The following is a 72,089-nucleotide window of genomic DNA, read 5'->3' as shown; positions in this document are numbered from 1 at the left end:
GACACAGAGATTGTGAGAGATGTACCTGGGCACAGAGATTGTGAGTGATGTACATGGACAAAGAGATTGTGAGTGATGTACCTGGTCACAGAGATTGTGAGTGATGTACCTGGGCACAGAGATTGTGAGCGATGTACCTGGGGACAGAGATTGTGAGTGACCTACCTGGGCACAGAGATTGTGAGTGATGTACCTGGACACAGAGATTGTGAGTGATGTACCTGGGAAAAGAGATTGTGAGTAATGTACATGGACAAAGAGATAGTGAGTGATGTACATGGACACAGAGATTGTGAGTGACATATTTGGATAGAGAGATTGTGAGTGACGTACCTGGACACTGAGATAGAGAGCGACGTACCTGGGCACAGAGATTGTGAGTGATGTACCTGGGCCCAGAGATTGTGAGTGATGTACCTGGGCACAGAGATTGTGAGTGATGTACTTGGGCACAGAGATTGTGAGAGATGTACCTGGGCACAGAGATCGTGAGTGATGTACTTGGGCACAGAGATTGTGAGAGATGTACCTGGGCACAGAGATTGTGAGAGATGTACCTGGAAACAGAGATTGTGAGTGATGTACCTTGACACAGAGATCGTGAGTGATGTACCTGGACACCGAGATTGTGAGTGACGTACGTGGACACAGTGATTGTGAGAGATGTACCTGGCCACAGAGATTGTGAGTGATGTAACTGGGCGCAGAGATAATGAGTGATGTACCTGGGCACAGAGATTGTGAGTGATGTACCTGGACACAGAGATTGTGAGTGATATACCTGGACACCGAGATTGTGAGTGACGTAACTGGACACAGCGACTGTGACGGGCGTACGTGGACACAGAGATTGTGAGTGATGTACCTGGGCACAGAGATTGTGAGTGATGTACCTGGATACAGAGATTGTGATTGACGTACATGGACAAAGAGATTGTCAGTGATGTACCTGGACACAGATTGTGAGAGACGTACCTGGACAGCGAGATTGTGAGTGACTGATGTACATGGACACAGAGATTGTGAGTGATGTACATGGACAACGAGATTGTGAGTGACGTAAGTGGGTAAAGAGACTGTGAGTGATGTACCTGGACACAGAGATTCTGAGTCATGTACACGGACACAGAGATTGTGAGTAATGTACCTGGACACAGAGAGAGTGAGTGATGTTCCTGGGAACAGAGATAGTGAGTGTCGTAACTGGGCACAGAGATTGTGAGTCATGTACATGGAAACAGAGATTGTGAGTGATGTACCTGGACACAGAGATTGTGAGTGATGTACCTTGACACAGAGATTGTGAGTAATGTACCTGGGAACAGAGATTGTGAGTCATGTACATGGAAACAGAGATTGTGAGTGATGTACCTGGACACAGAGATTGTGAGTGACGTAACTGGACACAGCGACTGTGAGGGGCGTACCTGGACACAAAGATTGTGAGTGATGTACCTGGGCACAGAGATTGTGAGTGATGTACCTGGACACAGAGATTGTGAGAGACGTACCTGGACAGCGAGATTGTGAGTGACTGAAGCACCTGGGCACAGAGATTATGAGTGACATACCTGGGCACAGAGATTGTGAGTGATGTACATGGACACAGAGATTGTGAGTGATGTACATGGACAAAGAGATTGTGAGTGATGTACATGGACACAGAGGTTGTGAGAGATTTACCTGGGGACAGAGATTGTGAGTGATGTAACTGGAAACAGAGATAGTGAGTGATGTAACTGGAAACAGAGATAGTGAGTGATGTACCTGGGCACAGAGTTTGTGAGTGATTTAACTGGACACAGAGATAGTTAGTGATGTACCTGGGTACAGAGTTTGTGAGTGATGTACCCAGGCAGAGAGATTGTAAGAGATGTACCTGGACACAGAGAATATGAGAGATATACATGGGCACAGAGTTTGTGAGTGACGTACACGGGCACAGAGACTGTGAGTGATGTAACTGGGCACAGAGATTGTGAGTGATGTACCTGGGCACAGAGATTGTGAGTGACGTAACTGGGAAAAGGGATTGTGAGTGATGTACCTGGGCACTGAGATTGTGAGTGATGTACCTGGGAAAAGAGATTGTGAGTGATGTACCCGGGCACAGACATTGTGAGTGATGTACCTGGACACAGAGATTGTGAGTGATGTACATGGACACAGAAATTGTGAGTGATGTACATGGACAAAGAGATTGTGAGTGAAGTGCCTGGGCACAGAGATTGTGAGTGATGTACATGGACACAGAGATTGTGAGTGATGTACCTGGGCACAGAGATTGTGAGTGATGTACTTGGGTACAGAGATTGTGAGGGATGTACCTGGGCAAAGAGAATGAGAGTGATGTACCTGGACACAGAGACTGTGAGTGACATAACTGGGTAAAGAGACTGTGAGTGATGTACCTGGGCACAGAGATTGTGAGTGATGTACCTGGGCACAGAGATTGTGAGTGACATATTTGGATAGAGAGATTGTGAGTGATGTACCTGGACACTGAGATAGAGAGTGACGTAACTGGGCACAGAGATAGTGAGTGATGTACCTGGACACAGAGATTGTGAGTGATGAAACTGGGCACAGAGAAAGTGAGTGATGTACATGGCCACAGAGATAGAGAGTGATGTACCTGGACACAGAGATTGTGAGTGATGTAACTGGGCACAGAGATAGTGAGTGACGTACCTGCGCCCAGGGATTGTGAAAGATGTACCTGGGCACAGAGATTGTGAGAGATGTACCTCGGCACAGAGATTGTGAGTGATGTACCTGGGCACAGAGATTGCGAGGTACGTACCTGGGCACAGATATTGTGGACGCTGTACATAGAAACAAAAATAGTTAGTGATGTGCCTGAGAACAGAGATTATCAGTGTCAAACCAGGGCACAGAGATTGGGAGTGATGTACCTGGGCACAGACAATGAGAGTGATGTACCTGGACACAGAGATTGTGAGTGACGTAACTGGGTAAAGAGACTGTGAGTGATGTACCTGGACACAGAGATTCTGAGTCATGTACATGGACACAGAGATTGTGAGTAATGTACCTGGACACAAAGAGAGTGAGTGATATTCCTGGGTACAGAGATAGTGAGTGTCGTAACTGGGCACAGAGATTGTGAGTCATGTACATGGAAACAGAGATTGTGAGTGATGTACCTTGACACAGAGATTGTGAGTGATGTACCTGGGAACAGAGATTGTGAGTCATGTACATGGAAACAGAGATTGTGAGTGATGTACCTGGACACAAAGATTGTGAGTGATGTACCTTGACACAGAGATTGTGAGTGATGTACCTGGACACCGAGATTGTGAGTGACATACGTGGACACAGTGATTGTGAGAGATGTACCTGGCCACAGAGATTGTGAGTGATGTAACTGGGCACAGAGATCGTGAGTGATGTACTTGGGCACAGAGATTGTGAGAGATGTACCTGGGCACAGAGATTGTGAGAGATGTACCTGGAAACAGAGATTGTGAGTGATGTACCTTGACACAGAGATCGTGAGTGATGTACCTGGACACCGAGATTGTGAGTGACGTACGTGGACACAGTGATTGTGAGAGATGTACCTGGCCACAGAGATTGTGAGTGATGTAACTGGGCACAGAGATAATGAGTGATGTACCTGGGCACAGAGATTGTGAGTGATGTACCTGGACACAGAGATTGTGAGTGATATACCTGGACACCGAGATTGTGAGTGACGTAACTGGACACAGCGACTGTGACGGGCGTACGTGGACACAGAGATTGTGAGTGATGTACCTGGGCACAGAGATTGTGAGTGATGTACCTGGATACAGAGATTGTGATTGACGTACATGGACAAAGAGATTGTCAGTGATGTACCTGGACACAGAGATTGTGAGAGACGTACCTGGACAGCGAGATTGTGAGTGACTGATGTACATGGACACAGAGATTGTGAGTGATGTACATGGACAACGAGATTGTGAGTGACGTAAGTGGGTAAAGAGACTGTGAGTGATGTACCTGGACACAGAGATTCTGAGTCATGTACACGGACACAGAGATTGTGAGTAATGTACCTGGACACAGAGAGAGTGAGTGATGTTCCTGGGAACAGAGATAGTGAGTGTCGTAACTGGGCACAGAGATTGTGAGTCATGTACATGGAAACAGAGATTGTGAGTGATGTACCTGGAAACAGAGATTGTGAGTGATGTACCTTGACACAGAGATTGTGAGTAATGTACCTGGGAACAGAGATTGTGAGTCATGTACATGGAAACAGAGATTGTGAGTGATGTACCTGGACACAGAGATTGTGAGTGACGTAACTGGACACAGCGACTGTGAGGGGCGTACCTGGACACAAAGATTGTGAGTGATGTACCTGGGCACAGAGATTGTGAGTGATGTACCTGGACACAGAGATTGTGAGAGACGTACCTGGACAGCGAGATTGTGAGTGACTGAAGTACCTGGGCACAGAGATTATGAGTGACATACCTGGGCACAGAGATTGTGAGTGATGTACATGGACACAGAGATTGTGAGTGATGTACATGGACAAAGAGATTGTGAGTGATGTACATGGACACAGAGGTTGTGAGAGATTTACCTGGGGACAGAGATTGTGAGTGATGTAACTGGAAACAGAGATAGTGAGTGATGTAACTGGAAACAGAGATAGTGAGTGATGTACCTGGGCACAGAGTTTGTGAGTGATTTAACTGGACACAGAGATAGTTAGTGATGTACCTGGGTACAGAGTTTGTGAGTGATGTACCCAGGCAGAGAGATTGTAAGAGATGTACCTGGACACAGAGAATATGAGAGATATACATGGGCACAGAGTTTGTGAGTGACGTACACGGGCACAGAGACTGTGAGTGATGTAACTGGGCACAGAGATTGTGAGTGATGTACCTGGGCACAGAGATTGTGAGTGACGTAACTGGGAAAAGGGATTGTGAGTGATGTACCTGGGCACTGAGATTGTGAGTGATGTACCTGGGAAAAGAGATTGTGAGTGATGTACCCGGGCACAGACATTGTGAGTGATGTACCTGGACACAGAGATTGTGAGTGATGTACATGGACACAGAAATTGTGAGTGATGTACATGGACAAAGAGATTGTGAGTGAAGTGCCTGGGCACAGAGATTGTGAGTGATGTACATGGACACAGAGATTGTGAGTGATGTACCTGGGCACAGAGATTGTGAGTGATGTACTTGGGTACAGAGATTGTGAGGGATGTACCTGGGCAAAGAGAATGAGAGTGATGTACCTGGACACAGAGACTGTGAGTGACATAACTGGGTAAAGAGACTGTGAGTGATGTACCTGGGCACAGAGATTGTGAGTGATGTACCTGGGCACAGAGATTGTGAGTGACATATTTGGATAGAGAGATTGTGAGTGATGTACCTGGACACTGAGATAGAGAGTGACGTAACTGGGCACAGAGATAGTGAGTGATGTACCTGGACACAGAGATTGTGAGTGATGAAACTGGGCACAGAGAAAGTGAGTGATGTACATGGCCACAGAGATAGAGAGTGATGTACCTGGACACAGAGATTGTGAGTGATGTAACTGGGCACAGAGATAGTGAGTGACGTACCTGCGCCCAGGGATTGTGAGAGATGTACCTGGGCACAGAGATTGTGAGAGATGTACCTCGGCACAGAGATTGTGAGTGATGTACCTGGGCACAGAGATTGCGAGGTACGTACCTGGGCACAGATATTGTGGACGCTGTACATAGAAACAAAAATAGTTAGTGATGTGCCTGAGAACAGAGATTATCAGTGTCAAACCAGGGCACAGAGATTGGGAGTGATGTACCTGGGCACAGACAATGAGAGTGATGTACCTGGACACAGAGATTGTGAGTGACGTAACTGGGTAAAGAGACTGTGAGTGATGTACCTGGACACAGAGATTCTGAGTCATGTACATGGACACAGAGATTGTGAGTAATGTACCTGGACACAAAGAGAGTGAGTGATATTCCTGGGTACAGAGATAGTGAGTGTCGTAACTGGGCACAGAGATTGTGAGTCATGTACATGGAAACAGAGATTGTGAGTGATGTACCTTGACACAGAGATTGTGAGTGATGTACCTGGGAACAGAGATTGTGAGTCATGTACATGGAAACAGAGATTGTGAGTGATGTACCTGGACACAAAGATTGTGAGTGATGTACCTTGACACAGAGATTGTGAGTGATGTACCTGGACACCGAGATTGTGAGTGACATACGTGGACACAGTGATTGTGAGAGATGTACCTGGCCACAGAGATTGTGAGTGATGTAACTGGGCACAGAGATCGTGAGTGATGTACTTGGGCACAGAGATTGTGAGAGATGTACCTGGGCACAGAGATTGTGAGAGATGTACCTGGAAACAGAGATTGTGAGTGATGTACCTTGACACAGAGATCGTGAGTGATGTACCTGGACACCGAGATTGTGAGTGACGTACGTGGACACAGTGATTGTGAGAGATGTACCTGGCCACAGAGATTGTGAGTGATGTAACTGGGCGCAGAGATAATGAGTGATGTACCTGGGCACAGAGATTGTGAGTGATGTACCTGGACACAGAGATTGTGAGTGATATACCTGGACACCGAGATTGTGAGTGACGTAACTGGACACAGCGACTGTGACGGGCGTACGTGGACACAGAGATTGTGAGTGATGTACCTGGGCACAGAGATTGTGAGTGATGTACCTGGATACAGAGATTGTGATTGACGTACATGGACAAAGAGATTGTCAGTGATGTACCTGGACACAGAGATTGTGAGAGACGTACCTGGACAGCGAGATTGTGAGTGACTGATGTACATGGACACAGAGATTGTGAGTGATGTACATGGACAACGAGATTGTGAGTGACGTAAGTGGGTAAAGAGACTGTGAGTGATGTACCTGGACACAGAGATTCTGAGTCATGTACACGGACACAGAGATTGTGAGTAATGTACCTGGACACAGAGAGAGTGAGTGATGTTCCTGGGAACAGAGATAGTGAGTGTCGTAACTGGGCACAGAGATTGTGAGTCATGTACATGGAAACAGAGATTGTGAGTGATGTACCTGGACACAGAGATTGTGAGTGATGTACCTTGACACAGAGATTGTGAGTAATGTACCTGGGAACAGAGATTGTGAGTCATGTACATGGAAACAGAGATTGTGAGTGATGTACCTGGACACAGAGATTGTGAGTGACGTAACTGGACACAGCGACTGTGAGGGGCGTACCTGGACACAAAGATTGTGAGTGATGTACCTGGGCACAGAGATTGTGAGTGATGTACCTGGACACAGAGATTGTGAGAGACGTACCTGGACAGCGAGATTGTGAGTGACTGAAGTACCTGGGCACAGAGATTATGAGTGACATACCTGGGCACAGAGATTGTGAGTGATGTACATGGACACAGAGATTGTGAGTGATGTACATGGACAAAGAGATTGTGAGTGATGTACATGGACACAGAGGTTGTGAGAGATTTACCTGGGGACAGAGATTGTGAGTGATGTAACTGGAAACAGAGATAGTGAGTGATGTAACTGGAAACAGAGATAGTGAGTGATGTACCTGGGCACAGAGTTTGTGAGTGATTTAACTGGACACAGAGATAGTTAGTGATGTACCTGGGTACAGAGTTTGTGAGTGATGTACCCAGGCAGAGAGATTGTAAGAGATGTACCTGGACACAGAGAATATGAGAGATATACATGGGCACAGAGTTTGTGAGTGACGTACACGGGCACAGAGACTGTGAGTGATGTAACTGGGCACAGAGATTGTGAGTGATGTACCTGGGCACAGAGATTGTGAGTGACGTAACTGGGAAAAGGGATTGTGAGTGATGTACCTGGGCACTGAGATTGTGAGTGATGTACCTGGGAAAAGAGATTGTGAGTGATGTACCCGGGCACAGACATTGTGAGTGATGTACCTGGACACAGAGATTGTGAGTGATGTACATGGACACAGAAATTGTGAGTGATGTACATGGACAAAGAGATTGTGAGTGAAGTGCCTGGGCACAGAGATTGTGAGTGATGTACATGGACACAGAGATTGTGAGTGATGTACCTGGGCACAGAGATTGTGAGTGATGTACTTGGGTACAGAGATTGTGAGGGATGTACCTGGGCAAAGAGAATGAGAGTGATGTACCTGGACACAGAGACTGTGAGTGACATAACTGGGTAAAGAGACTGTGAGTGATGTACCTGGGCACAGAGATTGTGAGTGATGTACCTGGGCACAGAGATTGTGAGTGACATATTTGGATAGAGAGATTGTGAGTGATGTACCTGGACACTGAGATAGAGAGTGACGTAACTGGGCACAGAGATAGTGAGTGATGTACCTGGACACAGAGATTGTGAGTGATGAAACTGGGCACAGAGAAAGTGAGTGATGTACATGGCCACAGAGATAGAGAGTGATGTACCTGGACACAGAGATTGTGAGTGATGTAACTGGGCACAGAGATAGTGAGTGACGTACCTGCGCCCAGGGATTGTGAGAGATGTACCTGGGCACAGAGATTGTGAGAGATGTACCTGGGCACAGAGATTGCGAGGTACGTACCTGGGCACAGATATTGTGGACGCTGTACATAGAAACAAAAATAGTTAGTGATGTGCCTGAGAACAGAGATTATCAGTGTCAAACCAGGGCACAGAGATTGGGAGTGATGTACCTGGGCACAGACAATGAGAGTGATGTACCTGGACACAGAGATTGTGAGTGACGTAACTGGGTAAAGAGACTGTGAGTGATGTACCTGGACACAGAGATTCTGAGTCATGTACATGGACACAGAGATTGTGAGTAATGTACCTGGACACAAAGAGAGTGAGTGATATTCCTGGGTACAGAGATAGTGAGTGTCGTAACTGGGCACAGAGATTGTGAGTCATGTACATGGAAACAGAGATTGTGAGTGATGTACCTTGACACAGAGATTGTGAGTGATGTACCTGGGAACAGAGATTGTGAGTCATGTACATGGAAACAGAGATTGTGAGTGATGTACCTGGACACAGAGATTGTGAGTGATGTACCTTGACACAGAGATTGTGAGTGATGTACCTGGACACCGAGATTGTGAGTGACATACGTGGACACAGTGATTGTGAGAGATGTACCTGGCCACAGAGATTGTGAGTGATGTAACTGGGCACAGAGATCGTGAGTGATGTACTTGGGCACAGAGATTGTGAGAGATGTACCTGGGCACAGAGATTGTGAGAGATGTACCTGGAAACAGAGATTGTGAGTGATGTACCTTGACACAGAGATCGTGAGTGATGTACCTGGACACCGAGATTGTGAGTGACGTACGTGGACACAGTGATTGTGAGAGATGTACCTGGCCACAGAGATTGTGAGTGATGTAACTGGGCGCAGAGATAATGAGTGATGTACCTGGGCACAGAGATTGTGAGTGATGTACCTGGACACAGAGATTGTGAGTGATATACCTTGACACCGAGATTGTGAGTGACGTAACTGGACACAGCGACTGTGACGGGCGTACGTGGACACAGAGATTGTGAGTGATGTACCTGGGCACAGAGATTGTGAGTGATGTACCTGGATACAGAGATTGTGATTGACGTACATGGACAAAGAGATTGTCAGTGATGTACCTGGACACAGAGATTGTGAGAGACGTACCTGGACAGCGAGATTGTGAGTGACTGATGTACATGGACACAGAGATTGTGAGTGATGTACATGGACAACGAGATTGTGAGTGACGTAAGTGGGTAAAGAGACTGTGAGTGATGTACCTGGACACAGAGATTCTGAGTCATGTACACGGACACAGAGATTGTGAGTAATGTACCTGGACACAGAGAGAGTGAGTGATGTTCCTGGGAACAGAGATAGTGAGTGTCGTAACTGGGCACAGAGATTGTGAGTCATGTACATGGAAACAGAGATTGTGAGTGATGTACCTGGACACAGAGATTGTGAGTGATGTACCTTGACACAGAGATTGTGAGTAATGTACCTGGGAACAGAGATTGTGAGTCATGTACATGGAAACAGAGATTGTGAGTGATGTACCTGGACACAGAGATTGTGAGTGACGTAACTGGACACAGCGACTGTGAGGGGCGTACCTGGACACAAAGATTGTGAGTGATGTACCTGGGCACAGAGATTGTGAGTGATGTACCTGGACACAGAGATTGTGAGAGACGTACCTGGACAGCGAGATTGTGAGTGACTGAAGTACCTGGGCACAGAGATTATGAGTGACATACCTGGGCACAGAGATTGTGAGTGATGTACATGGACACAGAGATTGTGAGTGATGTACATGGACAAAGAGATTGTGAGTGATGTACATGGACACAGAGGTTGTGAGAGATTTACCTGGGGACAGAGATTGTGAGTGATGTAACTGGAAACAGAGATAGTGAGTGATGTAACTGGAAACAGAGATAGTGAGTGATGTACCTGGGCACAGAGTTTGTGAGTGATTTAACTGGACACAGAGATAGTTAGTGATGTACCTGGGTACAGAGTTTGTGAGTGATGTACCCAGGCAGAGAGATTGTAAGAGATGTACCTGGACACAGAGAATATGAGAGATATACATGGGCACAGAGTTTGTGAGTGACGTACACGGGCACAGAGACTGTGAGTGATGTAACTGGGCACAGAGATTGTGAGTGATGTACCTGGGCACAGAGATTGTGAGTGACGTAACTGGGAAAAGGGATTGTGAGTGATGTACCTGGGCACTGAGATTGTGAGTGATGTACCTGGGAAAAGAGATTGTGAGTGATGTACCCGGGCACAGACATTGTGAGTGATGTACCTGGACACAGAGATTGTGAGTGATGTACATGGACACAGAAATTGTGAGTGATGTACATGGACAAAGAGATTGTGAGTGAAGTGCCTGGGCACAGAGATTGTGAGTGATGTACATGGACACAGAGATTGTGAGTGATATACCTGGGCACAGAGATTGTGAGTGATGTACTTGGGTACAGAGATTGTGAGGGATGTACCTGGGCAAAGAGAATGAGAGTGATGTACCTGGACACAGAGACTGTGAGTGACATAACTGGGTAAAGAGACTGTGAGTGATGTACCTGGGCACAGAGATTGTGAGTGATGTACCTGGGCACAGAGATTGTGAGTGACATATTTGGATAGAGAGATTGTGAGTGATGTACCTGGACACTGAGATAGAGAGTGACGTAACTGGGCACAGAGATAGTGAGTGATGTACCTGGACACAGAGATTGTGAGTGATGAAACTGGGCACAGAGAAAGTGAGTGATGTACATGGCCACAGAGATAGAGAGTGATGTACCTGGACACAGAGATTGTGAGTGATGTAACTGGGCACAGAGATAGTGAGTGACGTACCTGCGCCCAGGGATTGTGAGAGATGTACCTGGGCACAGAGATTGTGAGAGATGTACCTCGGCACAGAGATTGTGAGTGATGTACCTGGGCACAGAGATTGCGAGGTACGTACCTGGGCACAGATATTGTGGACGCTGTACATAGAAACAAAAATAGTTAGTGATGTGCCTGAGAACAGAGATTATCAGTGTCAAACCAGGGCACAGAGATTGGGAGTGATGAACCTGGGCACAGACAATGAGAGTGATGTACCTGGACACAGAGATTGTGAGTGACGTAACTGGGTAAAGAGACTGTGAGTGATGTACCTGGACACAGAGATTCTGAGTCATGTACATGGACACAGAGATTGTGAGTAATGTACCTGGACACAAAGAGAGTGAGTGATATTCCTGGGTACAGAGATAGTCAGTGTCGTAACTGGGCACAGAGATTGTGAGTCATGTACATGGAAACAGAGATTGTGAGTGATGTACCTTGACACAGAGATTGTGAGTGATGTACCTGGGAACAGAGATTGTGAGTCATGTACATGGAAACAGAGATTGTGAGTGATGTACCTGGACACAGAGATTGTGAGTGATGTACCTTGACACAGAGATTGTGAGTGATGTACCTGGACACCGAGATTGTGAGTGACATACGTGGACACAGTGATTGTGAGAGATGTACCTGGCCACAGAGATTGTGAGTGATGTAACTGGGCACAGAGATTGTGAGTGATGTACCTGGGCACAGAGATTGTGAGTGATGTACCTGGATACAGAGATTGTGATTGACGTACATGGACAAAGAGATTGTGAGTGATGTACCTGGACCCAGAGATTGTGAGAGACGTACCTGGACAGCGAGATTGTGAGTGACTGAAGTACCTGGGCACAGAGATTATGAGTGACATACCTGGGCACAGAGATTGTGAGTGATGTACATGGACACAGAGATTGTGAGTGATGTACATGGACAAAGAGATTGTGAGTGACGTAAGTGGGTAAAGAGACTGTGAGTGATGTACCTGGACACAGAGATTCTGAGTCATGTACATGGACACAGAGATTGTGAGTAATGTACCTGGACACAGAGAGAGTGAGTGATGTTCCTGGGAACAGAGATAGTGAGTGTCGTAACTGGGCACAGAGATTGTGAGTCATGTACATGGAAGCAGAGATTGTGAGTGATGTACCTGGACACAGAGATTGTGAGTGATGTACCTTGACACAGAGATTGTGAGTGATGTACCTGGGAACAGAGATTGTGAGTCATGTACATGGAAACAGAGATTGTGAGTGATGTACCTGGACACAGAGATTGTGAGTGATGTACCTTGACACAGAGATTGTGAGTAATGTACCTGGGAACAGAGATTGTGAGTCATGTACATGGAAACAGAGATTGTGAGTGATGTACCTGGACACAGAGATTGTGAGTGATGTATCTTGACACAGAGATTGTGAGTGATGTACCTGGACCCCGAGATTGTGAGTGACGTACGTGGACACAGTGATTGTGAGAGATGTACCTGGCCACAGAGATTGTGAGTGATGTAACTGGGCACAAAGATAATGAGTGATGTACCTGGGCACAGAGATTGTGAGTGATGTACCTGGGCACAGAGATTGTGAGTGATATACCTGGACACAGAGATTGTGAGTGACGTAACTGGACACAGCGACTGTGAAGGGCGTACCTGGACACAGAGATTGTGAGTGATGTACCTGGGCACAGAGATTGTGAGTGATGTACCTGGATACAGAGATTGTGATTGACGTACATGGACAAAGAGATTGTGAGTGATGTACCTGGACACAGAGATTGTGAGAGACGTACCTGGACAGCGAGATTGTGAGTGACTGAAGTACCTGGGCACAGAGATTATGAGTGACATACCTGGGCACAGAGATTGTGAGTGATGTACATGGACAAAGAGATTGTGAGTGATGTACATGGACACAGAGGTTGTGAGAGATTTAACTGGGGACCGAGATTGTGAGTGATTTAACTGGACACAGAGATAGTTAGTGATGTACCTGGGTACAGAGATTGTGAGTGATGTACCCCGGCAGAGAGATTGTGAGAGATGTACCTGGACACAGAGAATATGAGAGATATACCTGGGCACAGAGATTGTGAGCGACGTACCCGGGCATAGAGACTGTGAGTGATGTAACTGGGCACAGAGATTGTGAGTGACGTAACTGGGAAAAGGGATTGTGAGTGATGTACCTGGGCACTGAGATTGTGAGTGATGTACCTGGGAAAAGAGATTGTGAGTGATGTACCTGGGCACAGACATTGTGAGTGATGTACTTGGACACAGAGATTGTGAGTGATGTACATGGACACAGAAATTGTGAGTGAGGTACATGGACAAAGAGATTGTGAGGGAAGTGCCTGGGCACAAAGATTGTGAGTGATGTACATGGACACATAGATTGTGAGTGATGTACCTGGGCACAGAGATTGTGAGTGATGTACTTGGGTACAGAGATTGTGAGGGATGTACCTGGGCAAAGAGAATGAGAGTGATGTACCTGGACACAGAGACTGTGAGTGACGTAACTGGGTAAAGAGACTGTGAGTGATGTACCTGGGCACAGAGATTGTGAGTGATGTACCTGGGCACAGAGATTGTGAGTGACATATTTGGATAGAGAGATTGTGAGTGATGTACCTGGACACTGAGATAGAGAGTGACGTAACTGGGCACAGAGATAGTGAGTGATGTACCTGGACACAGAGATTGTGAGTGACGTAACTGGGTAAAGAGACTGTGAGTGATGTACCTGGACACAGAGATTCTGAGTCATGTACATGGACACAGAGATTGTGAGTAATGTACCTGGACATAAAGAGAGTGAGTGATGTTCCTGGGTACAGAGATAGTGAGTGTCGTAACTGGGCACAGAGATTGTGAGTCATGTACATGGAAACAGAGATTGTGAGTGATGTACCTGGACACAGAGATTGTGAGTGACGTAACTGGACACAGCGACTGTGAGTCGCGTACCTGGACACAGAGATTGTGAGAGATGTACATGGGCACAGAGATTGTGAGAGATGTACCTCGGCACAGAGATTGTGAGTGATGTACCTGGGCACAGAGATAATGAGTGATGTACCTGGGCCCAGAGATTGTGAGGTACGTACCTGGGCACAGATATTGTGGATGCTGTGCATAGAAACAGAAATAGTGAGTGACGTGCCTGGGAACAGAAATTGTCAGTGTCAAACCAGGGCACAGAGATTGGGAGTGATGTAACTGGGCACAGAGATTGTGAGAGATGTACCTGGGCACAGAGATTGTGAGAGATGTCCCTGGGCACAGAGATTGTGAGAGATGGACCTGGGCCCAGGGATTGTGAGTGATGTACCTGGGCACAGAGATAATGAGGGATGTACGTGGGCACAGAGATTGCGAGGTATTTACCTGGGCACAGATATTGTGGATGCTTTACATAGAAACAAAAATAGTGAGTGATGTGCCTGGGAACAGAGATTGTCAGTGTCAAACCAGGGCACAGAGATTGGGAGTGATGAAACTGGGCACAGAGTTTGTGAGAGATGTACCTGGGCACAGAGATTGAGAGTGATGTACCTGGAGACAGAGATTGTGAGTGACATAACTGGGTAAAGAGACTATGAGTGATGTAAATGGACACAGAGATTGTGAGTGATGTACCTTGACACAGAGATTGTGAGTAATGTACCTGGACACCGAGATTGTGAGTGACGTACGTAGACACAGTGATTGTGAGAGACGTACCTGGCCACAGAGATTGTGAGTGATGTCCCTGGGCACAGAGGATGTGAGTGACGTACATGGGCCCAGGGATTGTGAGAGATGTACCTGGGCGCAGAGATTGTGAGTGATGTACCTGGGCACAGAGATTGTGAGAGATGTACCTGGGCACAGAGATTGTGAGAGATGTACTTGGGCACAGAGATTGTGAGAGATATACCTGGGCACAGAGATTGTGAGTGATGTAACTGGGCGCAGAGATAATGAGTGATGTACCTGGGCACAGAGATTGTGAGTGATGTACCTGGACACAGAGATTGTGAGTGATATACCTGGACACCGAGATTGTGAGTGACGTAACTGGACACAGCGACTGTGACGGGCGTACGTGGACACAGATATTGTGAGTGATGTACCTGGGCACAGAGATTGTGAGTGATGTACCTGGATACAGAGATTGTGATTGACGTACATGGACAAAGAGATTGTCAGTGATGTACCTGGACACAGAGATTGTGAGAGACGTACCTGGACAGCGAGATTGTGAGTGACTGATGTACATGGACACAGAGATTGTGAGTGATGTACATGGACAACGAGATTGTGAGTGACGTAAGTGGGTAAAGAGACTGTGAGTGATGTACCTGGACACAGAGATTCTGAGTCATGTACACGGACACAGAGATTGTGAGTAATGTACCTGGACACAGAGAGAGTGAGTGATGTTCCTGGGAACAGAGATAGTGAGTGTCGTAACTGGGCACAGAGATTGTGAGTCATGTACATGGAAACAGAGATTGTGAGTGATGTACCTTGACACAGAGATTGTGAGTAATGTACCTGGGAACAGAGATTGTGAGTCATGTACATGGAAACAGAGATTGTGAGTGATGTACCTGGACACAGAGATTGTGAGTGACGTAACTAGACACAGCGACTGTGAGGGGCGTACCTGGACACAAAGATTGTGAGTGATGTACCTGGGCACAGAGATTGTGAGTGATGTACCTGGACACAGAGATTGTGAGAGACGTACCTGGACAGCGAGATTGTGAGTGACTGAAGTACCTGGGCACAGAGATTATGAGTGACATACCTGGGCACAGAGATTGTGAGTGATGTACATGGACACAGAGATTGTGAGTGATGTACTTGGACAAAGAGATTGTGAGTGATGTACATGGACACAGAGGTTGTGAGAGATTTACCTGGGGACAGAGATTGTGAGTGATGTAACTGGAAACAGAGATAGTGAGTGATGTAACTGGAAACAGAGATAGTGAGTGATGTACCTGGGCACAGAGTTTGTGAGTGATTTAACTGGACACAGAGATAGTTAGTGATGTACCTGGGTACAGAGTTTGTGAGTGATGTACCCAGGCAGAGAGATTGTAAGAGATGTACCTGGACACAGAGAATATGAGAGATATACATGGGCACAGAGTTTGTGAGTGACGTACACGGGCACAGAGACTGTGAGTGATGTAACTGGGCACAGAGATTGTGAGTGATGTACCTGGGCACAGAGATTGTGAGTGACGTAACTGGGAAAAGGGATTGTGAGTGATGTACCTGGGCACTGAGATTGTGAGTGATGTACCTGGGAAAAGAGATTGTGAGTGATGTACCCGGGCACAGACATTGTGAGTGATGTACCTGGACACAGAGATTGTGAGTGATGTACATGGACACAGAAATTGTGAGTGATGTACATGGACAAAGAGATTGTGAGTGAAGTGCCTGGGCACAGAGATTGTGAGTGATGTACATGGACACAGAGATTGTGAGTGATGTACCTGGGCACAGAGATTGTGAGTGATGTACTTGGGTACAGAGATTGTGAGGGATGTACCTGGGCAAAGAGAATGAGAGTGATGTACCTGGACACAGAGACTGTGAGTGACATAACTGGGTAAAGAGACTGTGAGTGATGTACCTGGGCACAGAGATTGTGAGTGATGTACCTGGGCACAGAGATTGTGAGTGACATATTTGGATAGAGAGATTGTGAGTGATGTACCTGGACACTGAGATAGAGAGTGACGTAACTGGGCACAGAGATAGTGAGTGATGTACCTGGACACAGAGATTGTGAGTGATGAAACTGGGCACAGAGAAAGTGAGTGCTGTACATGGCCACAGAGATAGAGAGTGATGTACCTGGACACAGAGATTGTGAGTGATGTAACTGGGCACAGAGATAGTGAGTGACGTACCTGCGCCCAGGGATTGTGAGAGATGTACCTGGGCACAGAGATTGTGAGAGATGTACCTCGGCACAGAGATTGTGAGTGATGTACCTGGGCACAGAGATTGCGAGGTACGTACCTGGGCACAGATATTGTGGACGCTGTACATAGAAACAAAAATAGTTAGTGATGTGCCTGAGAACAGAGATTATCAGTGTCAAACCAGGGCACAGAGATTGGGAGTGATGTACCTGGGCACAGACAATGAGAGTGATGTACCTGGACACAGAGATTGTGAGTGACGTAACTGGGTAAAGAGACTGTGAGTGATGTACCTGGACACAGAGATTCTGAGTCATGTACATGGACACAGAGATTGTGAGTAATGTACCTGGACACAAAGAGAGTGAGTGATATTCCTGGGTACAGAGATAGTGAGTGTCGTAACTGGGCACAGAGATTGTGAGTCATGTACATGGAAACAGAGATTGTGAGTGATGTACCTTGACACAGAGATTGTGAGTGATGTACCTGGGAACAGAGATTGTGAGTCATGTACATGGAAACAGAGATTGTGAGTGATGTACCTGGACACAGAGATTGTGAGTGATGTACCTTGACACAGAGATTGTGAGTGATGTACCTGGACACCGAGATTGTGAGTGACATACGTGGACACAGTGATTGTGAGAGATGTACCTGGCCACAGAGATTGTGAGTGATGTAACTGGGCACAGAGATTGTGAGTGATGTACATGGGCACAGAGATTGTGAGTGATGTACCTGGATACAGAGATTGTGATTGACGTACATGGACAAAGAGATTGTGAGTGATGTACCTGGACACAGAGATTGTGAGAGACGTACCTGGACAGCGAGATTGTGAGTGACTGAAGTACCTGGGCACAGAGATTATGAGTGACATACCTGGGCACAGAGATTGTGAGTGATGTACATGGACACAGAGATTGTGAGTGATGTACATGGACAAAGAGATTGTGAGTGACGTAAGTGGGTAAAGAGACTGTGAGTGATGTACCTGGACACAGAGATTCTGAGTCATGTACATGGACACAGAGATTGTGAGTAATGTACCTGGACACAGAGAGAGTGAGTGATGTTCCTGGGAACAGAGATAGTGAGTGTCGTAACTGGGCACAGAGATTGTGAGTCATGTACATGGAAGCAGAGATTGTGAGTGATGTACCTGGACACAGAGATTGTGAGTGATGTACCTTGACACAGAGATTGTGAGTAATGTACCTGGGAACAGAGATTGTGAGTCATGTACATGGAAACAGAGATTGTGAGTGATGTACCTGGACACAGAGATTGTGAGTGATGTATCTTGACACAGAGATTGTGAGTGATGTACCTGGACCCCGAGATTGTGAGTGACGTACGTGGACACAGTGATTGTGAGAGATGTACCTGGCCACAGAGATTGTGAGTGATGTAACTGGGCACAAAGATAATGAGTGATGTACCTGGGCACAGAGATTGTGAGTGATGTACCTGGGCACAGAGATTGTGAGTGATATACCTGGACACAGAGATTGTGAGTGACGTAACTGGACACAGCGACTGTGAGGGGCGTACCTGGACACAGAGATTGTGAGTGATGTACCTGGGCACAGAGATTGTGAGTGATGTACCTGGATACAGAGATTGTGATTGACGTACATGGACAAAGAGATTGTGAGTGATGTACCTGGACACAGAGATTGTGAGAGACGTACCTGGACAGCGAGATTGTGAGTGACTGAAGTACCTGGGCACAGAGATTATGAGTGACATACCTGGGCACAGAGATTGTGGGTGATGTACATGGACACAGAGATTGTGAGTGATGTACATGGACAAAGAGATTGTGAGTGATGTACATGGACACAGAGGTTGTGAGAGATTTAACTGGGGACCGAGATTGTGAGTGATTTAACTGGACACAGAGATAGTTAGTGATGTACCTGGGTACAGAGATTGTGAGTGATGTACCCCGGCAGAGAGATTGTGAGAGATGTACCTGGACACAGAGAATATGAGAGATATACCTGGGCACAGAGATTGTGAGCGACGTACCCGGGCATAAAGACTGTGAGTGATGTAACTGGGCACAGAGATTGTGAGTGACGTAACTGGGAAAAGGGATTGTGAGTGATGTACCTGGGCACTGAGATTGTGAGTGATGTACCTGGGAAAAGAGATTGTGAGTGATGTACCTGGGCACAGACATTGTGAGTGATGTACTTGGACACAGAGATTGTGAGTGATGTACATGGACACAGAAATTGTGAGTGATGTACATGGACAAAGAGATTGTGAGTGAAGTGCCTGGGCACAAAGATTGTGAGTGATGTACATGGACACAGAGATTGTGAGTGATGTACCTGGGCACAGAGATTGTGAGTGATGTACTTGGGTACAGAGATTGTGAGGGATGTACCTGGGCAAAGAGAATGAGAGTGATGTACCTGGACACAGAGACTGTGAGTGACGTAACTGGGTAAAGAGACTGTGAGTGATGTACCTGGGCACAGAGATTGTGAGTGATGTACCTGGGCACAGAGATTGTGAGTGACATATTTGGATAGAGAGATTGTGAGTGATGTACCTGGACACTGAGGTAGAGAGTGACGTAACTGGGCACAGAGATAGTGAGTGATGTACCTGGACACAGAGATTGTGAGTGACGTAACTGGGTAAAGAGACTGTGAGTGATGTACCTGGACACAGAGATTCTGAGTCATGTACATGGACACAGAGATTGTGAGTAATGTACCTGGACATAAAGAGAGTGAGTGATGTTCCTGGGTACAGAGATAGTGAGTGTCGTAACTGGGCACAGAGATTGTGAGTCATGTACATGGAAACAGAGATTGTGAGTGATGTACCTGGACACAGAGATTGTGAGTGACGTAACTGGACACAGCGACTGTGAGTCGCGTACCTGGACACAGAGATTGTGAGAGATGTACATGGGCACAGAGATTGTGAGAGATGTACCTCGGCACAGAGATTGTGAGTGATGTACCTGGGCACAGAGATAATGAGTGATGTACCTGGGCCCAGAGATTGTGAGGTACGTACCTGGGCACAGATATTGTGGATGCTGTGCATAGAAACAGAAATAGTGAGTGACGTGCCTGGGAACAGAAATTGTCAGTGTCAAACCAGGGCACAGAGATTGGGAGTGATGTAACTGGGCACAGAGATTGTGAGAGATGTACCTGGGCACAGAGATTGTGAGAGATGTCCCTGGGCACAGAGATTGTGAGAGATGGACCTGGGCCCAGGGATTGTGAGTGATGTACCTGGGCACAGAGATAATGAGGGATGTACGTGGGCACAGAGATTGCGAGGTATTTACCTGGGCACAGATATTGTGGATGCTTTACATAGAAACAAAAATAGTGAGTGATGTGCCTGGGAACAGAGATTGTCAGTGTCAAACCTGGGCACAGAGATTGAGAGTGATGTACCTGGAGACAGAGATTGTGAGTGACATAACTGGGTAAAGAGACTATGAGTGATGTAAATGGACACAGAGATTGTGAGTGATGTACCTTGACACAGAGATTGTGAGTGATGTACCTGGACACCGAGATTGTGAGTGACGTACGTAGACACAGTGATTGTGAGAGACGTACCTGGCCACAGAGATTGTGAGTGATGTCCCTGGGCACAGAGGATGTGAGTGACGTACATGGGCCCAGGGATTGTGAGAGATGTACCTGGGCGCAGAGATTGTGAGTGATGTACCTGGGCACAGAGATTGTGAGAGATGTACCTGGGCACAGAGATTGTGAGAGATGTACTTGGGCACAGAGATTGTGAGAGATATACCTGGGCACAGAGATTGTGAGTGATGTAGTTGGATACAGAGATTGTGATTGACGTACATGGACACAGATTTTGTGAGAGATTTACATGGGGACAGAGATTGTGAGTGATGGAACTGGAAACAGAGTTATTGAGTGATGTAACTGGACACAGAGATAGTGAGTGATGTTCCTGGGCACAGAGATTGTGAGTGAAGTAACTGGAAACAGAGATAGTGAGTGATGTTCCTGGGCACAGAGATTGTGAGTGATGTAACTGGAAACAGAGATAGTGAGTGATGTACCTGGGCACAGAGATTGTGAGTGATTTAACTGGACACAGAGATAGTTAGTGATGTACCTGGGTACAGAGATTGTGAGTGAGGTACCCAGGCACAGAGATTGTGAGAGAAGAACTTGGACACAGAGATTGTGAGTGATGTAACTGGGCACAGAGATTTTGAGTGATATACCTGGGCACAGAGATTGTGAGTGACGTAACTGGGAAAACGGATTGTGAGTGATGTACCTGGGCACTGAAATTGTGAGTGATGTACCTGGGAAAAGAGATTGTGAGTGATGTACATGGACACAGAGATTGCGAGTGATGTAACTGGAAACGGAGTAGTGATTGATGTACCTGGACACAGAGATTGTGAGTGATGTACATGGACAAAATTTTGTGAGTGATGTACCTGGGCACAGAGATTGTGAGTGATGTACATGGACACAGAGATTGCGAGTGATGTAACTGGAAACGGAGTAGTGAGTGATGTAACTGGGCACAGAGATTGTGAGTGATGTACATGGACACAGAGATTGTGAGTGATGTACCTGGGCACAGAGATTGTGAGTGATGTACCTGGGCACAGAGATTGTGAGTGATGTACCTGGGTACAGAGATTCTGAGTGATATACCTGGACACAGAGATTGTGAGTGACGTACCTGGACGCAGAGACTGTGAGGGGCGTAACTGGACACAGAGATTGTGAGTGATGTACATGGGCACAAAAATTGTGAGTGATGTACCTGGGGACAGAGATTGGGAGTGATGTAACTGGAAACAGAGATAGTGAGTGATGTAAATGGACACAGAGATAGTGAGTGATGTTCCTGGGCACAGAGATTGTGAGTGATGTAACTGGAAACAGAGATAGTGAGTGATGTACCTGGGCACAGAGCTTGTGAGTGATTTAACTGGACACAGAGATAGTTAGTGATGTACCTGGGTACAGAGATTGTGAGAAAGGTACCGAGGCACAGAGATTGTGAGAGATGAACTTGGACTCAGAGATTGTGAGTGATGTAACTGGGCACAGAGATTGTGAGTGATGTACATTGACAAAATTTTGTGAGTGATGTACCTGGGCACAGAGATTGTGAGTGATGTACATGGACACAGAGATTGCGAGTGATGTAACTGGAAACGGAGTAGTGAATGATGTAACTGGGCACAGAGATTGTGAGTGATGTACCTGGGCACAGAGATTGTGAGTGATGTACATGGACACAGAGATTGTGAGTGATGTACCTGGGCACAGAGATTGTGAGTGATGTACCTGGGCACAGAGATTGTGAGTGATGTACCTGGGCACAGAGATTGTGAGTGATGTACCTGGGTACAGAGATTCTGAGAGATATACCTGGACACAGAGATTGTGAGTGACGTACGTGGACACAGTGATTGTGAGAGATGTACCTGGCCACAGAGATTGTGAGTGATGTACCTGGGCACAGAGATTGTGAGTGCTGCACCTGGATACAGAGATTGTGATTGATGTACATGGACAAAGAGATTGTGAGTGATGTACTTGGATACAGAGATTGTGATTGACGTACATGGACACAGACATTGTGAGAGATTTACATGGGGACAGAGATTGTGAGTGATGTAACTGGAAACAGAGATAGTGTGTGATGTAACTGGACACAGAGATAGTGAGTGATGAAGCTGGGCAGAGAGATTGTGAGTGATGTAACTGGGCACAGAGATTGTGAGTGATTTAACTGGACACAGAGATAGTTAGTGATGTACCTGGGAAAAGACATTGTGAGTGATGTACCCGGGCACAGACATTATGAGTGATTTACCTGGACACAGAGATTGTGAGTGATGTACATGGACAAAGAGATTGTGAGTGATGTTCATGGACACAGAGATTGTGAGTGATGTACCTGGGCACAGAAATTGTGACTGATGTAACTGGAAACAGAGTTAGTGAGTGATATACCTGGGGACAGAGATTGTGAGTGATGTCCCTGGGCACAGAGGATGTGAGTGATGTACATGGGCCCAGGGATTGTGAGAGATGTACCTGGGCGCAGAGATTGTGAGTGATGTACCTGGGCACAGAGATTGTGAGAGATGTACCTGGGCACAGAGATTGTGAGAGATGTAATTGGAAACAGAGATAGTGAGTGATGTACCTGGGCACAGAGATTGTGAGTGATTTAACTGGACACAGAGATAGTTAGTGATGTACCTGGGTACAGAGATTGTGAGTGAGGTACCCAGGCACAGAGATTGTGAGAGATGAACTTGGACACAGAGATTGTGAGTGATGTAACTGGGCACAGAGATTGTGAGTGATATACCATGGCACAGAGATTTTGAGTGATATACCTGGGCACAGAGATTGTGAGTGACGTAAATGGGAAAAGGGATTGTGAATGATGTGCCTGGGCACTGAAATTGTGAGTGATGTACCTTGGAAAAGAGATTGTGAGTGATGTACCCGGGCACAGAGATTGTGAGTGCTGCACCTGGATACAGAGATTGTGATTGATGTACATGGACAAAGAGATTGTGAGTGATGTACTTGGATACAGAGATTGTGATTGACGTACATGGACACAGAGATTGTGAGAGATTTACATGGGGACAGAGATTGTGAGCGATGTAACTGGAAACAGAGATAGTGAGTGATGTAACTGGACACAGAGATAGTGAGTGATGAAGCTGGGCAGAGAGATTGTGAGTGATGTAACTGGGCACAGAGATTGTGAGTGATTTAACTGGACACAGAGATAGTTAGTGATGTACCTGGGAAAAGACTTTGTGAGTGATGTACCCGGGCACAGACATTATGAGTGATTTACCTGGACACAGAGATTGTGAGTGATGTACATGGACAAAGAGATTGTGAGTGATGTTCATGGACACAGAGATTGTGAGTGATGTACCTGGGCACAGAAATTGTGACTGATGTAACTGGAAACAGAGTTAGTGAGTGATATAACTGGGGACAGAGATTGTGAGTGATGTCCCTGGGCACAGAGGATGTGAGTGATGTACATGGGCCCAGGGATTGTGAGAGATGTACCTGGGCGCAGAGATTGTGAGTGATGTACCTGGGCACAGAGATTGTGAGAGATGTACCTGGGCACAGAGATTGTGAGAGATGTACTTGGGCACAGAGATTGTGAGAGATATACCTGGGCACAGAGATTGTGAGAGATGTACCTGGGCACAGAGATTGTGACTGATGTACCTGGGCACAGAGATTGTGAGAGATGTACCTGGGCACAGAGATTGTTAGAGATGTCCCTGGGCACAGAGATTGTGAGAGATGGACCTGGGCCCAGGGATTGTGAGTGATGTACCTGGGCACAGAGATAATGAGGGATGTACGTGCGCACAGAGATTGCGAGGTATTTACCTGGGCACAGATATTATGGGTGCTGTACATAGAAACAGAAATAGTGAGTGATGTGCCTGGGAACAGAGATTGTCAGTGTCAAACCAGGGCACAGAGATTGGGAGTGATGTAACTGGGCACAGAGATTGTGAGTGATGTACCTGGGCACAGAGATTGTGAGTGATGTACCTGGGCACAGAACCTGAGGGGCGTACCTAGAAACAGAGATTGTGAGTGATGTCCCTGTGCACAGAGATTGGGAGTGATATACCTGGACACAGAGATTGTGAGTGATGTACCTGGACACAGAGACTGTGAGGGGCGTACATGGACACAGAGATTGTAAGAGATGTACCTGGGCACAGTGATTGTGATTGACGTACATGGACCACAGAGATTGTGAGTGATGTACCTGGACACAGAGATTGTGAGTGATGTACCTGGGCACAGAGATTGTGAGTGATGTACCTGGGCACAGAGATTGTGAGAGATGTACCTGGGCACAGAGATTGTGAGAGATGTAACTGGAAACAGAGATAGTGAGTGATGTACCTGGGCACAGAGCTTGTGAGTGATTTAACTGTACACAGAGATAGTGATGTACCTGGGTACAGAGATTGTGAGTGAGGTACCCAGGCACAGAGATTGTGAGAGATGAACTTGGACTCAGAGTTTGTGAGTGATGTAACTGGGCACAGAGATTGTGAGTGATGTACAATGGCACAGAGATTTTGAGTGATATACCTGGGCACAGAGATTGTGAGTGACGTAAATGGGAAAAGGGATTGTGAATGATATACCTGGGCACTGAAATTGTGAGTGATGTACCTCGGAAAAGAGATTGTGAGTGATGTACCCGGGCACAGACATTGTGATTGATGTACCTGGACACAGAGATTGTGAGTGATGTACATGGACAAAATTTTGTGAGTGATGTACCTGGGCACAGAGATTGTGAGTGATGTAACTGGAAACAGAGATAGTGAGTGATGTACCTGGGCACAGAGATTGTGAGTGATTTAACTGGACACAGAGATAGTTAGTGATGTACCTGGGTACAGAGATTGTGAGTGAGGTACCCAGGCACAGAGATTGTGAGAGAAGAACTTGGACACAGAGATTGTGAGTGATGTAACTGGGCACAGAGATTTTGAGTGATATACCTGGGCACAGAGATTGTGAGTGACGTAACTGGGAAAACGGATTGTGAGTGATGTACCTGGGCACTGAAATTGTGAGTGATGTACCTGGGAAAAGAGATTGTGAGTGATGTACATGGACACAGAGATAGCGAGTGATGTAACTGGAAACGGAGTAGTGATTGATGTACCTGGACACAGAGATTGTGAGTGATGTACATGGACAAAATTTTGTGAGTGATGTACCTGGGCACAGAGATTGTGAGTGATGTAACTGGAAACGGAGTAGTGAGTGATGTAACTGGGCACAGAGATTGTGAGTGATGTACATGGACACAGAGACTGTGAGGGGCGTACCTGGACACAGAGATTGTGATTGACGTACATGGACACAGAGATTGTAAGAGATGTACCTGGGCACAGTGATTGTGATTGACGTACATGGACCACAGAGATTGTGAGTGATGTGCCTGGACACAGAGATTGTGAGTGATGTACCTGGGCACAGAGATTGTGAGTGATGTACCTGGGCACAGAGATTGTGAGAGATGTACCTGGGCACAGAGATTGTGAGAGATGTAACTGGAAACAGAGATAGTGAGTGATGTACCTGGGCACAGAGCTTGTGAGTGATTTAACTGTACACAGAGATAGTGATGTACCTGGGTACAGAGATTGTGAGTGAGGTACCCAGGCACAGAGATTGTGAGAGATGAACTTGGACTCAGAGTTTGTGAGTGATGTAACTGGGCACAGAGATTGTGAGTGATGTACAATGGCACAGAGATTTTGAGTGATATACCTGGGCACAGAGATTGTGAGTGACGTAAATGGGAAAAGGGATTGTGAATGATATACCTGGGCACTGAAATTGTGAGTGATGTACCTCGGAAAAGAGATTGTGAGTGATGTACCCGGGCACAGACATTGTGATTGATGTACCTGGACACAGAGATTGTGAGTGATGTACATGGACAAAATTTTGTGAGTGATGTACATGGGCACAGAGATTGTGAGTGATGTACATGGACACAGAGATTGTGAGTGATGTGCCTGGGCACAGAGATTGTGAGTGATGTACCTGGGCACAGAGATTGTGAGTGATGTACCTGGGCACAGAGATTGTGAGTGATGTACCTGGGTACAGAGATTCTGAGAGATATACCTGGACACAGAGATTGTGAGTGACGTGCGTGGACACAGTGATTGTGAGAGATGTACCTGGCCACAGAGATTGTGAGTGATGTACCTGGGCACAGAGATAATGAGTGATGTACCTGGGCACAGAGATTGTGAGTGATGTACCTGGGCACAGAGATTGTGAGTGCTGCACCTGGATACAGAGATTGTGAGTGATGTACATGGACAAAGAGATTGTGAGTGATGTACTTGGATACAGAGATTGTGATTGACGTACATGGACACAGAGATTGTGAGAGATTTACATGGGGACAGAGATTGTGAGCGATGTAACTGGAAACAGAGATAGTGAGTGATGTAACTGGACACAGAGATAGTGAGTGATGAAGCTGGGCAGAGAGATTGTGAGTGATGTAACTGGGCACAGAGATTGTGAGTGATTTAACTGGACACAGAGATAGTTAGTGATGTACCTGGGAAAAGACTTTGTGAGTGATGTACCCGGGCACAGACATTATGAGTGATTTACCTGGACACAGAGATTGTGAGTGATGTACATGGACAAAGAGATTGTGAGTGATGTTCATGGACACAGAGATTGTGAGTGATGTACCTGGGCACAGAAATTGTGACTGATGTAACTGGAAACAGAGTTAGTGAGTGATATAACTGTGGACAGAGATTGTGAGTGATGTCCCTGGGCACAGAGGATGTGAGTGATGTACATGGGCCCAGGGATTGTGAGAGATGTACCTGGGCGCAGAGATTGTGAGTGATGTACCTGGGCACAGAGATTGTGAGAGATGTACCTGGGCACAGAGATTGTGAGAGATGTACTTGGGCACAGAGATTGTGAGAGATATACCTGGGCACAGAGATTGTGAGAGATGTACCTGGGCACAGAGATTGTGACTGATGTACCTGGGCACAGAGATTGTGAGAGATGTACCTGGGCACAGAGATTGTTAGAGATGTCCCTGGGCACAGAGATTGTGAGAGATGGACCTGGGCCCAGGGATTGTGAGTGATGTACCTGGGCACAGAGATAATGAGGGATGTACGTGCGCACAGAGATTGCGAGGTATTTACCTGGACACAGATATTATGGGTGCTGTACATAGAAACAGAAATAGTGAGTGATGTGCCTGGGAACAGAGATTGTCAGTGACAAACCAGGGCACAGAGATTGGGAGTGATGTAACTGGGCACAGAGATTGTGTGAGATGTACCTGGGCACAGAGACTGAGATTGATGTACCTGGACACAGAGATTGTGAATGACGTAACTGGGTAAAGAGACTGTGAGTGATGTAAATGGACACAGAGATTCTGAGTCATGTACATGGACACAGAGATTGTGAGTGATGTACCTGGATACAGAGAGAGTGAGTGATGTTCCTGGGTACAGAGATCGTGAGTGTCGTACCTGGGCAGAAATTGTGAGTGACGTACCTCGGCACAGAGATTGTGAGAGATGTACATGGACACAGAGATTGTGAGTCATGTACATGGAAACAGAGATTGTGAGTGATGTACCTGGACACAGAGATTGTGAGTGATGTACCTGGACAAAGAGATTGTGAGTGATGTACCTTGACACAGAGATTGTGAGTGATGTACCTGGACACCGAGATTGTGAGTGACGTACGTGGACACAGTGTTTGTGAGAGATGTACCTGGCCTCAGAGATTGTGAGTGATGTACCTGGGCACAGAGATTGTGAGTGATGTACCTGGATACAGAGATTATGATTGATGTACATGTACAAAGAGATTGTGAGTGATGTACTTGGATACAGAGATTGTGATTGACGTACATGGACACAGAGATTGTGAGAGATTTTCATGGGGACAGAGATTGTGAGTGATGTAACTGGAAACAGAGATAGTGAGTGATGTAACTGGACACAGAGATAGTGAGTGACGTCCCTGGGCACAGAGATTGTGAGTGATGTAACTGGACACAGAGATAGTTAGTGATGTACCTGGGAAAAGACTTTGTGAGTGATGTACCCGGGCACAGACATTATGAGTGATTTACCTGGACACAGAGATTGTGAGTGATGTACATGGACAAAGAGATTGTGAGTGATGTTCATGGACACAGAGATTGTGAGTGATGTACCTGGGCACAGAAATTGTGACTGATGTAACTGGAAACAGAGTTAGTGAGTGATATAACTGGGGACAGAGATTGTGAGTGATGTCCCTGGGCACAGAGGATGTGAGTGATGTACATGGGCCCAGGGATTGTGAGAGATGTACCTGGGCGCAGAGATTGTGAGTGATGTACCTGGGCACAGAGATTGTGAGAGATGTACCTGGGCACAGAGATTGTGAGAGATGTACTTGGGCACAGAGATTGTGAGAGATATACCTGGGCACAGAGATTGTGAGAGATGTACCTGGGCACAGAGATTGTGACTGATGTACCTGGGCACAGAGATTGTGAGAGATGTACCTGGGCACAGAGATTGTTAGAGATGTCCCTGGGCACAGAGATTGTGAGAGATGGACCTGGGCCCAGGGATTGTGAGTGATGTACCTGGGCACAGAGATAATGAGGGATGTACGTGCGCACAGAGATTGCGAGGTATTTACCTGGGCACAGATATTATGGGTGCTGTACATAGAAACAGAAATAGTGAGTGATGTGCCTGGGAACAGAGATTGTCAGTGTCAAACCAGGGCACAGAGATTGGGAGTGATGTAACTGGGCACAGAGATTGTGAGTGATGTACCTGGGCACAGAGATTGTGAGTGATGTACCTGGGCACAGAACCTGAGGGGCGTACCTAGAAACAGAGATTGTGAGTGATGTCCCTGTGCACAGAGATTGGGAGTGATATACCTGGACACAGAGATTGTGAGTGATGTACCTGGACACAGAGACTGTGAGGGGCGTACATGGACACAGAGATTGTAAGAGATGTACCTGGGCACAGTGATTGTGATTGACGTACATGGACCACAGAGATTGTGAGTGATGTACCTGGACACAGAGATTGTGAGTGATGTACCTGGGCACAGAGATTGTGAGTGATGTACCTGGGCACAGAGATTGTGAGAGATGTACCTGGGCACAGAGATTGTGAGAGATGTAACTGGAAACAGAGATAGTGAGTGATGTACCTGGGCACAGAGCTTGTGAGTGATTTAACTGTACACAGAGATAGTGATGTACCTGGGTACAGAGATTGTGAGTGAGGTACCCAGGCACAGAGATTGTGAGAGATGAACTTGGACTCAGAGTTTGTGAGTGATGTAACTGGGCACAGAGATTGTGAGTGATGTACAATGGCACAGAGATTTTGAGTGATATACCTGGGCACAGAGATTGTGAGTGACGTAAATGGGAAAAGGGATTGTGAATGATATACCTGGGCACTGAAATTGTGAGTGATGTACCTCGGAAAAGAGATTGTGAGTGATGTACCCGGGCACAGACATTGTGATTGATGTACCTGGACACAGAGATTGTGAGTGATGTACATGGACAAAATTTTGTGAGTGATGTACCTGGGCACAGAGATTGTGAGTGATGTAACTGGAAACAGAGATAGTGAGTGATGTACCTGGGCACAGAGATTGTGAGTGATTTAACTGGACACAGAGATAGTTAGTGATGTACCTGGGTACAGAGATTGTGAGTGAGGTACCCAGGCACAGAGATTGTGAGAGAAGAACTTGGACACAGAGATTGTGAGTGATGTAACTGGGCACAGAGATTTTGAGTGATATACCTGGGCACAGAGATTGTGAGTGACGTAACTGGGAAAACGGATTGTGAGTGATGTACCTGGGCACTGAAATTGTGAGTGATGTACCTGGGAAAAGAGATTGTGAGTGATGTACATGGACACAGAGATAGCGAGTGATGTAACTGGAAACGGAGTAGTGATTGATGTACCTGGACACAGAGATTGTGAGTGATGTACATGGACAAAATTTTGTGAGTGATGTACCTGGGCACAGAGATTGTGAGTGATGTAACTGAAAACGGAGTAGTGAGTGATGTAACTGGGCACAGAGATTGTGAGTGATGTACATGGACACAGAGACTGTGAGGGGCGTACCTGGACACAGAGATTGTGATTGACGTACATGGACACAGAGATTGTAAGAGATGTACCTGGGCACAGTGATTGTGATTGACGTACATGGACCACAGAGATTGTGAGTGATGTGCCTGGACACAGAGATTGTGAGTGATGTACCTGGGCACAGAGATTGTGAGTGATGTACCTGGGCACAGAGATTGTGAGAGATGTACCTGGGCACAGAGATTGTGAGAGATGTAACTGGAAACAGAGATAGTGAGTGATGTACCTGGGCACAGAGCTTGTGAGTGATTTAACTGTACACAGAGATAGTGATGTACCTGGGTACAGAGATTGTGAGTGAGGTACCCAGGCACAGAGATTGTGAGAGATGAACTTGGACTCAGAGTTTGTGAGTGATGTAACTGGGCACAGAGATTGTGAGTGATGTACAATGGCACAGAGATTTTGAGTGATATACCTGGGCACAGAGATTGTGAGTGACGTAAATGGGAAAAGGGATTGTGAATGATATACCTGGGCACTGAAATTGTGAGTGATGTACCTCGGAAAAGAGATTGTGAGTGATGTACCCGGGCACAGACATTGTGATTGATGTACCTGGACACAGAGATTGTGAGTGATGTACATGGACAAAATTTTGTGAGTGATGTACCTGGGCACAGAGATTGTGAGTGATGTACATGGACACAGAGATTGTGAGTGATGTGCCTGGGCACAGAGATTGTGAGTGATGTACCTGGGCACAGAGATTGTGAGTGATGTACCTGGGCACAGAGATTGTGAGTGATGTACCTGGGTACAGAGATTCTGAGAGATATACCTGGACACAGAGATTGTGAGTGACGTGCGTGGACACAGTGATTGTGAGAGATGTACCTGGCCACAGAGATTGTGAGTGATGTACCTGGGCACAGAGATAATGAGTGATGTACCTGGGCACAGAGATTGTGAGTGATGTACCTGGGCACAGAGATTGTGAGTGCTGCACCTGGATACAGAGATTGTGAGTGATGTACATGGACAAAGAGATTGTGAGTGATGTACTTGGATACAGAGATTGTGATTGACGTACATGGACACAGAGATTGTGAGAGATTTACATGGGGACAGAGATTGTGAGCGATGTAACTGGAAACAGAGATAGTGAGTGATGTAACTGGACACAGAGATAGTGAGTGATGAAGCTGGGCAGAGAGATTGTGAGTGATGTAACTGGGCACAGAGATTGTGAGTGATTTAACTGGACACAGAGATAGTTAGTGATGTACCTGGGAAAAGACTTTGTGAGTGATGTACCCGGGCACAGACATTATGAGTGATTTACCTGGACACAGAGATTGTGAGTGATGTACATGGACAAAGAGATTGTGAGTGATGTTCATGGACACAGAGATTGTGAGTGATGTACCTGGGCACAGAAATTGTGACTGATGTAACTGGAAACAGAGTTAGTGAGTGATATAACTGGGGACAGAGATTGTGAGTGATGTCCCTGGGCACAGAGGATGTGAGTGATGTACATGGGCCCAGGGATTGTGAGAGATGTACCTGGGCGCAGAGATTGTGAGTGATGTACCTGGGCACAGAGATTGTGAGAGATGTACCTGGGCACAGAGATTGTGAGAGATGTACTTGGGCACAGAGATTGTGAGAGATATACCTGGGCACAGAGATTGTGAGAGATGTACCTGGGCACAGAGATTGTGACTGATGTACCTGGGCACAGAGATTGTGAGAGATGTACCTGGGCACAGAGATTGTTAGAGATGTCCCTGGGCACAGAGATTGTGAGAGATGGACCTGGGCCCAGGGATTGTGAGTGATGTACCTGGGCACAGAGATAATGAGGGATGTACGTGCGCACAGAGATTGCGAGGTATTTACCTGGACACAGATATTATGGGTGCTGTACATAGAAACAGAAATAGTGAGTGATGTGCCTGGGAACAGAGATTGTCAGTGTCAAACCAGGGCACAGAGATTGGGAGTGATGTAACTGGGCACAGAGATTGTGTGAGATGTACCTGGGCACAGAGACTGAGATTGATGTACCTGGACACAGAGATTGTGAATGACGTAACTGGGTAAAGAGACTGTGAGTGATGTAAATGGACACAGAGATTCTGAGTCATGTACATGGACACAGAGATTGTGAGTGATGTACCTGGATACAGAGAGAGTGAGTGATGTTCCTGGGTACAGAGATCGTGAGTGTCGTACCTGGGCAGAAATTGTGAGTGACGTACCTCGGCACAGAGATTGTGAGAGATGTACATGGACACAGAGATTGTGAGTCATGTACATGGAAACAGAGATTGTGAGTGATGTACCTGGACACAGAGATTGTGAGTGATGTACCTGGACAAAGAGATTGTGAGTGATGTACCTTGACACAGAGATTGTGAGTGATGTACCTGGACACCGAGATTGTGAGTGACGTACGTGGACACAGTGTTTGTGAGAGATGTACCTGGCCTCAGAGATTGTGAGTGATGTACCTGGGCACAGAGATAAGGAGTGATGTACCTGGGCACAGAGATTGTGAGTGATGTACCTGGGCACAGAGATTGTGAGTGATGTACCTGGATACAGAGATTATGATTGATGTACATGTACAAAGAGATTGTGAGTGATGTACTTGGATACAGAGATTGTGATTGACGTACATGGACACAGAGATTGTGAGAGATTTTCATGGGGACAGAGATTGTGAGTGATGTAACTGGAAACAGAGATAGTGAGTGATGTAACTGGACACAGAGATAGTGAGTGACGTCCCTGGGCACAGAGATTGTGAGTGATGTAACTGGAAACAGAGATAGTGAGTGATGTACCTGGGCACAGAGATTGTGAGTGATTTAACTGGACACAGAGATAGTTAGTGATGTACCTGGGTACAGAGATTGTGAGAGATGTACTTGGACACAGAGAATGTGCGAGATATATCTGGGTTCAGAGATTGTGAGTGACGTACCCGGGCACAGAGATTGTGAGTGATGTACCTGAGCACAGAGATTGTGAGTGATGTAACTGGGCACAGAGATTGTGAGTGATGTACCTGGGCACAGAGATTTTGAGTGATGTACCTGGGCACAGAGATTGTGAGTGACGTAACTGGGAAAAGGGATTGTGAGTGATGTACCTGGGCACTGAGATTGTGAGTGATGTACCCGGGCACAGAAATTGTGAGTGATGTACCTGGACATAGAGATTGTGAGTGATTAACATGGACAAAATTTTGTGAGTGATGTACCTGGGCACAGAGATAGTGAGTGTCGTACCTGGGCAGAAATTGTGAGTGACGTACCTCGGCACAGAGATTGTGAGAGATGTACATGGACACAGAGATTGTGAGTCATGTACATGGAAACAGAGATTGTGAGTGATGTAACTGGACACAGAGATTGTGAGTGATGTACCTGGACACAGAGATTGTGAGTGATGTACCTTGACACAGAGATTGTGAGTGATGTACCTGGACACCGAGATTGTGAGTGACGTACGTGGACACAGTGTTTGTGAGAGATGTACCTGGCCTCAGAGATTGTGAGTGATGTACCTGGGCACAGAGATAAGGAGTGATGTACCTGGGCACAGAGATTGTGAGTGATGTACCTGGGCACAGAGATTGTGAGTGATGTACCTGGATACAGAGATTATGATTGATGTACATGTACAAAGAGATTGTGAGTGATGTACTTGGATACAGAGATTGTGATTGACGTACATGGACACAGAGATTGTGAGAGATTTTCATGGGGACAGAGATTGTGAGTGATGTAACTGGAAACAGAGATAGTGAGTGATGTAACTGGACACAGAGATAGTGAGTGACGTCCCTGGGCACAGAGATTGTGAGTGATGTAACTGGAAACAGAGATAGTGAGTGATGTACCTGGGCACAGAGATTGTGAGTGATTTAACTGGACACAGAGATAGTTAGTGATGTACCTGGGTACAGAGATTGTGAGAGATGTACTTGGACACAGAGAATGTGCGAGATATACCTGGGTTCAGAGATTGTGAGTGATGTAACTGGGCACAGAGATTGTGAGTGATGTACCTGGGCACAGAGATTTTGAGTGATGTACCTAGGCACAGAGATTGTGAGTGACGTAACTGGGAAAAGGGATTGTGAGTGATGTACCTGGGCACTGAGATTGTGAGTGATGTACCCGGGCACAGAAATTGTGAGTGATGTACCTGGACACAGAGATTGTGAGTGATTAACATGGACAAAATTTTGTGAGTGATGTACCTGGGCACAGAGATTGTGAGTGATGTAAATGGACACAGAGTTTGTGAGTGATGTAACTGGAAACTTAGTAGTGACTGATGTAACTGGGCACAGAGATTGTGAGTGATGTACCTGGGCACAGAGATTGTGCGTGATGTACATGAACACAGAGATTGTGAGTGATGTACCTGGGCACAGAGATTGTGAGTGATGTACCTGGGCACAGAGATTGTGACTGATGTACCTGGGCACAGAGATTGTGAGTGATTTAACTGGACACAGAGATAGTTAGTGATGTACCTGGGCACAGAGATTGTGAGTGACGTAACTGGGAAAAGGGATTGTGAGTGATGTACCTGGGCACTGAGATTGTGACTGATGTATCTGGGCACAGAGATTGTGAGTGATTTAACTGGACACAGAGATAGTTAGTGATGTACCTGGGTACAGAGATTGTGAGAGATGTACTTGGACACAGAGAATGTGCGAGATATACCTAGGTTCAGAGATTGTGAGTGACGTACCCGGGCACAGAGATTGTGAGTGATGTACCTGAGCACAGAGATTGTGAGTGATGTAACTGGGCACAGAGATTGTGAGTGATGTACCCGGGCACAGAAATTGTGAGTGATGTACCTGGACACAGAGATTGTGAGTGATTAACATGGACAAAATTTTGTGAGTGATGTACCTGGGCACAGAGATTGTGAGTGTTGTAAATGGACACAGAGTTTGTGAGTGATGTAACTGGAAACAGAGTAGTGAATGATGTAACTGGGCACAGAGATTGTGAGTGATGTACCTGGGCACAGAGATTGTGAGTGATGTACATGAACACAGAGATTGTGAGTGATGTACCTGGGCACAGAGATTGTGAGTGATGTACCTGGGCACAGAGATTGTGACTGATGTACCTGGGCACAGAGATTGTGAGTGATTTAACTGGACACAGAGATAGTTAGTGATGTACCTGGGCACAGAGATTGTGAGTGACGTAACTGGGAAAAGGGATTGTGAGTGATGTACCTGGGCACTGAGATTGTGACTGATGTATCTGGGCACAGAGATTGTGAGTGATTTAACTGGACACAGAGATAGTTAGTGATGTACCTGGGTACAGAGATTGTGAGAGATGTACTTGGACACAGAGAATGTGCGAGATATACCTAGGTTCAGAGATTGTGAGTGACGTACCCGGGCACAGAGATTGTGAGTGATGTACCTGAGCACAGAGATTGTGAGTGATGTAACTGGGCACAGAGATTGTGAGTGATGTACCTGGGCACAGAGATTTTGAGTGATGTACCTGGGCACAGAGATTGTGAGTGACGTAACTGGGAAAAGGGATTGTGAGTGATGTACCTGGGCACTGAGATTGTGAGTGATGTACCCGGGCACAGAAATTGTGAGTGATGTACCTGGACACAGAGATTATGAGTGATTAACATGGACAAAATTTTGTGAGTGATGTACCTGGGCACAGAGATTGTGAGTGATGTAAATGGACACAGAGTTTGTGAGTGATGTAACTGGAAACAGAGATTGTAAGTGATGTACATGGACACAGAGATTGTGAGTGATGTACCTGGGCACAGAGATTGTGAGAGATGTACCTGGGCACAGAGATTGTGACTGATGTACCTGGGCACAGAGATTGTGAGTGATGTACCTGGGTACAGAGATTCCGAGTGATATACCTGGACACAGAGATTGTGAGTGACGTACATCGACACAGAGACTGTGAGGGGCGTACCTGGACAAAGAGATTGTGAGTGATGTACCTGGGCACAGAAATTGTGAGTGATGTACCTGCATACAGAGATTGTGATTGACGTACATGGACACCGAGATTGTGAGTGACTGATGTACCTGGGCACAGAGATTATGAGTGACATACCTGGGCACAGAGATTGTGAGTGATGTACATGGACACAGAGGTTGTGAGAGATTTACCTGGGTCAGAGCTAGGGAGTGATGTAACTGAAAACAGAGATAGTGAGTGATGGAACTGGAAACAGAGATAGTGAGTGATGTACCTGGGCACAGAGATTGTGAGTGATGTACATGGACACAGAGGTTGTGAGATATTTACCTGGGACGGAGCTTGGGAGTGATGTAACTGGAAACAGAGATAGTGAGTGATTTAACTGGACACAGAGATAGTTAGTGATGTAACCGGGGAAAAGAGATTGTGAGTAATGTATCCGGGAACATTCATTGTGAGTGATTTACCTGGACACAGAGATTCTGAGTCATGTACGTGGACACAGAGATTGTGAGTAATGTACCTGGACACAGAGAGAGTGGGTGATGTTACTGGGTACAGAGATAGTGAGTGTCGTAACTGGGCACAGAGATTGTGAGTCATGTACATGGAAACAGAGATTGTGAGTGATGTACCTGGACACAGAGATTGTGAGTGATGTACCTTGACACAGAGATTGTGAGTGATGTACCTGGGAACAAGATTGTGAGTCATGTGCACGGAAACAGAGATTGTGAGTGATGTACCTGGACACAGAGATTGTGAGTGATGTTACTGGGTACAGAGATAGTGAGTGTCGTAACTGGGCACAGAGATTGTGAGTCATGTACATGGAAACAGAGATTGTGAGTGATGTACCTGGACACAGAGATTGTGAGTGATGTACCTTGACACAGAGATTGTGAGTGATGTACCTGGGAACAAGATTGTGAGTAATGTGCACGGAAACAGAGATTGTGAGTGATGTACCTGGACACAGAGATTGTGAGTGATGTACCTGGACACCGAGATTGTGAGTGACGTACGTGGACACAGTGATTGTGAGAGATGTACCTGGCCACAGAGATTGTGAGTGATGTAACTGGGCACAGAGATTGTGAGTGATGTACCTGGGCACAGAGATTGTGAGTGATGTACCTGGATACAGAGATTGTGATTGACGTACATGGACAAAGAGATTATGAGTGATGTACCTGGACACAGAGATTGTGAGAGACGTAACTGGACAGCGAGATTGTGAGTGACTGAAGTACCTGGGCACAGAGATTATGAGTGACATACCTGGGCACAGAGATTGTGAGTGATGTACATGGGCACAGAGATTGTGAGTGATGTACATGGACACAGAGATAGTTAGTGATGTACCTGGGTACAGAGATTGTGAGAGATGTACTTGGACACAGAGAATGTGCGAGATATACCTGGGTTCAGAGATTGTGAGTGATGTAACTGGGCACAGAGATTGTGAGTGATGTACCTGGGCACAGAGATTTTGAGTGATGTACCTAGGCACAGAGATTGTGAGTGACGTAACTGGGAAAAGGGATTGTGAGTGATGTACCTGGGCACTGAGATTGTGAGTGATGTACCCGGGCACAGAAATTGTGAGTGATGTACCTGGACACAGAGATTGTGAGTGATTAACATGGACAAAATTTTGTGAGTGATGTACCTGGGCACAGAGATTGTGAGTGATGTAAATGGACACAGAGTTTGTGAGTGATGTAACTGGAAACAGAGTAGTGAATGATGTAACTGGGCACAGAGATTGTGAGTGATGTACCTGGGCACAGAGATTGTGCGTGATGTACATGAACACAGAGATTGTGAGTGATGTACCTGGGCACAGAGATTGTGAGTGATGTACCTGGGCACAGAGATTGTGACTGATGTACCTGGGCACAGAGATTGTGAGTGATTTAACTGGACACAGAGATAGTTAGTGATGTACCTGGGCACAGAGATTGTGAGTGACGTAACTGGGAAAAGGGATTGTGAGTGATGTACCTGGGCACTGAGATTGTGACTGATGTATCTGGGCACAGAGATTGTGAGTGATTTAACTGGACACAGAGATAGTTAGTGATGTACCTGGGTACAGAGATTGTGAGAGATGTACTTGGACACAGAGAATGTGCGAGATATACCTAGGTTCAGAGATTGTGAGTGACGTACCCGGGCACAGAGATTGTGAGTGATGTACCTGAGCACAGAGATTGTGAGTGATGTAACTGGGCACAGAGATTGTGAGTGATGTACCCGGGCACAGAAATTGTGAGTGATGTACCTGGACACAGAGATTGTGAGTGATTAACATGGACAAAATTTTGTGAGTGATGTACCTGGGCACAGAGATTGTGAGTGTTGTAAATGGACACAGAGTTTGTGAGTGATGTAACTGGAAACAGAGTAGTGAATGATGTAACTGGGCACAGAGATTGTGAGTGATGTACCTGGGCACAGAGATTGTGAGTGATGTACATGAACACAGAGATTGTGAGTGATGTACCTGGGCACAGAGATTGTGAGTGATGTACCTGGGCACAGAGATTGTGACTGATGTACCTGGGCACAGAGATTGTGAGTGATTTAACTGGACACAGAGATAGTTAGTGATGTACCTGGGCACAGAGATTGTGAGTGACGTAACTGGGAAAAGGGATTGTGAGTGATGTACCTGGGCACTGAGATTGTGACTGATGTATCTGGGCACAGAGATTTTGAGTGATTTAACTGGACACAGAGATAGTTAGTGATGTACCTGGGTACAGAGATTGTGAGAGATGTACTTGGACACAGAGAATGTGCGAGATATACCTAGGTTCAGAGATTGTGAGTGACGTACCCGGGCACAGAGATTGTGAGTGATGTACCTGAGCACAGAGATTGTGAGTGATGTAACTGGGCACAGAGATTGTGAGTGATGTACCTGGGCACAGAGATTTTGAGTGATGTACCTGGGCACAGAGATTGTGAGTGACGTAACTGGGAAAAGGGATTGTGAGTGATGTACCTGGGCACTGAGATTGTGAGTGATGTACCCGGGCACAGAAATTGTGAGTGATGTACCTGGACACAGAGATTATGAGTGATTAACATGGACAAAATTTTGTGAGTGATGTACCTGGGCACAGAGATTGTGAGTGATGTAAATGGACACAGAGTTTGTGAGTGATGTAACTGGAAACAGAGATTGTAAGTGATGTACATGGACACAGAGATTGTGAGTGATGTACCTGGGCACAGAGATTGTGAGAGATGTACCTGGGCACAGAGATTGTGACTGATGTACCTGGGCACAGAGATTGTGAGTGATGTACCTGGGTACAGAGATTCCGAGTGATATACCTGGACACAGAGATTGTGAGTGACGTACATCGACACAGAGACTGTGAGGGGCGTACCTGGACAAAGAGATTGTGAGTGATGTACCTGGGCACAGAAATTGTGAGTGATGTACCTGCATACAGAGATTGTGATTGACGTACATGGACACCGAGATTGTGAGTGACTGATGTACCTGGGCACAGAGATTATGAGTGACATACCTGGGCACAGAGATTGTGAGTGATGTACATGGACACAGAGGTTGTGAGAGATTTACCTGGGTCAGAGCTAGGGAGTGATGTAACTGAAAACAGAGATAGTGAGTGATGGAACTGGAAACAGAGATAGTGAGTGATGTACCTGGGCACAGAGATTGTGAGTGATGTACATGGACACAGAGGTTGTGAGATATTTACCTGGGACGGAGCTTGGGAGTGATGTAACTGGAAACAGAGATAGTGAGTGATTTAACTGGACACAGAGATAGTTAGTGATGTAACCGGGGAAAAGAGATTGTGAGTAATGTATCCGGGAACATTCATTGTGAGTGATTTACCTGGACACAGAGATTCTGAGTCATGTACGTGGACACAGAGATTGTGAGTAATGTACCTGGACACAGAGAGAGTGGGTGATGTTACTGGGTACAGAGATAGTGAGTGTCGTAACTGGGCACAGAGATTGTGAGTCATGTACATGGAAACAGAGATTGTGAGTGATGTACCTGGACACAGAGATTGTGAGTGATGTACCTTGACACAGAGATTGTGAGTGATGTACCTGGGAACAAGATTGTGAGTCATGTGCACGGAAACAGAGATTGTGAGTGATGTACCTGGACACAGAGATTGTGAGTGATGTTACTGGGTACAGAGATAGTGAGTGTCGTAACTGGGCACAGAGATTGTGAGTCATGTACATGGAAACAGAGATTGTGAGTGATGTACCTGGACACAGAGATTGTGAGTGATGTACCTTGACACAGAGATTGTGAGTGATGTACCTGGGAACAAGATTGTGAGTCATGTGCACGGAAACAGAGATTGTGAGTGATGTACCTGGACACAGAGATTGTGAGTGATGTACCTGGACACCGAGATTGTGAGTGACGTACGTGGACACAGTGATTGTGAGAGATGTACCTGGCCACAGAGATTGTGAGTGATGTAACTGGGCACAGAGATTGTGAGTGATGTACCTGGGCACAGAGATTGTGAGTGATGTACCTGGATACAGAGATTGTGATTGACGTACATGGACAAAGAGATTATGAGTGATGTACCTGGACACAGAGATTGTGAGAGACGTAACTGGACAGCGAGATTGTGAGTGACTGAAGTACCTGGGCACAGAGATTATGAGTGACATACCTGGGCACAGAGATTGTGAGTGATGTACATGGGCACAGAGATTGTGAGTGATGTACATGGACAAAGAGATTGTGAGTGACGTAAGTGGGTAAAGAGACTGTGAGTGATGTACCTGGACACAGAGATTCTGAGTCATGTACATGGACACAGAGATTGTGAGTAATGTACCTGGACACAGAGAGAGTGAGTGATGTTCCTGGGAACAGAGATAGTGAGTGATATACCTGGACACAGAGATTGTGAGTGATGTACCTGGGCACAGAGATTGTGAGTGATATACCTGGACACAGAGATTGTGAGTGATGTACCTGGGAACAGAGATTGTGAGTCATGTACATGGAAACAGAGATTGTGAGTGATGTACCTGGACACAGAGATTGTGAGTTATGTACCTGGGCACAGAGATTGTGAGTGATATACCTGGACTCAGAGATTGTGAGTGATGTACCTGAGCACAGAGATTGTGAGTGATGTACCTGGACACAGAGATTGTGAAAGACGTACCTGGACAGCAAGATTGTGAGTGACTGAAGTACCTGGGCACAGAGATTATGAGTGACATACCTGGGCACAGAGATTGTGAGTGATGTACATGGACACAGAGATTGTGAGTGATGTACATGGACAAAGAGATTGTGAGTGATGTACATGGACACAGAGGTTGTTAGAGATTAACCTGGGACAGAGGTTGTGAGTGATATAACTGGAAACAGAGATAGTGAGTGATGTAACTGGAAACAGAGATAGTGAGTGATGTACCTGGGCACAGAGTTTGTGAGTGATTTAACTGGACACAGAGATAGTTAGTGATGTACCTGGGTACAGAGATTGTGAGTGATGTACCCAGGCAGAGAGATTGTGAGAGATGTACCTGGACACAGAGAATATGAGAGATATACCTGGGCACAGAGATTATGAGTGACGTACCTGGGCACAGAGACTGTGAGTGATGTAACTGGGCACAGAGATTGTGAGTGATGTACCTGGGCACAGAGATTGTGAGTGACGTAATTGGTAAAAGGGATTGTGAGTGATGTACCTGGGCACTGAGCTTGTGAGTGATGTACCTGGGAAAAGAGATTGTGAGTGATGTACCCGGACACAGACATTGTGAGTGATGTTTCTGGACACAGAGATTGTGAGTGATGTACATGGACACAGAGATTGTGAGTGATGTACATGGACAAAGAGATTGTGAGTGAAGTGCCTGGGCACAGAGATTGTGAGTGATGTACATGGACACAGAGATTGTGAGTGATGTACCTGGGCACAGAGATTGTGAGTGATGTACTTGGGTACAGAGATTGTGAGGGATGTACCTGGGCACAGAGATTGTGAGTCATGTACCTGGGCACAGAGATTGTGAGAGATGTACCAGGGAACAGAGATTGTGAGTGATGTAACTGGAAACAGTTATTGAGTGATGTACCTGGGCACAGAGATTGTGAGTGATGTACCTGGGCACAGAGATTGTGAGAGATGTACCTGGGCACAGAGATTGTGAGAGATGTAACTGGAAACAGAGATAGTGAGTGATGTACCTGGGCACAGAGCTTGTGAGTGATTTAACTGGACACAGAGATAGTTAGTGATGTACCTGGGTACAGAGATTGTGAGTGAGGCACCCTGACACAGAGATTGTGAGAGATGAACTTGGACTCAGAGTTTGTGAGTGATGTAACTGGGCACAGAGATTGTGAGTGATGTACAATGGCACAGAGATTTTGAGTGATATACCTGGGCACAGAGATTGTGAGTGACGTAAATGGGAAAAGGGATTGTGAATGATGTACCTGGGCACTGAAATTGTGAGTGATGTACCTTGGAAAAGAGATTGTGAGTGATGTACCCGGGCACAGACATTGTGATTGATGTACCTGGACACAGAGATTGTGAGTGATGTACATGGACAAAATTTTGTGAGTGATGTAACTGGGCACAGAGATTGTGAGTGATGTACATGGACACAGACATTGTGAGTGATGTACCTGGGCACAGAGATTGTGAGTGATGTACCTGGGCACAGAACCTGAGGGGCGTACCTAGAAACAGAGATTGTGAGTGATGTCCCTGTGCACAGAGATTGGGAGTGATATACCTGGACACAGAGATTGTGAGTGATGTACCTGGACACAGAGACTGTGAGGGGCGTACATGGACACAGAGATTGTAAGAGATGTACCTGGGCACAGTGATTGTGATTGACGTACATGGACCACAGAGATTGTGAGTGATGTACCTGGACACAGAGATTGTGAGTGATGTACCTGGGCACAGAGATTGTGAGTGATGTACCTGGGCACAGAGATTGTGAGTGATGTACCTGGACACCGAGATTGTGAGTGACGTACGTACACACAGTGATTGTGAGAGATGTACCTGGCCACAGAGATTGTGAGTGATGTACCTGGGCACAGAGATAATGAGTTATGTACCTGGGCACAGAGATTGTGAGTGATGTACCTGGGCACAGAGATTGTGAGTGCTGCACCTGGATACAGCGATTGTGATTGATGTACATAGACAAAGAGATTGTGAGTGATGTACTTGGATACAGAGATTGTGATTGACGCACATGGACACAGACATTGTGAGAGATTTACAGGGGGACAGAGATTGTGAGTGATGTAACTGGAAACAGAGATAGTGAGTGATGTAACTGGACACAGAGATAGTGAGTGATGAAGCTGGGCAGAGAGATTGTGAGTGATGTAACTGGGCACAGAGATTGTGAGTGATTTAACTGGACACAGAGATAGTTAGTGATGTACCTGGGAAAAGACATTGTGAGTGATATACCCGGGCACAGACATTATGAGTGATTTACCTGGACACAGAGATGTGAGTGATGTACATGGACAAAGAGATTGTGATTGAATTTCATGGACACAGAGATTGTGAGTGATGTACCTGGGCACAGAAATTGTGACTGATGTAACTGGAAACAGAGATAGTGAGTGATGTACCTGTGCACAGAGATTGTGAGTGATGTCCCTGGGCACAGAGGATGTGAGTGATGTACATGGGCCCAGGGATTGTGAGAGATGTACCTGGGCGCAGAGATTGTGAGTGATGTACCTGGGCACAGAGATTGTGAGAGATGTACCTGGGCACAGAGATTGTGAGAGATGTACTTGGGCACAGAGATTGTGAGAGATATACCTGGGCACAGAGATTGTGAGTGATGTACTTGGATACAGAGATTGTGATTGACGTACATGGACACAGAGATTGTGAGAGATTTTCATGGGGACAGAGATTGTGAGTGATGTAACTGGAAACAGAGATAGTGAGTGATGTAACTGGACACAGAGATAGTGAGTGATGTTCCTGGGCACAGAGATTGTGAGTGATGTAACTGGAAACAGAGATAGTGAGTGATGTACCTGGGCACAGAGATTGTGAATGATTTAACTGGACACAGAGATAGTTAGTGATGTACCTGGGTACAGAGATTGTGAGTGAGGTACCCAGGCACAGAGATTGTGAGAGAAGAACTTGGACACAGAGATTGTGAGTGATGTAACTGGGCACAGAGATTTTGAGTGATATACCTGGGCACAGAGATTGTGAGTGACGTAACTGGGAAAACGGATTGTGAGTGATGTACCTGGGCACTGAAATTGTGAGTGATGTACCTGGGAAAAGAGATTGTGAGTGATGTACATGGACACAGAGATTGCGAGTGATGTAACTGGAAACGGAGTAGTGAATGATGTACCTGGACACAGAGATTGTGAGTGATGTACATGGACAAAATTTTGTGACTGATGTACCTGGGCACAGAGATTGTGAGTGAAGTACATGGACACAGAGATTGCGAGTGATGTAACTGGAAACGGAGTAGTGAATGATGTAACTGGGCACAGAGATTGTGAGTGATGTACATGGACACAGAGATTGTGAGTGATGTACCTGGGCACAGAGATTGTGAGTGATGTAACTGGAAACAGAGATACTGAGTGATGTACCTGGGCACAGAGATTGTGAGTGATTTAACTGGACACAGAGATAGTTAGTGATGTACCTGGGTACAGAGATTGTGAGTGAGGTACCCAGGCACAGAGATTGTGAGAGAAGAACTTGGACACAGAGATTGTGAGTGATGTAACTGGGCACAGAGATTGTGAGTGATGTACCTGGGTACAGAGATTCTGAGTGATATACCTGGACACAGAGATTGTGAGTGACGTACCTGGACACAGAGACTGTGAGGGGCGTACCTGGACACAGAGAGTGTGAGTGATGTACCTGGGCACAGAAATTGTGAGTGATGTACCTGGGGACAGAGATTGGGAGTGATGTAACTGGAAACAGAGATAGTGAGTGATGTAACTGGACACAGAGATAATGAGTGATGTTCCTGGGCACAGAGATTGTGAGTGATGTACCTGGGCACAGAGATTGTGAGTGATGTACCTGGGCACAGAACCTGAGGGGCGTACCTAGAAACAGAGATTGTGAGTGATGTCCCTGTGCACAGAGATTGGGAGTGATATACCTGGACACAGAGATTGTGAGTGATGTACCTGGACACAGAGACTGTGAGGGGCGTACCTGGACACAGAGATTGTGATTGACGTACATGGACACAGAGATTGTAAGAGATGTACCTGGGCACAGTGATTGTGATTGACGTACATGGACCACAGAGATTGTGAGTGATGTGCCTGGACAAAGAGATTGTGAGTGATGTACCTGGGCACAGAGATTGTGAGTGATGTACCTGGGCACAGAGATTGTGAGAGATGTACCTGGGCACAGAAATTGTGAGAGATGTAACTGGAAACAGAGATAGTGAGTGATGTACCTGGGCACAGAGCTTGTGAGTGATTTAACTGTACACAGAGATAGTGATGTACCTGGGTACAGAGATTGTGAGTGAGGTACCCAGGCACAGAGATTGTGAGAGATGAACTTGGACTCAGAGTTTGTGAGTGATGTAACTGGGCACAGAGATTGTGAGTGATGTACAATGGCACAGAGATTTTGAGTGATATACCTGGGCACAGAGATTGTGAGTGACGTAAATGGGAAAAGGGATTGTGAATGATGTACCTGGGCACTGAAATTGTGAGTGATGTACCTTGGAAAAGAGATTGTGAGTGATGTACCCGGGCACAGACATTGTGATTGATGTACCTGGACACAGAGATTGTGAGTGATGTACATGGACAAAATTTTGTGAGTGATGTACCTGGGCACAGAGATTGTGAGTGATGTACATGGACACAGAGATTGCGAGTGATGTAACTGGAAACGGAGTAGTGAATGATGTAACTGGGCACAGAGATTGTGAGTGATGTACCTGGGCACAGAGATTGTGAGTGATGTACATGGACACAGAGATTGTGAGTGATGTGCCTGGGCACAGAGATTGTGAGTGATGTACCTGGGCACAGAGATTGTGAGTGATGTACCTGGGCACAGAGATTGTGAGTGATGTACCTGGGTACAGAGATTCTGAGAGATATACCTGGACACAGAGATTGTGAGTGACGTGCGTGGACACAGTGATTGTGAGAGATGTACCTGGCCACAGAGATTGTGAGTGATGTACCTGGGCACAGAGATAATGAGTGATGTACCTGGGCACAGAGATTGTGAGTGATGTACCTGGGCACAGAGATTGTGAGTGCTGCACCTGGATACAGAGATTGTGATTGATGTACATGGACAAAGAGATTGTGAGTGATGTACTTGGATACAGAGATTGTGATTGACGTACATGGACACAGAGATTGTGAGAGATTTACATGGGGACAGAGATTGTGAGCGATGTAACTGGAAACAGAGATAGTGAGTGATGTAACTGGACACAGAGATAGTGAGTGATGAAGCTGGGCCGAGAGATTGTGAGTGATGTAACTGGGCACAGAGATTGTGAGTGATTTAACTGGACACAGAGATAGTTAGTGATGTACCTGGGAAAAGACTTTGTGAGTGATGTACCCGGGCACAGACATTATGAGTGATTTACCTGGACACAGAGATTGTGAGTGATGTACATGGACAAAGAGATTGTGAGTGATGTTCATGGACACAGAGATTGTGAGTGATGTACCTGGGCACAGAAATTGTGACTGATGTAACTGGAAACAGAGTTAGTGAGTGATATAACTGGGGACAGAGATTGTGAGTGATGTCCCTGGGCACAGAGGATGTGAGTGCTGCACCTGGATACAGAGATTGTGATTGATGTACATGGACAAAGAGATTGTGAGTGATGTACTTGGATACAGAGATTGTGATTGACGTACATGGACACAGAGATTGTGAGAGATTTACATGGGGACAGAGATTGTGAGCGATGTAACTGGAAACAGAGATAGTGAGTGATGTAACTGGACACAGAGATAGTGAGTGATGAAGCTGGGCAGAGAGATTGTGAGTGATGTAACTGGGCACAGAGATTGTGAGTGATTTAACTGGACACAGAGATAGTTAGTGATGTACCTGGGAAAAGACTTTGTGAGTGATGTACCCGGGCACAGACATTATGAGTGATTTACCTGGACACAGAGATTGTGAGTGATGTACATGGACAAAGAGATTGTGAGTGATGTTCATGGACACAGAGATTGTGAGTGATGTACCTGGGCACAGAAATTGTGACTGATGTAACTGGAAACAGAGTTAGTGAGTGATATAACTGGGGACAGAGATTGTGAGTGATGTCACTGGGCACAGAGGATGTGAGTGATGTACATGGGCCCAGGGATTGTGAGAGATGTACCTGGGCGCAGAGATTGTGAGTGATGTCACTGGGCACAGAGGATGTGAGTGATGTACATGGGCCCAGGGATTGTGAGAGATGTACCTGGGCGCAGAGATTGTGAGAGATGTACTTGGGCACAGAGATTGTGAGAGATATACCTGGGCACAGAGATTGTGAGAGATGTACCTGGGCACAGAGATTGTGAGAGATGTACTTGGGCACAGAGATTGTGAGAGATATACCTGGGCACAGAGATTGTGAGAGATGTACCTGGGCACAGAGATTGTGACTGATGTACCTGGGCACAGAGATTGTGAGAGATGTACCTGGGCACAGAGATTGTTAGAGATGTCCCTGGGCACAGAGATTGTGAGAGATGGACCTGGGCCCAGGGATTGTGAGTGATGTACCTGGGCACAGAGATAATGAGGGATGTACGTGCGCACAGAGATTGCGAGGTATTTACCTGGGCACAGATATTATGGGTGCTGTACATAGAAACAGAAATAGTCAGTGATGTGCCTGGGAACAGAGATTGTCAGTGTCAAACCAGGGCACAGAGATTGGGAGTGATGTAACTGGGCACAGAGATTGTGAGAGATGTACCTGGGCACAGAGACTGAGATTGATGTACCTGGACACAGAGATTGTGAGTGACGTAACTGGGTAAAGAGACTGTGAGTGATGTAAATGGACACAGAGATTCTGAGTCATGTACATGGACACAGAGATTGTGAGTGATGTACCTGGATACAGAGAGAGTGAGTGATGTTCCTGGGTACAGAGATAGTGAGTGTCGTACCTGGGCAGAAATTGTGAGTGACGTACCTCGGCACAGAGATTGTGAGAGATGTACATGGACACAGAGATTGTGAGTCATGTACATGGAAACAGAGATTGTGAGTGATGTACCTGGACACAGAGATTGTGAGTGATGTACCTGGACACAGAGATTGTGAGTGATTTAACTGGACACAGAGATAGTGAGTGATGTAACTGGACACAGAGATAGTGAGTGACGTCCCTGGGCACAGAGATTGTGAGTGATGTAACTGGAAACAGAGATAGTGAGTGATGTACCTGGGCACTGAGATTGTGAGTGATTTAACTGGACACAGAGATAGTTAGTGATGTACCTGGGTACAGAGATTGTGAGAGATGTACTTGGACACAGAGAATGTGCGAGATATATCTGGGTTCAGAGATTGTGAGTGACGTACCCGGGCACAGAGATTGTGAGTGATGTACCTGAGCACAGAGATTGTGAGTGATGTAACTGGGCACAGAGATTGTGAGTGATGTACCTGGGCACAGAGATTTTGAGTGATGTACCTGGGCACAGAGATTGTGAGTGACGTAACTGGGAAAAGGGATTGTGAGTGATGTACCTGGGCACTGAGATTGTGAGTGATGTACCCGGGCACAGAAATTGTGAGTGATGTACCTGGACATAGAGATTGTGAGTGATTAACATGGACAACATTTTGTGAGTGATGTACCTGGGCACAGAGATAGTGAGTGTCGTACCTGGGCAGAAATTGTGAGTGACGTACCTCGGCACAGAGATTGTGAGAGATGTACATGGACACAGAGATTGTGAGTCATGTACATGGAAACAGAGATTGTGAGTGATGTACCTGGACACAGAGATTGTGAGTGATGTACCTGGACACAGAGATTGTGAGTGATGTACCTTGACACAGAGATTGTGAGTGATGTACCTGGACACCGAGATTGTGAGTGACGTACGTGGACACAGTGTTTGTGAGAGATGTACCTGGCCTCAGAGATTGTGAGTGATGTACCTGGGCACAGAGATAAGGAGTGATGTACCTGGGCACAGAGATTGTGAGTGATGTACCTGGGCACAGAGATTGTGAGTGATGTACCTGGATACAGAGATTATGATTGATGTACATGTACAAAGAGATTGTGAGTGATGTACTTGGATACAGAGATTGTGATTGACGTACATGGACACAGAGATTGTGAGAGATTTTCATGGGGACAGAGATTGTGAGTGATGTAACTGGAAACAGAGATAGTGAGTGATGTAACTGGACACAGAGATAGTGAGTGATTTCCCTGGGCACAGAGATTGTGAGTGATGTAACTGGAAACAGAGATAGTGAGTGATGTACCTGGGCACAGAGATTGTGAGTGATTTAACTGGACACAGAGATAGTTAGTGATGTACCTGGGTACAGAGATTGTGAGAGATGTACTTGGACACAGAGAATGTGCGAGATATACCTGGGTTCAGAGATTGTGAGTGATGTAACTGGGCACAGAGATTGTGAGTGATGTACCTGGGCACAGAGATTTTGAGTGATGTACCTAGGCACAGAGATTGTGAGTGACGTAACTGGGAAAAGGGATTGTGAGTGATGTACCTGGGCACTGAGATTGTGAGTGATGTACCCGGGCACAGAAATTGTGAGTGATGTACCTGGACACAGAGATTGTGAGTGATTAACATGGACAAAATTTTGTGAGTGATGTACCTGGGCACAGAGATTGTGAGTGATGTAAATGGACACAGAGTTTGTGAGTGATGTAACTGGAAACAGAGTAGTGAATGATGTAACTGGGCACAGAGATTGTGAGTGATGTACCTGGGCACAGAGATTGTGAGTGATGTACATGAACACAGAGATTGTGAGTGATGTACCTGGGCACAGAGATTGTGAGTGATGTACCTGGGCACAGAGATTGTGACTGATGTACCTGGGCACAGAGATTGTGAGTGATTTAACTGGACACAGAGATAGTTAGTGATGCACCTGGGTACAGAGATTGTGAGAGATGTACTTGGACACAGAGAATGTGCGAGATATACCTAGGTTCAGAGATTGTGAGTGACGTACCCGGGCACAGAGATTGTGAGTGATGTACCTGAGCACAGAGATTGTGAGTGATGTAACTGGGCACAGAGATTGTGAGTGATGTACCTGGGCACAGAGATTTTGAGTGATGTACCTGGGCACAGAGATTGTGAGTGACGTAACTGGGAAAAGGGATTGTGAGTGATGTACCTGGGCACTGAGATTGTGAGTGATGTACCCGGGCACAGAAATTGTGAGTGATGTACCTGGACACAGAGATTATGAGTGATTAACATGGACAAAATTTTGTGAGTGATGTACCTGGGCACAGAGATTGTGAGTGATGTAAATGGACACAGAGTTTGTGAGTGATGTAACTGGAAACAGAGATTGTGAGTGATGTACATGGACACAGAGATTGTGAGTGATGTACCTGGGCACAGAGATTGTGAGAGATGTACCTGGGCACAGAGATTGTGACTGATGTACCTGGGCACAGAGATTGTGAGTGATGTACCTGGGTACAGAGATTCCGAGTGATATACCTGGACACAGAGATTGTGAGTGACGTACATCGACACAGAGACTGTGAGGGGCGTACCTGGACAAAGAGATTGTGAGTGATGTACCTGGGCACAGAAATTGTGAGTGATGTACCTGGATACAGAGATTGTGATTGACGTACATGGACACCGAGATTGTGAGTGACTGATGTACCTGGGCACAGAGATTATGAGTGACATACCTGGGCACAGAGATTGTGAGTGATGTACATGGACACAGAGGTTGTGAGAGATTTACCTGGGTCAGAGCTAGGGAGTGATGTAACTGAAAACAGAGATAGTGAGTGATGGAACTGGAAACAGAGATAGTGAGTGATGTACCTGGGCACAGAGATTGTGAGTGATGTACATGGACACAGAGGTTGTGAGATATTTACCTGGGACGGAGCTTGGGAGTGATGTAACTGGAAACAGAGATAGTGAGTGATTTAACTGGACACAGAGATAGTTAGTGATGTAACCTGGGAAAAGAGATTGTGAGTAATGTATCCGGGAACATTCATTGTGAGTGATTTACCTGGACACAGAGATTGTGAGTGATGTACCTGGACACAGAGATTCTGAGTCATGTACGTGGACACAGAGATTGTGAGTAATGTACCTGGACACAGAGAGAGTGAGTGATGTTACTGGGTACAGAGATAGTGAGTGTCGTAACTGGGCACAGAGATTGTGAGTCATGTACATGGAAACAGAGATTGTGAGTGATGTACCTGGACACAGAGATTGTGAGTGATGTACCTTGACACAGAGATTGTGAGTGATGTACCTGGGAACAAGATTGTGAGTCATGTGCACGGAAACAGAGATTGTGAGTGATGTACCTGGACACAGAGATTGTGAGTGATGTACCTGGACACCGAGATTGTGAGTGACGTACGTGGACACAGTGATTGTGAGAGATGTACCTGGCCACAGAGATTGTGAGTGATGTAACTGGGCACAGAGATTGTGAGTGATGTACCTGGGCACAGAGATTGTGAGTGATGTACCTGGATACAGAGATTGTGATTGACGTACATGGACAAAGAGATTATGAGTGATGTACCTGGACACAGAGATTGTGAGAGACGTAACTGGACAGCGAGATTGTGAGTGACTGAAGTACCTGGGCACAGAGATTATGAGTGACATACCTGGGCACAGAGATTGTGAGTGATGTACATGGACACAGAGATTGTGAGTGATGTACATGGACAAAGAGATTGTGAGTGACGTAAGTGGGTAAAGAGACTGTGAGTGATGTACCTGGACACAGAGATTCTGAGTCATGTACATGGACACAGAGATTGTGAGTAATGTACCTGGACACAGAGAGAGTGAGTGATGTTCCTGGGAACAGAGATAGTGAGTGTCGTAACTGGGCACAAAGATTGTGAGTGATGTACCTGGGCACAGAGATTGTGAGTGATATACCTGGACACAGAGATTGTGAGTGATGTACCTGGGCACAGAGATTGTGAGTGATATACCTGGACACAGAGATTGTGAGTGATGTACCTGGGAACAGAGATTGTGAGTCATGTACATGGAAACAGAGATTGTGAGTGATGTACCTGGACACAGAGATTGTGAGTGATGTACCTGGGCACAGAGATTGTGAGTGATATACCTGGACACAGAGATTGTGAGTGATATACCTGGACACAGAGATTGTGAGTGACGTAACTGGACACAGCGACTGTGAGGGGCGTACCTGGACACAGAGATTGTGAGTGATGTACCTGAGCACAGAGATTGTGAGTGATGTACCTGGATACAGAGATTGTGATTGACGTACATGGACAAAGAGATTGTGAGTGATGTACCTGGACACAGAGATTGTGAAAGACGTACCTGGACAGCAAGATTGTGAGTGACTGAAGTACCTGGGCACAGAGATTATGAGTGACATACCTGGGCACAGAGATTGTGAGTGATGTAACTGGGCACAGAGATTGTGAGTGATGTACCTGGGCACAGAGATTGTGAGTGATGTACCTGGATACAGAGATTGTGATTGACGTACATGGACAAAGAGATTATGAGTGATGTACCTGGACACAGAGATTGTGAGAGACGTACCTGGACAGCGAGATTGTGAGTGACTGATGTACATGGACACAGAGATTGTGAGTGATGTACATGGACAAAGAGATTGTGAGTGACGTAAGTGGGTAAAGAGACTGTGAGTGATGTACCTGGACACAGAGATTCTGAGTCATGTACATGGACACAGAGATTGTGAGTAATGTACCTGGACACAGAGAGAGTGAGTGATGTTCCTGGGAACAGAGATAGTGAGTGTCGTAACTGGGCACAAAGATTGTGAGTGATGTACCTGGGCACAGAGATTGTGAGTGATATACCTGGACACAGAGATTGTGAGTGATGTACCTGGGCACAGAGATTGTGAGTGATATACCTGGACACAGAGATTGTGAGTGATGTACCTGGGAACAGAGATTGTGAGTCATGTACATGGAAACAGAGATTGTGAGTGATGTACCTGGACACAGAGATTGTGAGTGATGTACCTGGGCACAGAGATTGTGAGTGATATACCTGGACACAGAGATTGTGAGTGATATACCTGGACACAGAGATTGTGAGTGACGTAACTGGACACAGCGACTGTGAGGGGCGTACCTGGACACAGAGATTGTGAGTGATGTACCTGAGCACAGAGATTGTGAGTGATGTACCTGGATACAGAGATTGTGATTGACGTACATGGACAAAGAGATTGTGAGTGATGTACCTGGACACAGAGATTGTGAAAGACGTACCTGGACAGCAAGATTGTGAGTGACTGAAGTACCTGGGCACAGAGATTATGAGTGACATACCTGGGCACAGAGATTGTGAGTGATGTACATGGACACAGAGATTGTGAGTGATGTACATGGACAAAGAGATTGTGAGTGCTGTACATGGACACAGAGGTTGTTAGAGATTAACCTGGGACAGAGGTTGTGAGTGATGTAACTGGAAACAGAGATAGTGAGTGATGTAACTGGAAACAGAGATAGTGAGTGATGTACCTGGGCACAGAGTTTGTGAGTGATTTAACTGGACACAGAGATAGTTAGTGATGTACCTGGGTACAGAGATTGTGAGTGATGTACCCAGGCAGAGAGATTGTGAGAGATGTACCTGGACACAGAGAATATGAGAGATATACCTGGGCACAGAGATTGTGAGTGACGTACCTGGGCACAGAGACTGTGAGTGATGTAACTGGGCACAGAGATTGTGAGTGATGTACCTGGGCACAGAGATTGTGAGTGACGTAACTGGTAAAAGGGATTGTGAGTGATGTACCTGGGCACTGAGATTGTGAGTGATGTACCTGGGAAAAGAGATTGTGAGTGATGTACCCGGACACAGACATTGTGAGTGATGTTTCTGGACACAGAGATTGTGAGTGATGTACATGGACAAAGAGATTGTGAGTGAAGTGCCTGGGCACAGAGATTGTGAGTGATGTACATGGACACAGAGATTGTGAGTGATGTACCTGGGCACAGAGATTGTGAGTGATGTACTTGGGTACAGAGATTGTGAGGGATGTACCTGGGCACAGAGATTGTGAGTCATGTACCTGGGCACAGAGATTGTGAGAGATGTACCAGGGCACAGAGATTGTGAGAATTGTACCTGGGCACAGAGATTTTGAGAGATGTACCTGGGACAGAGATTGTGAGAGATGTACCTTGGCACAGAGATTGTGAGTGATGTACCTGGGCACAGAGATAATGAGTGATGTACCTGGGCCCAGAGATTGCGACGTACGTACCTGGGCACAGATATTGTGGATGCTGTACATAGAAACAGAAATAGTGAGTGATGTGCCTGGGAACAGAAATTGTCAGTGTCAAACCAGGGCACAGAGATTGGGAGTGATGTAACTGGGCACAGAGATTGTGAGAGATGTACCTGGGCACAGAGATTGAGAGTGATGTACCTGGACACAGATTGTGAGTGACGTAACTGGGTAAAGAGACTGTGAGTGATCTAACTGGACACAGAGATTCTGAGTCATGTACATGGACACAGAGATTGTGGGTGATGTAACTGGACACAGAGAGAGTGATTGATGTTACTGGGTACAGAGATAGTGAGTGTCGTACATGGGCGCAGAGATTGTGAGTGACGTACCTGGGCACAGAGATTGTGAGAGATGTACATGGACACAGAGATTGTGAGTCATGTACATGGAAACAGAGAGTGTGAGTGATGTACCTGGACACAGAGATTGTGAGTGATGTACCTGGACACAGAGATTGTGAGTGATGTACCTGGACACCGAGATTGTGAGTGACTTACGTGGACACAGTGATTGTGAGATATGTACCTGGCCACAGAGATTGTGAGTGATGTACCTGGGCACAGAGATAATGAGTGATGTACCTGGGCACAGAGATTGTGAGTGATGTACCTGTATACAGAGATTGAGATTGATGTACACGGACAAAGAGATTGTGAGTGATGTACTTGGATACAGAGATTGTGATTGATGTAAATGGACACAGAGATTGTGAGAGATTTACATGGGGACAGAGATTGTGAGTGATGCAACTGGACACAGAGATAGTGAGTGATGTACCTGGGCACAGAGATTGTGAGTGATGTACCTGGGCACAGAGATTGTGAGTGATGTACCCAGGCAGAGAGATTGTGAGAGATGTACCTGGACACAGAGAATATGAGAGATATACCTGGGCGCAGAAATTGTGAGTGACGTACCTGGGCACAGAGACTGTGAGTGATGTAACTGGGCACAGAGATTGTGAGTGATGTACCTGGGCACAGAGATTGTGAGTGACGTAACTGGTAAAAGGGATTGTGAGTGATGTACCTGGGCACTGAGATTGTGAGTGATGTACCTGGGAAAAGAGATTGTGAGTGATGTACCCGGACACAGACATTGTGAGTGATGTTTCTGGACACAGAGATTGTGAGTGATGTACATGGACAAAGAGATTGTGAGTGATGTACATGGACAAAGAGATTGTGAGTGAAGTGCCTGGGCACAGAGATTGCGAGTGATGTACCTGGGCACAGAGATTGTGAGTGATGTACATGAACACAGAGATTGTGAGTGATGTACCTGGGCACAGAGTTTGTGAGTGATGTACCTGGGCACAGAGATTGTGACTGATGTACCTGGGCACAGAGATTGTGAGTGATTTAACTGGACACAGAGATAGTTAGTGATGTACCTGGGCACAGAGATTGTGAGTGAAGTAACTGGGAAAAGGGATTGTGAGTGATGTACCTGGGCACTGAGATTGTGAGTGATTTACCCGGGCACAGAAATTGTGAGTGATGTACCTGGACACAGAGATTGTGAGTGATTAACATGGACAAAATTTTGTGAGTGATGTTCCTGGGCACAGAGATTGTGAGTGATGTAAATGGACACAGAGTTTGTGAGTGATGTAACTGGAAACAGAGTAGTGAATGATGTAACTGGGCAAAGAGATTGTGACTGATGTACCTGGGCACAGAGATTGTGAGTGATGTACATGGACACAGAGATTGTGAGTGATGTACCTGGGCACAGAGATTGGGAGTAATGTACCTGGGCACAGAGATTGTGACTGATGTATCTGGGCACAGAGATTGTGAGTGATTTAACTGGACACAGAGATAGTTAGTGATGTACCTGGGTACAGAGATTGTGAGAGATGTACTTGGACACAGAGAATGTGCGAGATATACCTAGGTTCAGAGATTGTGAGTGACGTACCCGGGCACAGAGATTGTGAGTGATGTACCTGAGCACAGAGATTGTGAGTGATGTAACTGGGCACAGAGATTGTGAGTGATGTACCTGGGCACAGAGATTTTGAGTGATGTACCTGGGCACAGAGATTGTGAGTGACGTAACTGGGAAAAGGGATTGTGAGTGATGTACCTGGGCACTGAGATTGTGAGTGATGTACCCGGGCACAGAAATTGTGAGTGATGTACCTGGACACAGAGATTATGAGTGATTAACATGGACAAAATTTTGTGAGTGATGTACCTGGGCACAGAGATTGTGAGTGATGTAAATGGACACAGAGTTTGTGAGTGATGTAACTGGAAACAGAGATTGTGAGTGATGTACATGGACACAGAGATTGTGAGTGATGTACCTGGGCACAGAGATTGTGAGAGATGTACCTGGGCACAGAGATTGTGACTGATGTACCTGGGCACAGAGATTGTGAGTGATGTACCTGGGCACAGAGATTGTGACTGATGTACCTGGGCACAGAGATTGTGAGTGATTTAACTGGACACAGAGATAGTTAGTGATGTACCTGGGCACAGAGATTGTGAGTGAAGTAACTGGGAAAAGGGATTGTGAATGATGTACCTGGGCACTGAGATTGTGAGTGATGTACCCGGGCACAGAAATTGTGAGTGATGTACCTGGACACAGAGATTGTGAGTGATTAACATGGACAAAATTTTGTGAGTGATGTTCCTGGGCACAGAGATTGTGAGTGATGTAAATGGACACAGAGTTTGTGAGTGATGTAATTGGAAACAGAGTAGTGAATGATGTAACTGGGCAAAGAGATTGTGACTGATGTACCTGGGCACAGAGATTGTGAGTGATGTACATGGACACAGAGATTGTGAGTGATGTACCTGGGCACAGAGATTGTGAGTGATGTACCTGGGCACAGAGATTGTGACTGATGTATCTGGGCACAGAGATTTTGAGTGATTTAACTGGACACAGAGATAGTTAGTGATGTACCTGGGTACAGAGATTGTGAGAGATGTACTTGGACACAGAGAATGTGCGAGATATACCTAGGTTCAGAGATTGTGAGTGACGTACCCGGGCACAGAGATTGTGAGTGATGTACCTGAGCACAGAGATTGTGAGTGATGTAACTGGGCACAGAGATTGTGAGTGATGTACCTGGGCACAGAGATTTTGAGTGATGTACCTGGGCACAGAGATTGTGAGTGACGTAACTGGGAAAAGGGATTGTGAGTGATGTACCTGGGCACTGAGATTGTGAGTGATGTACCCGGGCACAGAAATTGTGAGTGATGTACCTGGACACAGAGATTATGAGTGATTAACATGGACAAAATTTTGTGAGTGATGTACCTGGGCACAGAGATTGTGAGTGATGTAAATGGACACAGAGTTTGTGAGTGATGTAACTGGAAACAGAGATTGTGAGTGATGTACATGGACACAGAGATTGTGAGTGATGTACCTGGGCACAGAGATTGTGAGAGATGTACCTGGGCACAGAGATTGTGACTGATGTACCTGGGCACAGAGATTGTTAGTGATGTACCTGGGCACAGAGATTGTGAGTGATGTACCTGGATACAGAGATTATGATTGATGTACATGTACAAAGAGATTGTGAGTGATGTACTTGGATACAGAGATTGTGATTGACGTACATGGACACAGAGATTGTGAGAGATTTTCATGGGGACAGAGATTGTGAGTGATGTAACTGGAAACAGAGATAGTGAGTGATGTAACTGGACACAGAGATAGTGAGTGACGTCCCTGGGCACAGAGATTGTGAGTGATGTAACTGGAAACAGAGATAGTGAGTGATGTACCTGGGCACAGAGATTGTGAGTGATTTAACTGGACACAGAGATAGTTAGTGATGTACCTGGGTACAGAGATTGTGAGAGATGTACTTGGACACAGAGAATGTGCGAGATATACCTGGGTTCAGAGATTGTGAGTGATGTAACTGGGCACAGAGATTGTGAGTGATGTACCTGGGCACAGAGATTTTGAGTGATGTACCTAGGCACAGAGATTGTGAGTGACGTAACTGGGAAAAGGGATTGTGAGTGATGTACCTGGGCACTGAGATTGTTAGTGATGTACCCGGGCACAGAAATTGTGAGTGATGTACCTGGACACAGAGATTGTGAGTGATTAACATGGACAAAATTTTGTGAGTGATGTACCTGGGCACAGAGATTGTGAGTGATGTAAATGGACACAGAGTTTGTGAGTGATGTAACTGGAAACAGAGTAGTGAATGATGTAACTGGGCACAGAGATTGTGAGTGATGTACCTGGGCACAGAGATTGTGAGTGATGTACATGAACACAGAGATTGTGAGTGATGTACCTGGGCACAGAGATTGTGAGTGATGTACCTGGGCACAGAGATTGTGACTGATGTACCTGGGCACAGAGATTGTGAGTGATTTAACTGGACACAGAGATAGTTAGTGATGTACCTGGGCACAGAGATTGTGAGTGACGTAACTGGGAAAAGGGATTGTGAGTGATGTACCTGGGCACTGAGATTGTGAGTGATGTACCCGGGCACAGAAATTGTGAGTGATGTACCTGGACACAGAGATTGTGAGTGATTAACATGGACAAAATTTTGTGAGTGATGTTCCTGGGCACAGAGATTGTGAGTGATGTAAATGGACACAGAGTTTGTGAGTGATGTAACTGGAAACAGAGTAGTGAATGATGTAACTGGGCACAGAGATTGTGACTGATGTACCTGGGCACAGAGATTGTGAGTGATGTACATGGACACAGAGATTGTGAGTGATGTACCTGGGCACAGAGATTGTGAGTGATGTACCTGGGCACAGAGATTGTGACTGATGTATCTGGGCACAGAGATTGTGAGTGATTTAACTGGACACAGAGATTGTTAGTGATGTACCTGGGTACAGAGATTGTGAGAGATGTACTTGGACACAGAGAATGTGCGAGATATACCTAGGTTCAGAGATTGTGAGTGACGTACCCGGGCACAGAGATTGTGAGTGATGTACCTGAGCACAGAGATTGTGAGTGATGTAACTGGGCACAGAGATTGTGAGTGATGTACCTGGGCACAGAGATTTTGAGTGATGTACCTGGGCACAGAGATTGTGAGTGACGTAACTGGGAAAAGGGATTGTGAGTGATGTACCTGGGCACTGAGATTGTGAGTGATGTACCCGGGCACAGAAATTGTGAGTGATGTACCTGGACACAGAGATTATGAGTGATTAACATGGACAAAATTTTGTGAGTGATGTACCTGGGCACAGAGATTGTGAGTGATGTAAATGGACACAGAGTTTGTGAGTGATGTAATTGGAAACAGAGATTGTGAGTGATGTACATGGACACAGAGATTGTGAGTGATGTACCTGGGCACAGAGATTGTGAGAGATGTACCTGGGCACAGAGATTGTGACTGATGTACCTGGGCACAGAGATTGTTAGTGATGTACCTGGGTACAGAGATTCCGAGTGATATACCTGGACACAGAGATTGTGAGTGACGTACATCGACACAGAGACTGTGAGGGGCGTACCTGGACAAAGAGATTGTGAGTGATGTACCTGGGCACAGAAATTGTGAGTGATGTACCTGGATACAGAGATTGTGATTGACGTACATGGACACCGAGATTGTGAGTGACTGATGTACCTGGGCACAGAGATTATGAGTGACATACCTGGGCACAGAGATTGTGAGTGATGTACATGGACACAGAGGTTGTGAGAGATTTACCTGGGTCAGAGCTAGGGAGTGATGTAACTGAAAACAGAGATAGTGAGTGATGGAACTGGAAACAGAGATAGTGAGTGATGTACCTGGGCACAGAGATTGTGAGTGATGTACATGGACACAGAGGTTGTGAGATATTTACCTGGGACGGAGCTTGGGAGTGATGTAACTGGAAACAGAGATAGTGAGTGATTTAACTGAACACAGAGATAGTTAGTGATGTAACCTGGGAAAAGAGATTGTGAGTAATGTATCCGGGAACATTCATTGTGAGTGATTTACCTGGACACAGAGATTGTGAGTGATGTACCTGGACACAGAGATTCTGAGTCATGTACGTGGACACAGAGATTGTGAGTAATGTACCTGGACACAGAGAGAGTGAGTGATGTTACTGGGTACAGAGATAGTGAGTGTCGTAACTGGGCACAGAGATTGTGAGTCATGTACATGGAAACAGAGATTGTGAGTGATGTACCTGGACACAGAGATTGTGAGTGATGTACCTTGACACAGAGATTGTGAGTGATGTACCTGGGAACAAGATTGTGAGTCATGTGCACGGAAACAGAGATTGTGAGTGATGTACCTGGACACAGAGATTGTGAGTGATGTACCTGGACACCGAGATTGTGAGTGACGTACGTGGACACAGTGATTGTGAGAGATGTACCTGGCCACAGAGATTGTGAGTGATGTAACTGGGCACAGAGATTGTGAGTGATGTACCTGGGCACAGAGATTGTGAGTGATGTACCTGGATACAGAGATTGTGATTGACGTACATGGACAAAGAGATTATGAGTGATGTACCTGGACACAGAGATTGTGAGAGACGTACCTGGACAGCGAGATTGTGAGTGACTGATGTACATGGACACAGAGATTGTGAGTGATGTACATGGACACAGAGATTGTGAGTGATGTACCTGGGCACAGAGATTGGGAGTGATGTACCTGGGCACAGAGATTGTGACTGATGTATCTGGGCACAGAGATTGTGAGTGATTTAACTGGACACAGAGATAGTTAGTGATGTACCTGGGTACAGAGATTGTGAGAGATGTACTTGGACACAGAGAATGTGCGAGATATACCTAGGTTCAGAGATTGTGAGTGACGTACCCGGGCACAGAGATTGTGAGTGATGTACCTGAGCACAGAGATTGTGAGTGATGTAACTGGGCACAGAGATTGTGAGTGATGTACCTGGGCACAGAGATTTTGAGTGATGTACCTGGGCACAGAGATTGTGAGTGACGTAACTGGGAAAAGGGATTGTGAGTGATGTACCTGGGCACTGAGATTGTGAGTGATGTACCCGGGCACAGAAATTGTGAGTGATGTACCTGGACACAGAGATTATGAGTGATTAACATGGACAAAATTTTGTGAGTGATGTACCTGGGCACAGAGATTGTGAGTGATGTAAATGGACACAGAGTTTGTGAGTGATGTAACTGGAAACAGAGATTGTGAGTGATGTACATGGACACAGAGATTGTGAGTGATGTACCTGGGCACAGAGATTGTGAGAGATGTACCTGGGCACAGAGATTGTGACTGATGTACCTGGGCACAGAGATTGTGAGTGATGTACCTGGGCACAGAGATTGTGACTGATGTACCTGGGCACAGAGATTGTGAGTGATTTAACTGGACACAGAGATAGTTAGTGATGTACCTGGGCACAGAGATTGTGAGTGAAGTAACTGGGAAAAGGGATTGTGAGTGATGTACCTGGGCACTGAGATTGTGAGTGATGTACCCGGGCAGAGAAATTGTGAGTGATGTACCTGGACACAGAGATTGTGAGTGATTAACATGGACAAAATTTTGTGAGTGATGTTCCTGGGCACAGAGATTGTGAGTGATGTAAATGGACACAGAGTTTGTGAGTGATGTAACTGGAAACAGAGTAGTGAATGATGTAACTGGGCAAAGAGATTGTGACTGATGTACCTGGGCACAGAGATTGTGAGTGATGTACATGGACACAGAGATTGTGAGTGATGTACCTGGGCACAGAGATTGTGAGTGATGTACCTGGGCACAGAGATTGTGACTGATGTATCTGGGCACAGAGATTGTGAGTGATTTAACTGGACACAGAGATAGTTAGTGATGTACCTGGGTACAGAGATTGTGAGAGATGTACTTGGACACAGAGAATGTGCGAGATATACCTAGGTTCAGAGATTGTGAGTGACGTACCCGGGCACAGAGATTGTGAGTGATGTACCTGAGCACAGAGATTGTGAGTGATGTAACTGGGCACAGAGATTGTGAGTGATGTACCTGGGCACAGAGATTTTGAGTGATGTACCTGGGCACAGAGATTGTGAGTGACGTAACTGGGAAAAGGGATTGTGAGTGATGTACCTGGGCACTGAGATTGTGAGTGATGCACCCGGGCACAGAAATTGTGAGTGATGTACCTGGACACAGAGATTATGAGTGATTAACATGGACAAAATTTTGTGAGTGATGTACCTGGGCACAGAGATTGTGAGTGATGTAAATGGACACAGAGTTTGTGAGTGATGTAACTGGAAACAGAGATTGTGAGTGATGTACATGGACACAGAGATTGTGAGTGATGTACCTGGGCACAGAGATTGTGACTGATGTACCTGGGCACAGAGATTGTTAGTGATGTACCTGGGTACAGAGATTCCGAGTGATATACCTGGACACAGAGATTGTGAAAGACGTACCTGGACAGCAAGATTGTGAGTGACTGAAGTACCTGGGCACAGAGATTATGAGTGACATACCTGGGCACAGAGATTGTGAGTGATGTACATGGACACAGAGATTGTGAGTGATGTACATGGACAAAGAGATTGTGAGTGATGTACATGGACACAGAGGTTGTTAGAGATTAACCTGGGACAGAGGTTGTGAGTGATGTAACTGGAAACAGAGATAGTGAGTGATGTAACTGGAAACAGAGATAGTGAGTGATGTACCTGGGCACAGAGTTTGTGAGTGATTTAACTGGACACAGAGATAGTTAGTGATGTACCTGGGTACAGAGATTGTGAGTGATGTACCCAGGCAGAGAGATTGTGAGAGATGTACCTGGACACAGAGAATATGAGAGATATACCTGGGCACAGAGATTGTGAGTGACGTGCCTGGGCACAGAGACTGTGAGTGATGTAACTGGGCACAGAGATTGTGAGTGATGTACCTGGGCACAGAGATTGTGAGTGACGTAACTGGGAAAAGGGATTGTGAGTGATGTACCTGGGCACTGAGATTGTGAGTGATGTACCTGGGAAAAGAGATTGTGAGTGATGTACCCGGACACAGACATTGTGAGTGATGTTTCTGGACACAGAGATTGTGAGTGATGTACATGGACACAGAGATTGTGAGTGATGTACATGGACAAAGAGATTGTGAGTGAAGTGCCTGGGCACAGAGATTGTGAGTGATGTAACTGGGCACAGATATTGTGAGTGATGTACCTGGGCACAGAGATTTTGAGTGATGTACCTAGGCACAGAGATTGTGAGTGACGTAACTGGGAAAAGGGATTGTGAGTGATGTACCTGGGCACTGAGATTGTGAGTGATGTACCCGGGCACAGAAATTGTGAGTGATGTACCTGGACACAGAGATTGTGAGTGATTAACATGGACAAAATTTTGTGAGTGATGTACCTGGGCACAGTGATTGTGAGTGATGTAAATGGACACAGAGTTTGTGAGTGATGTAACTGGAAACAGAGTAGTGAATGATGTAACTGGGCACAGAGATTGTGAGTGATGTACCTGGGCACAGAGATTGTGAGTGATGTACATGAACACAGAGATTGTGTGATGTACCTGGGCACAGAGATTGTGAGTGATGTACCTGGGCACAGAGATTGTGACTGATGTACCTGGGCACAGAGATTGTGAGTGATTTAACTGGACACAGAGATAGTTAGTGATGTACCTGGGCACAGAGATTGTGAGTGACGTAACTGGGAAAAGGGATTGTGAGTGATGTACCTGGGCACTGAGATTGTGACTGATGTATCTGGGCACAGAGATTGTGAGTGATTTAACTGGACACAGAGATAGTTAGTGATGCACCTGGGTACAGAGATTGTGAGAGATGTACTTGGACACAGAGAATGTGCGAGATATACCTAGGTTCAGAGATTTTGAGTGACGTACCCGGGCACAGAGATTGTGAGTGATGTACCTGAGCACAGAGATTGTGAGTGATGTAACTGGGCACAGAGATTGTGAGTGATGTACCTGGGCACAGAGATTTTGAGTGATGTACCTGGGCACAGAGATTGTGAGTGACGTAACTGGGAAAAGGGATTGTGAGTGATGTACCTGGGCACTGAGATTGTGAGTGATGTACCCGGGCACAGAAATTGTGAGTGATGTACCTGGACACAGAGATTATGAGTGATTAACATGGACAAAATTTTGTGAGTGATGTACCTGGGCACAGAGATTGTGAGTGATGTAAATGGACACAGAGTTTGTGAGTGATGTAACTGGAAACAGAGATTGTGAGTGATGTACATGGACACAGAGATTGTGAGTGATGTACCTGGGCACAGAGATCGTGAGAGATGTACCTGGGCACAGAGATTGTGACTGATGTACCTGGGCACAGAGATTGTTAGTGATGTACCTGGGTACAGAGATTCCGAGTGATATACCTGGACACAGAGATTGTGAGTGACGTACATCGACACAGAGACTGTGAGGGGCGTACCTGGACAAAGAGATTGTGAGTGATGTACCTGGGCACAGAAATTGTGAGTGATGTACCTGGATACAGAGATTGTGATTGACGTACATGGACACCGAGATTGTGAGTGACTGATGTACCTGGGCACAGAGATTATGAGTGACATACCTGGGCACAGAGATTGTGAGTGATGTACATGGACACAGAGGTTGTGAGAGATTTACCTGGGTCAGAGCTAGGGAGTGATGTAACTGAAAACAGAGATAGTGAGTGATGGAACTGGAAACAGAGATAGTGAGTGATGTACCTGGGCACAGAGATTGTGAGTGATGTACATGGACACAGAGGTTGTGAGATATTTACCTGGGACGGAGCTTGGGAGTGATGTAACTGGAAACAGAGATAGTGAGTGATTTAACTGGACACAGAGATAGTTAGTGATGTAACCTGGGAAAAGAGATTGTGAGTAATGTATCCGGGAACATTCATTGTGAGTGATTTACCTGGACACAGAGATTGTGAGTGATGTACCTGGACACAGAGATTCTGAGTCATGTACGTGGACACAGAGATTGTGAGTAATGTACCTGGACACAGAGAGAGTGAGTGATGTTACTGGGTACAGAGATAGTGAGTGTCGTAACTGGGCACAGAGATTGTGAGTCATGTACATGGAAACAGAGATTGTGAGTGATGTACCTGGACACAGAGATTGTGAGTGATGTACCTTGACACAGAGATTGTGAGTGATGTACCTGGGAACAAGATTGTGAGTCATGTGCACGGAAACAGAGATTGTGAGTGATGTACCTGGACACAGAGATTGTGAGTGATGTACCTGGACACCGAGATTGTGAGTGACGTACGTGGACACAGTGATTGTGAGAGATGTACCTGGCCACAGAGATTGTGAGTGATGTAACTGGGCACAGAGATTGTGAGTGATGTACCTGGGCACAGAGATTGTGAGTGATGTACCTGGATACAGAGATTGTGATTGACGTACATGGACAAAGAGATTATGAGTGATGTACCTGGACACAGAGATTGTGAGAGACGTACCTGGACAGCGAGATTGTGAGTGACTGATGTACATGGACACAGAGATTGTGAGTGATGTACATGGACAAAGAGATTGTGAGTGATGTACCTGGACACAGAGATTCTGAGTCATGTACATGGACACAGAGATTGTGAGTAATGTACCTGGACACAGAGAGAGTGAGTTTTGTTCCTGGGAACAGAGATAGTGAGTGTCGTAACTGGGCACAAAGATTGTGAGTGATGTACCTGGGCACAGAGATTGTGAGTGATATACCTGGACACAGAGATTGTGAGTGATGTACCTGGACACAGAGATTGTGAGTGATGTACCTGGGCACAGAGATTGTGAGTGATATACCTGGACACAGAGATTGTGAGTGATATACCTGGACACAGAGATTGTGAGTGACGTAACTGGACACAGCGACTGTGAGGGGCGTACCTGGACACAGAGATTGTGAGTGATGTACCTGAGCACAGAGATTGTGAGTGATGTACCTGGATACAGAGATTGTGATTGACGTACATGGACAAAGAGATTGTGAGTGATGTACCTGGACACAGAGATTGTGAAAGACGTACCTGGACAGCAAGATTGTGAGTGACTGAAGTACCTGGGCACAGAGATTATGAGTGACATACCTGGGCACAGAGATTGTGAGTGATGTACATGGACACAGAGATTGTGAGTGATGTACATGGACAAAGAGATTGTGAGTGCTGTACATGGACACAGAGGTTGTTAGAGATTAACCTGGGACAGAGGTTGTGAGTGATGTAACTGGAAACAGAGATAGTGAGTGATGTAACTGGAAACAGAGATAGTGAGTGATGTACCTGGGCACAGAGTTTGTGAGTGATTTAACTGGACACAGGGATAGTTAGTGATGTACCTGGGTACAGAGATTGTGAGTGATGTACCCAGGCAGAGAGATTGTGAGAGATGTACCTGGACACAGAGAATATGAGAGATATACCTGGGCACAGAGATTGTGAGTGACGTGCCTGGGCACAGAGACTGTGAGTGATGTAACTGGGCACAGAGATTGTGAGTGATGTACCTGGGCACAGAGATTGTGAGTGATGTACCTGGACACGGAGATTGTGAGTGACTTACGTGGACACAGTGATTGTGAGATATGTACCTGGCCACAGAGATTGTGAGTGATGTACCTGGGCACAGAGATTGTGAGTGATGTACCTGTATACAGTGATTGAGATTGATGTACACGGACAAAGAGATTGTGAGTGATGTACTTGGATACAGAGATTGTGATTGATGTAAATGGACACAGAGATTGTGAGAGATTTACATGGGGACAGAGATTGTGAGTGATGTAACTGGAAACAGTTATTGAGTGATGTAACTGGATACAGAGATAGTGAGTGATGTACCTGAGCACAGAGATTGTGAGTGATGTACCTGGATACAGAAATTGTGATTGACGTACATGGACAAAGAGATTGTGAGTGATGTACCTGGACACAGAGATTGTGAAAGACGTACCTGGACAGCAAGATTGTGAGTGACTGAAGTACCTGGGCACAGAGATTATGAGTGACATACCTGGGCACAGAGATTGTGAGTGATGTACATGGACACAGAGATTGTGAGTGATGTACATGGACAAAGAGATTGTGAGTGATGTACATGGACACAGAGGTTGTTAGAGATTAACCTGGGACAGAGGTTGTGAGTGATGTAACTGGAAACAGAGATAGTGAGTGATGTAACTGGAAACAGAGATAGTGAGTGATGTACCTGGGCACAGAGTTTGTGAGTGATTTAACTGGACACAGAGATAGTTAGTGATGTACCTGGGTACAGAGATTGTGAGTGATGTACCCAGGCAGAGAGATTGTGAGAGATGTACCTGGACACAGAGAATATGAGAGATATACCTGGGCACAGAGATTGTGAGTGACGTGCCTGGGCACAGAGACTGTGAGTGATGTAACTGGGCACAGAGATTGTGAGTGATGTACCTGGGCACAGAGATTGTGAGTGACGTAACTGGGAAAAGGGATTGTGAGTGATGTACCTGGGCACTGAGATTGTGAGTGATGTACCTGGGAAAAGAGATTGTGAGTGATGTACCCGGACACAGACATTGTGAGTGATGTTTCTGGACACAGAGATTGTGAGTGATGTACATGGACACAGAGATTGTGAGTGATGTACATGGACAAAGAGATTGTGAGTGAAGTGCCTGGGCACAGAGATTGTGAGTGATGTAACTGGGCACAGAGATTGTGAGTGATGTACCTGGGCACAGAGATTTTGAGTGATGTACCTAGGCACAGAGATTGTGAGTGACGTAACTGGGAAAAGGGATTGTGAGTGATGTACCTGGGCACTGAGATTGTGAGTGATGTACCCGGGCACAGAAATTGTGAGTGATGTACCTGGACACAGAGATTGTGAGTGATTAACATGGACAAAATTTTGTGAGTGATGTACCTGGGCACAGTGATTGTGAGTGATGTAAATGGACACAGAGTTTGTGAGTGATGTAACTGGAAACAGAGTAGTGAATGATGTAACTGGGCACAGAGATTGTGAGTGATGTACCTGGGCACAGAGATTGTGAGTGATGTACATGAACACAGAGATTGTGAGTGATGTACCTGGGCACAGAGATTGTGAGTGATGTACCTGGGCACAGAGATTGTGACTGATGTACCTGGGCACAGAGATTGTGAGTGATTTAACTGGACACAGAGATAGTTAGTGATGTACCTGGGCACAGAGATTGTGAGTGACGTAACTGGGAAAAGGGATTGTGAGTGATGTACCTGGGCACTGAGATTGTGACTGATGTATCTGGGCACAGAGATTGTGAGTGATTTAACTGGACACAGAGATAGTTAGTGATGCACCTGGGTACAGAGATTGTGATAGATGTACTTGGACACAGAGAATGTGCGAGATATACCTAGGTTCAGAGATTGTGAGTGACGTACCCGGGCACAGAGATTGTGAGTGATGTACCTGAGCACAGAGATTGTGAGTGATGTAACTGTGCACAGAGATTGTGAGTGATGTACCTGGGCACAGAGATTTTGAGTGATGTACCTGGGCACAGAGATTGTGAGTGACGTAACTGGGAAAAGGGATTGTGAGTGATGTACCTGGGCACTGAGATTGTGAGTGATGTACCCGGGCACAGAAATTGTGAGTGATGTACCTGGGCACAGAGATTGTGAGTGATGTAAATGGACACAGAGTTTGTGAGTGATGTAACTGGAAACAGAGATTGTGAGTGATGTACATGGACACAGAGATTGTGAGTGATATACCTGGGCACAGAGATTGTGAGAGATGTACCTGGGCACAGAGATTGTGACTGGTGTACCTGGGCACAGAGATTGTGAGTGATGTACCTGGGTACAGAGATTCCGAGTGATATACCTGGACACAGAGATTGTGAGTGACGTACATCGACACAGAGACTGTGAGGGGCGTACCTGGACAAAGAGATTGTGAGTGATGTACCTGGGCACAGAAATTGTGAGTGATGTACCTGGATACAGAGATTGTGATTGACGTACATGGACACCGAGATTGTGAGTGACTGATGTACCTGGGCACAGAGATTATGAGTGACATACCTGGGCACAGAGATTGTGAGTGATGTACATGGACACAGAGTTTGTGAGAGATTTACCTGGGTCAGAGCTAGGGAGTGATGTAACTGAAAACAGAGATAGTGAGTGATGGAACTGGAAACAGAGATAGTGAGTGATGTACCTGGGCACAGAGATTGTGAGTGATGTACATGGACACAGAGGTTGTGAGATATTTACCTGGGACGGAGCTTGGGAGTGATGTAACTGGAAACAGAGATAGTGAGTGATTTAACTGGACACAGAGATAGTTAGTGATGTAACCTGGGAAAAGAGATTGTGAGTAATGTATCCGGGAACATTCATTGTGAGTGATTTACCTGGACACAGAGATTGTGAGTGATGTACCTGGACGCAGAGATTCTGAGTCATGTACGTGGACACAGAGATTGTGAGTAATGTACCTGGACACAGAGAGAGTGAGTGATGTTACTGGGTACAGAGATAGTGAGTGTCGTAACTGGGCACAGAGATTGTGAGTCATGTACATGGAAACAGAGATTGTGAGTGATGTACCTGGACACAGAGATTGTGAGTGATGTACCTTGACACAGAGATTGTGAGTGATGTACCTGGGAACAAGATTGTGAGTCATGTGCACGGAAACAGAGATTGTGAGTGATGTACCTGGACACAGAGATTGTGAGTGATGTACCTGGACACCGAGATTGTGAGTGACGTACGTGGACACAGTGATTGTGAGAGATGTACCTGGCCACAGAGATTGTGAGTGATGTAACTGGGCACAGAGATTGTGAGTGATGTACCTGGCCACAGAGATTGTGAGTGATGTAACTGGGCACAGAGATTGTGAGTGATGTACCTGGGCACAGAGATTGTGAGTGATGTACCTGGATACAGAGATTGTGATTGACGTACATGGACAAAGAGATTATGAGTGATGTACCTGGACACAGAGATTGTGAGAGACGTACCTGGACAGCGAGATTGTGAGTGACTGATGTACATGGACACAGAGATTGTGAGTGATGTACATGGACAAAGAGATTGTGAGTGACGTAAGTGGGTAAAGAGACTGTGAGTGATGTACCTGGACACAGAGATTCTGAGTCATGTACATGGACACAGAGATTGTGAGTAATGTACCTGGACACAGAGAGAGTGAGTGATGTTCCTGGGAACAGAGATAGTGAGTGTCGTAACTGGGCACAAAGATTGTGAGTGATGTACCTGGGCACAGAGATTGTGAGTGATATACCTGGACACAGAGATTGTGAGTGATGTACCTGGGCA

The sequence above is a fragment of the Carcharodon carcharias genome (genome assembly GCF_017639515.1).
Source record: "Carcharodon carcharias isolate sCarCar2 chromosome 13 unlocalized genomic scaffold, sCarCar2.pri SUPER_13_unloc_2, whole genome shotgun sequence".
NCBI classification, from domain to species: Eukaryota; Metazoa; Chordata; class Chondrichthyes; order Lamniformes; family Lamnidae; genus Carcharodon; species Carcharodon carcharias.
The sequence above is the reverse complement of the archived record's forward strand: the minus strand, read 5'-3'. Positions refer to the sequence as shown.